At 39.9% G+C, this 72,089-nt stretch overlaps 1 protein-coding gene across 1 annotated transcript; it reads left to right on the top strand.

Moving 5' to 3' along the window:
- Positions 1–15,979: 15,979 nt before the first annotated feature.
- Positions 15,980–56,817, top strand: PCSK1 (proprotein convertase subtilisin/kexin type 1). Its single transcript, XM_029217440.1, has 14 exons — positions 15,980–16,348; positions 19,491–19,595; positions 22,906–23,016; positions 24,968–25,114; positions 26,420–26,496; positions 32,119–32,207; positions 34,846–35,018; positions 36,033–36,245; positions 38,748–38,848; positions 46,979–47,212; positions 50,213–50,370; positions 51,759–51,892; positions 53,465–53,626; positions 55,647–56,817. The coding sequence occupies exons 1-14, from the start codon at positions 16,169–16,171 to the stop codon at positions 56,022–56,024; spliced, it is 2,262 nt and encodes a 753-aa protein (XP_029073273.1). The 5' UTR covers positions 15,980–16,168; the 3' UTR covers positions 56,025–56,817.
- Positions 56,818–72,089: the final 15,272 nt, after the last annotated feature.

Genomic DNA, 72,089 nt, shown 5'->3' with positions numbered 1-72,089 from the left:
AATGAGAACTGGGTTCATCTTTTCTCAGAAACCAGCATGTTTCTTTTCATTTTACAGAAATTGAATCATATATTATAAACTTTGCTTATTAACTCTACAAAATAGGCTGTGACCAGGCCTACTTATGGAGAGCCACTGAATACACATAAGTGGAAGACTCCCACGGTGCAGGTGTAGAATAAAGTAAATCACAAAAGTGTGTCATAATAAGAATCTCTGGGCCTAGAACCTGGACATAGCCAGGTAGCACGATTGCTAAGTATTACCTTACATGGTAGAATAAATTGTTTCTGGGGATTGAAATGGCCTGGAAAGCATACAAGGAAGTAAGCCTGACCACTGTTTGCCCTGGGCCTCTCAGACTTGTCAGATTTCTCACCTGCTCAAGCTGCTGACCACTGCTTTATCCCTGGGGGAAGAAGAGGAACACCAGAGGCTATTCTTGGTCAGAGGCATCCTTGTCAATATTGTTCTCATACCCTTTTGACGCCGGATACAGCTTGTGAATAGAATTCACTGGTGCCTATGAGTTCTATTTCTGTCATTTTTGAACCCAGTTACAGTCTTCTCAAATCTGGGCCAAAGATACTGTGACCTTGGGCAAATTGCTTAGTCTATCTAAGCCTCAGTTTCCTCATCTATAAAATGGATAATAAAGATAGTTTCCTTATAGCATTTTTTGTGTGTGAAATTACATGAAAAAAATTCATTAGGGTCCTTAGCAAAGGGTGAGGACAGAGAAAGTACTTTGTTAGCTACTATTATTAATGTTATTAATCTGTCATTTTCCACATGGAAATTGATATATTTCTATGTCAATAACTATTCATTGGCATAATTTTTTAATGATTAGATAATCTTCCATTTTATGAGAGTCCTACGGTTTATTAACTAGTCAAATATTGGGGGTCATTTAGATTGTGTTTATTTGTTTGGCTATTATCCTTTCAGGTAAAGTTAGCTGATTAAATGCATGTGTCTACATGCACTCCCTCCCCAAACCCCTCAAAAACTACAGGGAAGGGATTTTTTTAAGGTATAAACTCATTGTAATGAGAACAGGAGTGGAAGCGATAGCAATAGAATTATGGAAGCAGAAAAGCAAATACTTTGGCAGACCCAAGAAAATTGAATCTTAAGCCAGCAGCAGGGAAAACTAAGAACTAACCCTTTCTACATCTCAGAATTCCCCTAAGGCTTGGGAATTCATGGCACCAAATGGCTCTGGAAGCTGAGATGTAAAGAGATGCTAAAATAAAATGGATTACTCTAAAGCCTGCTTCTGAAGCAACTATACCCCCAGATCCCCTTTTCACTACCAGGAATCCACTCTTTTGCCACCCCAGCCAAAGACTAAAGGTTTCTTCCCTACAGAGAGTAAAACAGGGATTTACCAGGACACAAGCACAACTAAAGGTGGAGTTTTCCTATGGAGCTACGTGAGGCATAATGGATGCTGAGTTCCCCAGGGTTCTTTTCCCTCTGCAGCCACCCTCTCTCCCTCCAGACTGGGGGTTGGAGGTTGGTGTCTTCTCTGTGGCACCTGACCAACCCAAGAGGAAAGACTTAAAAGATTCCGGCATCAGTCTTCTCACCTCGACTGTCTGCTAGACCGCCCTATAGCAAAGTTCTCACTTGTCAGTCCCCTTTGAAAGGATCACAACTTCCAACCATCCTTTCCTTGCCTCACTCTTAAACAAGGTCTGGCAATCAAGGATCGCCAGATATCTGAGGAATGCGTTTGCTTTGACAGAGCAGAAACAGAAAAAAACAAAAACCAAAAAAACTTAGTGGCTGCACAGGGGGAGGAAACTTCAAAAAAGCAAAAAACTGGCAGGAATATTCTCAAAGATACGAGGACATTTTGCAACGATGAGAGAAAAACAAGGACAAATAAAAAGGAACATTCGTAAAACAAAAAGGATCTCTTGGAAATTAACAATATGATGGCAAAAATGAAAATGAAGAACTCAGTGGAAGAGCTGGAATATAAGAAAAATTTTCCAGAAATAGTAAAAAAAAAAAAAAAAAAAAAGACTGTAAATGAGAAAGAAAAGATTTTTCTTTATCTATTATACACAATGATTTGGTGGAAATCTTTGAAAGAAAGATTTTAAATTATATAAGCCAGCAGATTTTGCAGCATGAGATAAAATCAGAAAAGAATTCAACTTCTAAAAGGTCTTTAAACTTTAAAATATAGAAAACAGAAGCTTATTCCCAAGTGCCAGAACATCTAGGCAGACAGCAAGTACTAGAACTTTATTAGTGATCTTTCTAAATAAAACAAATTTTATGCCTAGCACCTACAAAGTGAAAAATCTGTTACGCGAGGCATATTGGCAAATCACGATCTCAATGCACCTATTTTCAATGAGAGCTGAAAAGGCCTAAGCCGAAATTGAAGACCAGTGTAAAAAAATAGTCTCTTTACATAAATCTCTCCAGCTAATCTTCACAAGCTCCAGAAAGGGTGAGGGGGGGTGAATAAACTCTCAACTCCTTCTGGCTACTTCTATGACTACTCTGATTCAGCCATGAGAAATGACTGACCAGCAGACTTAACTTGCTTTTTACCTTCATTCTTCACATTGCTAAGATTCACTTGGAATGTCCTTGAAGTTGCATATGTTATTAGGTGATAAGAGTATTTTGACAAGGTCAAGTACACCCTAGCAAAATGAAATGGAGAATTCAGGCAGTTAAGAAGTCCTAGGCCTAATATTTCACTTTCCCTAAAATATGCAGGAATTGAGACTAAAACGTTCTTAAAATTCTCTGCTTTATTTTACTTCTAATCTTAATCCGTACCTATGCCTTACAGAGGGAGGCAGAGAGCTGCGGTTGTCAAGTAAATCTGATCTGTGTGTATTAATAACCACCCTGTGATGCTCAGTAGATTTCCTTCCTAGCATGCTCTGGGACACACTAATTCAGTCATCATCTCTGGGTGTGGGTCCATGGCATCAGTATTGTTTAAAAGCTACCTAAATGACCCAAATGTGCAGCAAGAACTGACAACCACTGATAATCACATCTATAATTTGGGCTAAAAACACTTTGAAACTCATGCTTTGGATTAGCTATTTATATTTCTTTAAAAGTTGGTAAGCGCTGAATATCTTCTTTCTTTGAAGCGGTACAGATATAGTATCCAAATAGGTGAACATACCTTGTTCGATTAAGTGGTTTATAGTTGGCACTTGGCTCTCTTTTCTGGTTTCTCAGCAATAAGGTTCAATAAGGTGGGAGTTGGGATGGGGAGAGAGGACCAAGAACATATTTCTTGGAATGCCTGGCTGATTTGAAGCAAAAAATCAACGTAAGTAAGATTCCTATTGGATTGTATGGATAATAATCCTATACCTAGTTATGCATCTTAATAGGAAAGACTTTAAGGGCATTAAAGACTTTCAGGGCATTAAATTTGGTTCTAACGTTAATAAGCTCTGGAAACAAACATGGGCTATTTTACTCTGTGACAGGGCCAGAGCCCAGCAGCCATGTGAGAGCAAAATGATCACTTCAACTAAATAATTGTCTTCCTAATTGGCTCCAGGGAAGTTATATATATATATATATATATATATATATATATATATTTTCCCCCTTTGAGTAATTACTCTGTATTTTTCCCCCAGGTTCAGTGGCATTTTCTCTAAAGAGATAATAATATAGCTAGCTTAACAGTGGAGAATAACCTCAGGAAGTCTGTTTGAAAGGCTAAAAAAAGAAGAAAGAAATGAGAAGATAGAGAAGACAAGGGGATGAAGAGGATAATGGTCACAGTGACAAAAACAAAAAAGGAACAGAAGAAAGAGAAGCAGGAGAAGCAACAGCAGAGTAGGAGTCAACACTGGTTAAGGGCCTTTCAGAGTTTCTTATGACCTCCAAGGGTATTTGTTAAAGTTTGCAGATGCCTACACCCCACACTATCCAAGAATCAGAATGGGAGGAGGGGTGCTTAGCAATTTGCATTTTAAACAAGCACCCCAGGTGAGCTTTATGTAAAATAAACAGTTTGAAAATTACTGGCCTAAAATATGCCTGGTACTAATGCCAGGGATGCGGTCCAATTTAACTCATTTATTTTTCGAGCTCCCAGTCTTGCAAAAGTAACAAACGGTAATAATATTTTAAGATAATATAAACCTAGGGACATAGTGTTTCCAGGATTACTCTCAAACCATGGGCAGTTCTCTTTGATTCAAGGCCAAGAAAATGACCAGAGAGGACAGACCAGCAGTCATGACAGGTAGCCTTTACTGAGCACTTACCATGCTGCACCAAGCCCTGTTCTAAGCGATTTACATGACTGAGAACCTTCAGTTCTTATAAAGAGTAGTCAGTATTATTTCCCCTACTGCACAGATGAGGAAACTGAAGTTTCAGTTTAAGTAAGAGGACTCATATCCTCAACTGCTCAAACTATTAAACATCAAAGTATTCCATGCAAAGGAAGATAGAAGTACTGCAGGCCTGCGTTCTCATTTTAGCTCTACCAGATTAATTATGCAAACTCTGGTGGCCTCAGCTGCCTATGACTCAGGTTACTTGTCTGTAAAATGGGATTGGTGGTATTGGTGTAGTGAGAAGCTAGTAGATGTTAACTCTTTATCAAGAGTATAAGGTACCATATAAATGCCAGTTATCATTATACTCCTGTAATCATGGTACACGTGGGCCAGATCTAAATCTTCCCGAAGTTAGAAAATAGAAATGAAGTAATTTTGTTACTATTCAATCACACAGGTAGAATCATAGGTTGGTTCTAATAGCAGGAGGACAAGGTGGAGGGGTGAAGTAAAGTTTTTAAAAAGGTGCCCCTTTGACTGTTTTCTCTGTGTGCCTCAAACTCTGACCACTACTCCTGATACTGACTGTAGAATACACTGGCTCAAGCTTTCACACAATACTTTTGTTTTTTTTTTTTTTGCGGTAAGCGGGCCTCTCACTGTTGTGGCCTCTCCTGTTGCGGAGCACAGGCTCCGGACGCGCAGGCTCAGCGGCCATGGCTCACGGGCCTAGCCGCTCCGCGGCATGTGGGATCCTCCCGGACCAGGGCACGAACCCGTGTCCCCTGCATCGGCAGGGGGACTCTCAACCACTGCGCCGCCAGGGAAGCCCCACACAATACATTTTCATCATACTTAACATATCAAGTCAACATAGTACCTCATTTTTTTTAAAGTGCCATTTTTAGAGACTGTGTTTAGAGGAGTAACTTTCTAGTTCTTCCCAATACCTTTAACTCAGTGACTGTTTATTCTCCACCATGAAATCAAATGCCAAGTGCTCAAAGAGGAAGGAGCTGGTACCCAAAGTCAAATGTGTGATGTCAGCTGCATGAGCCCAAGGTAAATTACTTCACTCTTCTCCATCTCAGTGGAGTAGAGTTAATCAAATCTGTCTTGCTCCTCTCAACAGGATTATGGGAAAAAACTACCGAGAATATGCAAGATTATGATAGAAAGAGAGAAAAGAGGGAGGGAAGCACACTGAAAAACAGTGAGTAGGAACAGAAGAGAGAGTGATGTGCGAATTGGGTGCCAGAGCCAGGCAGGTTTAAGCACTGCAATCACACAACCAGTGTGCTTCCACAGCCCCACAACCTCCTCCGCATTGAAAAGACAGTTTTATAGCAAACTGTGGTATATCCAATGTGCTCTTTTCTCAATAAAAATAACTATCATTTACTTGCACTAGGTATATTATATACCTGCATCAGGTAAGTTACTATTATAGACCTTTTTACAAATGAAGAAACTAAAGCACAGAAGGGTCAGAAACATGTCCAAACATCACCAGCTAATAAGTGGCAGAACTGGGATTCAAACCCAGGCAGTCTGCTTCAGAGCCTGTTCTTACCTCTGTGCTTATTACTTTTCAAAACAGTGCCCATGTAGAGTTTGGGGCCAGTCTGTCAAATGGTGTCAGTTTTCCAGTCAACTCTCAACTAACCTTGCAAATAAAATTAAAGGCCGTGCTTCTGCTTGGTCTAGCGATAGAGTACCAGGAAGGAGAAAATGGATCACCAGCCACGACACACCACAAAACACTTTCTCATGCCCATTTTTCCCCAGCTTTCCCAGTGCCAAACCCCACATTTCCCCATGTGTAGGTGTGACCCCACCCTAGAATCCTGATTAACCTGGACTGGAGAGTCAGAAAACCATGAGCATCCTTGAATTGACCCCTTCACCTTGCTAACATACCTTCCACCTCCATCCCCACCAACACACCCACTCACAAGTCCATCTCTTTCCCAAGTTCATGGGCTGGGAATGAACTCTTGCCACCTATTAGTTTCTTCCTGGGATGTAACAACCCAGACCTGGCCAATTACACGTTTTCTTAAGCTACTGGACCTGCTGTCCTTTGCCTCTTTCTTCTTGTGAGTAAAGAGCTATGGCTGCAGTGTGGCCAGTTCTGGACAATACAGGAAAGAGTCTTCAGGAGGCTCCAGGGAAAAGGTTGCAGACACAAATTCTCAGAGGAGATAGGCAGATACCATAGCTGAACGAGTAAGTCAGGCATAAGAGAAAGTTGTCTTTAAAAACTTGATTCTTTCTGCTGTGCTTTGTTTTCCCACTTTCGATACAGTTAAGGATACCTGAACTCTATCATAAGAAAACAAAAGCGGGGGTAAACGTAATGGCAGAAATTGACACTTTGTCTCAGTGTCTGAGAATGGTGGGAATTCAGACCCATATTTTCTAGTTTTTAAAAGAAGCCAGAAAACCCTATTTGCATTAGACATCTCCTGAGCTTGAGCGTCAGAAACCAGTTCAGAATTTTAAAGTAATGTGCTATGGACCGATTCTGCTTTCACAGATTTGCTTTCTCTTTCCAGTCAGAGAGCAGTGGTCAAAGAGGCCCAGGAGAGCAGCTGAGAACTGAGTCATCTGTGCTAGGGTGGCAATTTAAGACCCTCCTCCATCCCCCAGCATCAGCTTTAGGATTGGTCATCCTCAGTGAGGGATAAACAACAATGGACTGAACCTAACTTTTCCTTTGCTTCTCATCTCCCTCCAGTGAATGCTGGAATTAATCTGCTTATTGTTTAAACAAATGTAATCCAGGAAGGATTGCACTGAAGCTGCTGTAAACAGGTGAGGAGAAGCAGGCCTCAAACAATTGTCTCTAATTGTGGTTATAAGAGTGGGCCAACCCTGATCTCAGACATGACAAGCAAGAAATACAATCAGTAAGGCTGAAAAGCAATCTCCTGGAACGTGGAAAAATAAATAATGAGGATCATAAGTACAAGAGTCCGTGGAAGTGAAATTATTTTTATTTTCTCAAAAAAATAAATTTGGATATTATTAATTTACTTTGTTTCTTTTTATCATGACTTCAACAATTATTTTTGCATGGAAATAGTCTTTCTCAAATAGTAACTTTATAGTGGAGGATAACATGGCCAATGCCACTTTACTCAAGTGATCAGAGATCGCATCACTAGTAATTAGACATATGGATATCTGTACCTCCTGATACCAGGAATGAAAATGACATAACATCACTTCCTACTAAAAAATGCATAATTCCAATCTAATCATGAGAAAATTTGAAGAAATTCTGTAGAATAGTTAATAGTATTGTATCAATGTTAATGTCTTGGTTTAGCTAATTGTACTATAGATACATAAGGTGGGAAAGCTGAGTGAAGGGTACATAAGAGTTCTATGTACTGTTTTTGTAACCTTTTGTAAATCTAAACTTTCAAGATGAAAAGTTAGAAAAGATATTATCTTGTTTTTATAACCTTACCGCTAAGTCTTCTTTAAACAATTTTTAAGGATTTAAATTTATCACATGCTATATTTATATTATTTTGTCTAAATTAACTAATTCAGCATTGATATTTGCTTTTAAATGTTAAATGATGCTTAAATGCATCAATCACAGGACAGATAATATGCAGAATGGGAAAATATGAATTGTCAATGACTATTCTTTACTTGCTTTCTGCCTACTGAAGGGCATGGTGATTGTTTATGTTTCTAAACACTTTTTCTCCTTTTATTATGGGAACTTCCTTTTGTTTCTAAACACTTTTTCTTCCTTTATTATAGGGACCTCCACCTCACCCTTCCTTTGGGGAATTGCTCTTTCCTTACTGAAAACACTGAAATAATGATGTGGCTACAAATCGTAGTAAAGCTAATACCCTCCTCCCACTTTCAAATACAACGTTGGCCACATGGCCTACATCTGGCCAATCACAACACTAAAACTTCCTGACCACAGTGATTGGCCCAGGGAGAACATATCACCCAAACCTACCTAGCACCCAGAGTTTTGTTCTGGGACTTTCATGTTGAGGATGGAAAGGAGGTCCTCTTTTTCTCCTTGGGTTATGAACTGGAAAGCTGTGATCCCAGAAGTACCAACAAGTTGTGTATTTTACCCTTTGGAAAAGCCTGAGAAACAAGAGCTAAGAAGATGTAGAGGCTGAGAAGTGAGGAGAGAGTGGGTGGGGAGGGCACTCGATAATGCTGTTTAAGTCTCTGATTCCAGTCTCCTGGGCCAGTTCTATCTTTCTTTTTTCAAGCTTTAATAACATAAGCCAATGTATTTCCTTTTTCTTGTTTAAGCTAGTTTTAGTTAGGATACAGCTCTTTGTCTTTTGAAACCAAAATAATTTTGATTCATCCAAGATTACTTTTGTTTTGATAGACAAAACTGTTACATGTATCAGATGATTCTGTTTATACCACTACTACTTAGGACTAATTCAAGGGGAGGGGACAGATAATATGGGTAAACTTCAATTAAGAATAAATTTATTCTAAACATGAGACACCTGAACCAGTGTCAAAGATCACTGAGGAATATTAGAAAGCAGAATAAAGATTCGTACTGAAAGACGAGAGAGTCAAAAATTCTCAGTTCCAAGAATGAAAAAGAAGTAAGTTCTATGAACTAGATCAGTGGACTACCATCAATTTCAGAACAAATTATTAAAGTTTTGGTTTTTATTACTCACAAAATAAATTTTGATCACTGACACCCAGCATGACATAGAGTCAGTCCTATAGCCACTATATATCTGGACTTCTGCATATCATGTGACAAGGTCTTTTTGCTTTCCTTTTGAACAGTCACCGGCAAGATAAATTTGTAACTGATTCTAAAGCATAATGATTATTAAATCAATTAACTTGTAGGGAAGTTTCTAATGGTTCTATCTTTTCTCCTGTCTTTTAATTAATTAATTTAAATCTTTTTATTAATAACTTGAATGAAGATACTAATGGAAAGTTGACTACATTTGTATATAGCATAAAGCTAGGAGCAAATCAATGGATGAAAAAATCAAGATTCCAAAAATCCTGAGAGGCTGAAACTCAACAAGGAAAACACTTAACCCCCTGCCTCTATATACACAGATAACAAAAACATAAAAACTGTGCAAATCAGGGTGGAAATGTAACTTAATAGCAGCACATGTGACTACAAATAGAGATTCTAGTAAATTATTTGTTCAATAAGAAAAAAGTAAAGCTAACTCAGTTTTAGGCTATAGTGGCAAAAGGATAGTTTCCAAAAAGAGGTAAAATTCTTGCTCTAATCAACACAGGTTTGGCCAACTATATTACATTTAATTCTGGGTGCCATATTTTTAAAAGTGTGGTAAAAAGACCCTGTTCAGACAAGAGTAACCAGGATGCAAAATCATTAAAAAGATTGGGGATGTTTAACCTAGAGTAGAAAAACTTAGACAAGACAAAATAATCTGTCTTCCAGGTCAGAAGAGCTGTCATAAAGAAAAGAGCTTGAGACCTATCAGTATGGTACTATAGGGCAAAGTTAGCATGACTAGAGGCAGATAATGAGGGAAGATTTATGTCATTATAAGGAAGGGCTTTGTAACTATTTGAGCCAACCCAAACCAAAGAATGGGCTGTTTTGGGAGACCTTGAATTACCTAACCACTTGATAGAAATATTCCTTTTTTAAAAAATTTCAATTTTATTGGAGTAGAGTTGACTTACAATGTTGTGTTAGTTTCAGGTGTACAGCAAAGTGATTCAGTTATACATATACATATATTCATTCTTTTTTAGATTCTTTTCTCATATAGGTTGTTACAGAGTACTGAGTAGAGTTCCCTGTGCTATACAGTAGGCCCTTGTTGGTTATCTATCTTATACATAGTAGTGTGTGTGTGTTCACCAAAGTTCTTGATTTATCCCTCCCCCCCTTCGACGTTTCCACTTTGGTAACTATAAGATTGTTCTCAATATCTGTAGTCTGTTTCTGTTTTGTAAATAAGTTCATTTGGATCTTTAATTTTTTATTAGACTCCACATATGAGTGATATCATATGATATTTGTCTTTCTGTGTCTGACTTACTTCACTTAGTATGATAATCTCTAGGTCCATCCATGTTGCTGCAAATGGCATTATTTCATTCCTTTTTATAGCTGAGTAATATTTCATCATATATATGTACCACATCTTCTTTATCCACTCAAATCAATAAAATTAGAAATGAAAAAGAAGTTACGACTGACACCACAGAAATACAAAGGATCATAAGAGACTACTACAAGCAACTATATGCCAAAAAAAAGGACCACCTAGAAGAAATGGACAAATTCTTAGAAAGATACCATCTTCCAAGACTGAACCAGGAAGAAAGAGAAAATATGAACAGACCAATCACAAGTACTGAAACTGAAACAGTGATTAAAAAACTTACAACAAACAAAAGTCCAGGACCAGATGGCTTCACAGGCCAAGTCTATCAAACATTTAGAGAAGAGTTAACTCCTATCCTTCTGAAACTCTTCCCAAAAATTGCAGAGGAAGGAACACTCTCAAGCTCATTCTATGAGGCCACCATCACTGTGACACCAAAACCAGACAAAGATACCACACACACACAAAAATTACAGGTCAATATCACTGATGAACATAGACGCAAAAATACTCAATGAAATACTAGCAAAACGAATCCGGAAATACATTAAAAGGATCATACACCATGATCAAGTGGGATTTATCCCAGGGATGCAAGGATTCTTCAATATAAGCAAATCAATCAGTGTGATAAACCACATTAACAAACTGAAGAATAAATACCATATGATCATCTCAATAGATGCAGAAAAAGCTTCTGACAAAATTCAACACCCACTTATGATAAAAGCTCTCCAGAAGTGGGAATAGAGGGAACTTACCTCAACATAATAAAGGCCATAAATGTCAAACCCACAGCTAACATCATTCTCAATGGTGAAAAGGACTATTCCTGAGGAGTGTTATGTATTTAGGGATGTGTTAACTAGATCAGTGCTTCTCAAACTTTAATTGCATGTGAATTGACATGGACTAATTAGAAAAACTGATTCTGATTCAGTAGTTTTGGGGTGGGGGCTGAGAGACTAAATTTCTAACAAGCTCCAAAGTGATGCCTATCATGTGGTATATGGACCACACTTTGAGAAGCAAGGAACCAGATAACTTGTTAAGGTTACTTTTTGATACTGAGAGTCTATAATTTTCATTAAAAAAATACACTTCAGGAACAAAGAAAGCAGTTATGTACTGTGTTTTCCATATGAAAATGGCAGTGTTGGAGCACATAGAGGAAGCAGGAGCATTGCCTGGAGACAGAAGCAGCCATACTACAAAACTTACTCAGTAAATGCATATTTTTAAGGAACCTGTTCTAAGGTAAGAAAAATTGTTAATAAATACTTGTATATGACTACATTTAATTATCCACTTTCATTAGAAGTGACGAGTCATGTTCAATAATCAGAATTAATAGCACTCATTTCTTCAATTTTAATAATCCAAATCTATATTAAATTCAAGACTTTTAGTGTTTGTCTAGTTCACTCAACAGAAGTCCTTTATAATTATCCATCCACTTCAGAGCCTTTCAGTGTACTGACTTTGCTTTATTATTCTCTTACCTTCATTTCTATAGATTAGGGCTTTCCAGCTGGTAGAACTATAGATGTCCTTCAAGATATTCGGTCTTCTTATCCTTTGGGAAGGCCAGCCAAGTAGCTTGATCCTGGGCTCCTGGGAAGAAGACCCAACCAGATTGGCAATTAGTCAATCACGATTAGTGAGTGACACCTAGCACTCATTAGTCTGGCCTCAAGACATTGAGCTCAACCAAGCCAAGTGTCTATCATCTTGATATCAACTTCAGCAACTTGCTGCAAGCATGTCCGTTTTTATCTTAGGAGAAGGCTCTGTGGATCTGCTGGAGAAGTTCAGGTCTTAAGTGCTTCACTAGCATAGCATGCCCACCAAAATTTGGCCATGGGAGGATAGACAATGAGAAAGAAAGAGGTTTTCGGCAGGTGTATCTTTAGGTGATGATCCCGATATCAGTCTTCCCATACATTAAATACTTTTATCCATTTGTGGCAAAGTAAGTGCATGGTAACATCTCTAAAAGGTATGTGTACTTTTCAATTTAGAAAAATGATTTTGTAATACTTGACATATAAAGTTTAGGTAAATTCTAAATCTATAGCATCCTCTTATGAAATTCCAATGGTAAATCCCACAAGGAGCTAAAAGGAAGAGTTGCTATATTTAAAATCAAATGTTGCAAATTGTTTAATGGTTGTAAAACTTGTTTCAAAATTTTTATTCTCTTGTACAAAATTTTTTTTTCATTGACAGCAACCATCAACAATTCAAAAAGCCTTACTGTTTTGATTAGAAATGGTATATAGGCTTTCAAGCATAAAACCTGAGATAAAAAGTTATATTGATGGAAGTATATTCACAGTTCTCAATTTAATGTTATCTATATTCAATTTTAATATATTGCTCCAAATATTGTATTTTATTTTCTTGTCAAAACTGTATCATATAAAAAAATGTAATGAATACCTTTACTAAGTACCATACAGATATTCCCAAATTTCCTCCAGTTTTACCCCAGTGTGTCATACAAATATTGTAATTTTCTATTTGGGGGAACACTGCTATAGGCAGATTTCCCTCTATAATATGTACTGTTACCAAATATCTTCTAGTATACGGACAAATTAATTATATACTTGTCTTAATATATAGCTACTATTACCCAAAGAAAACAGGTAAGTCTACATAACAATTGGAAAATGTTAAACCTAAGTTATTTCCTCACTCCTTCTCCTATGCCTCTTGAAAAAAAACCTGGAATATTATTCTGGAGGGCTAGCAATGCTCTTTTTCTTGACCTGAATGGTTATATAGTGTTCACGCTGTGATAAATCATTGAGCACCTGGCTTTGTGCACTTTAGTGTGCATAGTTTATTTCACTGTAACAAAAGGTTTAAACATTTTGTTTTCTAAGACTAAAGAGATACGGTCATCTCTGAACATATTCTTACTTCCTGTTCATAATAGCCTTGCTCTTATTACTTTCCAAGAAAACCTAATAAATGATTAACTGTATCACTGGGCAGTTGGGAGCAGTCATGAAAGGCATGACACTTACTTAATAATTCATAATAGAAACACAGTCCTCCTCAGTTTCTGAATTATCCTGTTTTCTACATAAATTAATCAGATGAATCAAATGCTGTTAAAACCAACTTAAGGGTGATAACTGGCTCTTCTAATTCATGATATAAAATATGACAGTGATGGGCCTGGAGGTTATTACTATGATCCACATAGCAGGATAAGACTAGCCCTTGATATGACAAAGTTAAGATGAATTCTACATCTATTTGCACCCTCCAGCCTCGGTAAACATTCATTTCTTCTGCATCCCAGAAACTGTGGCAAATAAGGTCCATCAGATAAGATTCAGAGAATTTCAAAATAAATTACTGATATATATATATATATATATAGTATATAGTTTGGATAGGGATATTATCTTTTTACTGTGAGAATTTAGTTTGCCCTATTAAATATATCAACCAAATGTTTATTCCAGGTGTGTAGGGAACTGTCAAATTGACAGTAAATATTTAATAATATTTATTAAATAATATTAAATATTTATTAAATAAAATTAAATATTTTAAAATATTTAATAATGAAAGACCATTATTAAATATTTGCCACAAGTTTCTTTTGCTTTGCTAGCACACAGTTAGCATCTGTCTGTTGTGAGAATGAAACACGCTAGAGAGCTTGAAGCCACAACTCAGGCTGAGGCACGAAGAGAAAAGAAGACAGTTCACCCAACCATCAACATTCACACATGTGAATTTACGGAGCTGACAGAAGAACTGTCAATCTGAGCCCATTCTACAGCACCTCATGTGAGAGTTACATTATAGTAATAGACTTAACTGCATCACATGGCTTATTAACGTTGGAATTTGTTTTTGTTAAGAAGCTTTATGTTTAAAGAAATTATCAATCTACTCCACATTTCTGCAAACATGGAGGCAAATGCGTTTCTCAGCCTTATCCTCCACCAAGCCTCCATCTCACTTGCTTCCGGTAAAAAGTTATCTCTTGCTTCCTTTCTCCACAAGCTCATATGCTTTCTTCCACTCTTATCTCTTTTCTTCTTTTAGAATAGGCTGCGCCCCCCGGCGGCTGTGAGCTTAAAAAAAGAAAAAGACCTTTCTCAGGCAAGACTTTGAATCCCCTGCAATTTTACTTTTGGGCTGAGGCCGTCGCTTTCCCGCGAACTCCGACGGAGGTAGTCACGATCATTACCTAACCGTCCTTTTCCCTTGAGGTCAATTTCTTATTTTTCCATTTTAAAGAGAGGAAAGTCACCAGTCAAAAGAGAAACAGTTTGGTTCTAGGCGGTTGCGGGAGGACGACAGTTTTTGGAGCTCAGAAGGGCAGCTCCAGCAACCAGCGCTTGTGGCGCTGTCCATTCCTCGGTGCTGAATGGAGATCCTGGCATTTCCCGCCGGGTTCAACCCCTCAGGATCAGAATAGGTTCAGCCACAGTGCACTGTACCCATTTCCCTGTTCTGGGATCGTGGGGGAGGGGTGGGTGGCGGGGAGAACCATTTAGACGTCTGCTTATTCTCTTTCCACGGGAAAACACCCTTCCACAAAAAGAAATTGTGCATTTTATGGGAAAGTAATGGCATAGCTTCAGTTCAACACCAAAGTGAAGAGCTCTACTGAAGGAAGAATGGAAAGTTCAGAGTTAATGAAACCTGCTCTTTCTCTCCCTGAGTCAACACAACAGCACTTGGGTCCCTACACTCCCTTGTTTATAAATAAAGGAAATAATTTTCTGTGTTTAAAAATCATGTGAATAAAAATAAATAAAATTTTAAAGTCACGAGATTAAGCATTTTTTTTCTGATAAGGACTGTAAAGTGGGTGGTAGTGGGTCCTGCAATATCTGGAATAGAAATTTAGATATTGTTTTACTGAGGTTGAGAAACGGAGGAGAGAAGGATGTAAACTTGTTAACTAAGGTGGTTTGAACGGTTAAAAATACGTTTTTAAAAGTATTGCTTTAGCATTGTCTTCCAGAAGTGCTCGTTTATCCCAGGCGATTTAGGTTAGAATCCGGGCAGTAGAAGCTTCCCTTCTCTCTGCCCTCCCAGCCTCTGTCCGATTTGAAAGACTGAAAAGCCCTGTTCTTCATAGCAGGTGCCGATATCCACAGGGCCGTTATAAGAATCCTCCTCCCTCCCTTCTCCTCTTACACAAGATAATCAAGTAAAGATAAAGAAAACGGACAGAAGGGAAGGAAAGTGTGCTGCACGCCAGATCTTTGATTCGTGGTAGTTATATTCAAATGGGGCACTTCTCTTTGAGAAGTGAAGGTGTTCCTCACGGCTACAGAATTTACAATCAGAACGGGAGCAGACTTAACCGATACGAGCAAACGTTTCCTTCCTTTTCTTCTCTGCTGCTTATTTTAGCCGCTTCTCCATCCCGCTGGGAATACCATCCAGATCTTAGTCCAGGTAGATCTGACGTCAAGAGATGGCTTTCGTAGATTTGACGTGTAAACACTGATTTCCATTCCGACTCGGAAGGGCTGGGGCTCCACTCTGCCGGGAGACCGGGAGACCGAAGCGCTGCACTGAGCGCTCGCCGCCGCCCAGCCTCTCCTGCGCGTCTCTGTCTTGTCGCAGAACAACCGGGAGCGAGAAGTGGTCCAGAGCCGGAGGGTGGAAGGGGCGATCCTTTCTGGCTTTTCTATCTTGCTTCTCATTCCCCCTCTCCTTCCCACTCGTGTGCGAGCGAGTGGGAGAGCCATGGAGCCAAGAGCCTGGACTCTGCAGTGTACTGCTTTCGCTCTCTTTTGCGCTTGGTGTGCACTGAATAATGTAAAAGCGAAGAGGCAGTTTGTGAATGAATGGGCGGCGGAGATCCCCGGGGGACCGGAGGCAGCCTCTGCGATAGCCGAGGAGCTGGGCTATGACCTTTTGGGTCAGGTAAGAGTTTGCACTTTCAAAAAACTTTCTGGGGCTCGAGGGCGGGACTGGAGCGTAATCTCCCATGTGGGAGTCCCAGGTTGCACTCTCCTGAGCACAGAGGCAAGGAGCGGGAGCTTCTCCAGCTCTCGGCCCTGGCGCGCTTGGAGAAGGCTTGCCTTATTTATTGTTTGGGCTGGGCGCAGCCAGGCAGAACCAAGCCGCTGCAGCTGGGTACAGCTTAGTCTTGCTGCTGTCCGCTCTGGAATTGAAATCCGTTCCCGCGCGGTTTGGAAGAAAAACCCCTCCACGCTTGTTCACGGAACTTGAGATGCACGCAGGCTCTTACTAACCAGTGCCCAGAGGAGAGGCAGTGCGCTCTGTCCCCTGAGACTCAGCGGGTCTGCGTCAGGAGCTGGCTGTTTCATTCTTTTCAATATGGCAGCAGCAGATCCAAGTCCTGATTCAAGGGGCCAAGCAGGCTTGGAGATGTTCGCCGGCAGCCTTCGAGGATATGCCCAGGGCAACGGGAGAGTGTCAGTGGCCGGGCCTCGCGACCCGGGGGCTCGGGGGCTATGGAGTGGCAGAATGAGGTGGGTGAAAGACATGGGACCAACTCTCCGGGCCTCTACCGCGAGCTCTGGATTCTCAATGGAAACTTGCAAAGTCCGAGCTTCACAACTTTGCTCGGTCAGTTCCCCTGAAGGGTCAAGCTGCCGAAGTGACTGGGGAAAGGATATCTTTCTTGTTCCCCAGCCAAATGCGTATTAGCTTTCCAGGGGTTTCATCCAGTGAAAAAGCTGTTGCCCGTCCAAGCAAGGCCTGGGTTAATAGACAGCTGGGGGGTGGCGGGACGTTAAGGCATTATGTAGGGGGCTCCTTAGCTGTGCACCGCAGGGGGGTGTGAGTTCTAATATGAGCCTTCCTTTCCCTTGGCTCAGAATCAAGCCCTCATTCCTTGCCTTGTAAGTTGCTGTGCATGGAAACGGGGGCGGGGGGGGGGGGGGGGGGGGGAGGAAGGAGTTGTAAAACATTTTGGCGCGTTTTTTCTAGAGGTGGTGGTAGAGATGCAGCTGAAGTCATGGATGAGTAATGGGGTGTGGGCGTTGGCAATTCCATAGATCCAGATCCACTGGGGAATGTGCCTTTCCTTCCCAGAGGCTTCATTCTCCAACTTCATGAGCCAAACTGTCTGAAATCCCCAGCAGGGAAGTCAATACGCATATTGAATTCTCTTCTCCGTGTCCCAGTAGCAGACCCATACTTCTGCTTTTGTCCAGTCCTTGTTCTGTGCTAGGCTCCGTGTTAGGGGCTGAGGAATAATAGGAGGAAAATAAACTTTCAAGGAATCAAGAGTCTAGAGACTGGTTTAGAAACAAATGACTGCAATTGCAAGCAATTGGTATAGCAAAAGAAGCTGTTCCTGGAGTCTCAATACTTGTTGATTGAAGGATTGAGGATGGAAGGGAATTGGGGAGGGGTGAAAGAAGACAGCCCAAGGAGGAAACACTTGCACAGGTTTAGGAAGAAGAATCAAAGGTTGCCCTGGAGAACATGAGGACATTGGAGAAGGCACTCCAGGCATAGAAAACAGCTTGTGGGAAACCAGGGAGATAAAAAAGAAAGTGACTTACTTATAAGTCTGGAAACCGCAAGGCATTGTTGGGATCTAAAAAGAGAGTGAGTAGTGGGCAGAACTGCATGGGTGGGTACTGTGGGCATCATGGAAATCTTGTGTGTCCTATGAGGGAAAAAAAAACTGGGAACTTTTGGGCAGCTAAATAGCATTGGTAATTGTGTGAAAGGAGATTGGAGGAGAGAGCAAAAAATAACTCCCTCTTCATCTTCTCACCTTATTAGCCCCAGACACACATCCAAACCCGGACCATTCATTATGTGGACTGTCTTTCAAAATCACAAGTCTCAATAAATAAATAAATAACAATAAATCAGTACTCTTGGTAGGATCTTCGAGGAAGGGGTGGCATAGTCACAAGAGGCTTTAGAAAATAGTGGGAAAACCTATCTATACTTGCATGTGATTTGCATATGCATATTTCCAGTTAAATGGCATTACTAGTAAATGTTTTTAAAATAATAATTCTTTGTAAAAGACTGATGGTGCTTTCCTGGCTCTGCTTGTTTCTTCCTTTGTTTACACTTAACTTAGCATCGCTATCTTGAGCTCCTTAAGGCCTCAAAAGCTAGGATTGGGGGCAGGGGTGACAAGAAGCAAAACCAGTTGATAGCAGAAACAGAGCGAAGCACTGGTGATCTTTTCTTATGGCTAATATTCTCTCTCCCCAACTCCATGTAAAGCTTATAGCAGATTCAGCCCCTGAGGTTCAGGCTTGGAGCAGGCCCTAAGCATCTCTATTAAAAAATTCTCTAGGTGATAAGAAACACCAATTTAAAGAATGTAGTTCTTCTGAAATAACCCATTGTCAGTTGTTTGTCTCAGTTTAAAAACATACAGGGCATCTAGAGAATTTGGTAGGTTCAAATTAAGTACTATTTTGAATAAAGGGAAACTAGCTTCAAAGAATAATGAACTTAGTTCTAAATGGACCAAATGTATTGACAGTCACCCAGAGAAGTTTACACACTCCAAGGTGGAACACCTGTCCTAAATGTGGCATGCTGGTTTCTTCCTCAAAGCCTTGAACTATTGGAAAGTCAGATGGTCACTACTAGTAGCTTATAATAATTATCACTATGGATTCAATGGCTATATTTCGTAACAAATTATTCTAGCTGAATGTGGCACTGCCTATATATCGTACCAAAGGGTTTGCCTGCCTTCCACAAATTATTGTTCTCTGACAGAATAAATTTGACAAAATGAATATTTTTTAAGAAATGTCTATCTACACAATAACATCACCTAGAAAAGCAAATGTAGTTCCTCTGAAATACATGGAACAGAAGCATCAACAGCTCCCAAATATGCTGTGAGCCCAAGTGATAATGTCATGAAGCTCGTCTCAACACACTGAGAGGGAAGGCTTCTATCAGTGTCTTCCTCATGAAGAAAAATTGTTAACCTCAATACAAGAAATGGATTTAACAAAAGCTGCCTGTCTCCAAGTTAGCTGTGTTTCAACCTAACCTATAGATACTTACTTTGGAAAGAGGATTTTTATTTTAATTTTTTCTTTTATAGATTGGGTCACTTGAAAATCACTACTTATTCAAACATAAAAACCATCCTCGGAGGTCTCGAAGGAGTGCCCTTCATATCACTAAGAGATTATCTGACGATGATCGTGTAAGTGTTGTGCATTTGTCTTCAAACCAGTAACATGACTTATCTGCCTTCTTTGTGATTGCTAACAAGAGCAAAAGCAAATATGATTTTTTTTATTGTGTTCACAAAATCTGTAGTGTTTCTTATTATCTTCATAGTGTTATAATTGCACATAATAATAACTGGATCAGATTGGGTTGACTAAATTTTATACATATATATATATATATATATATATATATATATATATATACACACACACGCACTATATATATAAACACTAGCTCACAAATCCAGTCTAAGAGCATGAAAATGAATATGAGAATCAAGTGGCAGCACTGATGAGCTGTTTGACAATACAGTCAATCAACAAACTTTTATTATATGCCTATTATGTACCAAGCACTTTGATATCCGATGTGATGATGCCAAAGAAATATAATACATAAACCCTGTTCTTAATATTTCAGTGTAACTGAAAAAAACATTCTGCCGTTCTGTCTGGTTTGGTTATGTAGGGAACTAGTGCTTTTGAAGGAGCTTTAAATCCGTGTCTTCATGAGGCAAATGTTTCTGTAATTATTGTATAGTCTGATCCAAAGCATTTGATCTCTTTTTATCCTGGTCTGTATACATATTCAATGATTAGGCAACAGCAGGAAATGTCTAGAATGGATATAGGTAAAGTGTGGAGCCAATTTCATGTATATCTAATGTACCTTTTGATTTTGAAGTCTGTTTTCAAGGTCAGCAAACACACCAATAGAATGCTGAAATGAAACAGAAATTTGAAGTATTGGAATCTGCATACACAATGTTGCCTTTTCACAAGAATGTGCCATACTGGTGAAAACTTATCCTGGCTGGACTGATATCTGTGTACATGATTTCTGTTGTCTAGGACATTCTAAAGAATTCTGGAAGCTTTGTGAGAGATACAACACATACTTTCAACTTCCCATAAAGAAAAGTATAAGTGACAGAAAGGTGCTAGAACTGTTTAAAGTACAGGAATTCGTGAACCCTGTAAAATAATTTGCTATTTTATTTGTTATGCAACTGATAGAATTTAAAAAAAAAAAAGAAGAAGAAGAAAAGGAAGACAGATTAAGAGAGTAGGAAATGACTGGGCCTGGGTTACCAGTGTTCAAACATGAAAGAAGCAACCAAACCCAGACCAAGAATGCTGTATCAGGACCACAGACAGCAACACCACAGCTCACAAACAACCATTGCTGGCTTTTACCCAAGTTAATGGCTAGAAGTGAGAGACCTAATCAGAGGCCCTGAACATTACTTTAAACGTTTCTTGTCCAGTGAAATCTTCTCTTCGCTGTCCCAAGGCAGATGGCTAATTGTATGTGGGCTTTGAAAGTAGGGCAACTTCTAGCACTCTGGCTAGGCTTAGTCCTTGGGCAAAACAAGAGAGAGATTTCCTTGTCTGCCTAAATACATGCCTGACATTAATGCACAAGAAAGTAAAACTGACCTTCCTTCTCATCTTAATAAGGAGGAAATTGGATAGAGTGGAGCAGACCTAACTGTTACTATTACCCAGTATCTCACTAAAATGAACAGATGGCCCAGTTCTATTCTTTAGATATTTCCTTAATAATTGATTTGGGGGAGAAATCTCAAAGCATAAGGAAGAAGAGCTAAGAATTTACTCTTCAGCATAACTTCATAAAAAAGGGGTCTATATAATCCTATGAAAAGTTATACCCAGAATAACTTTAGTTCAGGAAAAACCCTAGAACACACTGAAGCTTGCAGTAGGAGGTTAGACTAGATGACTTTTAATTCCCTTTTCAAATCAAAAGGATTATTTACAATTAAGCACATGATACTTATTATATACATAATAGAAGGACACCATTAATTTGCTCTGTTCCACTTGGTCTGCTCTTACAGAGATTAATATGGCATTTGGAGTTAATGACATTAATCATAACACTGTTTCCAACAATTGGATGTTTATCAGATCAGATGACAGAGTGTCTCCTCTTATATTCCATTTTTTAAAAATTGCTTTTGATTTTCATTTTATTGCTCCTTTTTTTTTTGAAAGGGATGATATTCTTTCAAATTAGCACTCTGAAATGCAGCAGTAAGCTATCTTTATAAGTCTGTTAATGAAATCTCCAACTGTAAAGTGACTCTCTCCCTCAAAGATTAGTACTTGTTCCCTAGCAGCCAGTTCCCAAAGACCAACTCAGAAGACAGGCAGTATATTCCAAGCATTGAGGTATTTTAAGCCAAAACACTTACGCTTGAAAATACAGGCACTTTAAAAATAAATTATAGTGACTGATTTCCAGCTCTCAAGTCCCTCCCAATGTTTATAATAGGTTTGCAGTATATTTTCTAATTGGAAATTCAGGACAGTCTTAGTGGATGGTTTTATCCTTTAGTTGCAAATTATTTTTCAGTTTTTATTTTTGGATCTGACTCATTAGTATTCTCACATTAAAAATATCCTATCACACCATGGACTATCATCATGTGTACAGAAGAGAGGATATGTTTTGGGTAGGAAAGAGTCATGTTGCTCAGCAAAATTAGAGCATGGTATTATCTCATAATGAATATAACCACAAGGCAGCCCCTCACCCTCTCAGGGCCTCAAGTATAATAGGATTATGCTATAAATGTGGGGAAGGTAATTTTTGTATTGTTAGGTGTCTTTGCATAATACATGAAACTAAATCAATGGTAAGTGTGCACGGTCAGTAGTGCTCATTCATCATCCTGGATCTGTTTCTCATATTAAATACACTTAAACAGAAGGTTGAAGAATAGAGGAGGCAGAATTTCAAATCTGCCAAGACATAGCGCCTTTCTTGTCTTTTGTCACATTTGCAATTTCTATTTTTGTATATAAAGAAAGAGAAATTAAGCTGTAAGAGCAACATGACAGCAGTCTCTCGGATCTCTTAGCTTGTTGACTCATTCCACGAAAATGCACAAATTTTCTGCCACAGAACCCTGGAACCTCAATATAAAAGTGAGTAATATGGTCCATTCGCTGATGAAAGCAGGGTGAACTTTTACTTCCACTGTAATCACAGTGTAAATAATTTGAGGGAATCATCACTTCACTGACTGCTTCTCCTCCCCCTAAAGGTACATTTTACTGTAAGAGAGGACATGTTCATCTCACCAGTGGGCAATCCCTTCTTCTCACTGAGCTGCCAGTTTGATCTATAGTCAAAGGAAAACACCGTGGGGCTGCCTGAACTCTGATGGAGAGAGTACCAGAGCTAGTTAGAGGGAAGATAATTACGCCAGAGGCGGGTATTGGTTGATGTTTTTGCTCTAAAACTCCTTGTAGGTGCTATGGGCTGAACAACAGTATGAAAAAGAGAGAAGTAAACGTTCAGTTCTAAGAGACTCAGCACTAGATCTCTTCAATGATCCGATGTGGAATCAGCAGTGGTACTTGGTAAGTACCTACAGGAGGACTGTGTGGGACCTGGGATATTTGTTATATCTGCACAACAGATTTTTTTAATGATAGATAATTCAGCCGAGGGCTGTGTTACCTAGAGATTAGGGTTGACGGGACCTTCCATGATCTGGATCTTCTGTTTTACTATGTGAGGATGTCTGAAACACAGATCTTTAGCTACTATGAGAGGAAGGGTTGTTGCCTTTTGTCTTCTTAACTTTATCTGGAATAAGGACAGGAGAATCATGTCTTGCAAGTTAGGGGTTCCAAAACAGTACTCATGGCAAAAAAAACATATTTGATCAAAGTTACTCTTGAGAACCCTTTAAATCACCCAAAGAGTACAGTGAACATGATTCAGTAAATATAGCCCTGAGAGGCAATTTGCACACGCTTACAGGTGAGAATTTCTGAACTAGGCTAAAGGAAGGAACACAAGGAAAGACAAAAGTCATCTATCTGCAGATGTCTAGACTTGCGAACCAGTTCTACCTTTAAGATAGTTATCAAATCCTTGTTGGAATGTAGGCACCTAGTGGAGAGACTGTAAGCGTTCCTGCTTGCCTACGGAGCGCTCTCCTCTGTTTTAAGGTTAAGCCTCTATCGTAGTAATACATGTGAATAGAAGTGTTTATTGTTGAGAATATTATAAAAGATGAATTTTCATGACAACCATGAGCTAACGCTTAGACATCCTTGTTGCATAATGGATGGGAAAGGAGATCAACTCCTCTTGAAACTCTCTTAACCTAGGCAATACCTACTCCTTGCAGCAGGAGAGACTCATTAGCTAACACTGGTGCATTTGCCATGTGTCAAATACTATTCTAAATGTTTGACGTGAGTTAACTCATCTAGTTCTCACACAACATTTTGTTGTAGGTATAGTAAGTATCCCCATTTAACAGATGAAGAGACAGAGACATTGGCAAGTTGAATAACTTGCCAAAATCACGTAATTATAGTGGAGGGGGCATAATTCATGGCTCCAGAGGCCATATTCTTAACAACCACACTCTATGATTGTTCTTCTGACTGACAGAGAGTCCTTCTTCTCTGGCGTTGGCCAACAATCTGTGTGTAGTTCCAGCCTCCTGTGATTCAGCTTCATGTTGGCCTAGTAAATTCTTGTTTTGCCCCCGCCTCTTTCTGAGGAGCATCAGCCAGGGGCCAATGCATTCACTGATACTTTTGATTGTTGTTATTTATAAATATCTTGTTGACCTCTTCACTAAAAAGCAGGCATTCTTCTAGTGCATCTCTCTTGAATGCTTGGGGATGTGCTCATATCTGTGTTGCCTTGCTGTCTAGCTCTTCTTCCTTACAGTCCCACATACAGTAACTAACAGAAAAATTATCTGAAAACAAATCCCAAATCTTCTCTCACAGGTACTTACTCCCTAAATCACTAATACTTGGACATAGGCAGTTAGATTGCAAGTCTTGGTAAGACCACAGCCTCCTGGGCATTCCAGGTTCTGTCTTTTCTTTTAGAAAATTTATAAAAACATCCATGAAGAGCTGTGAACCAGACAATATAAAGTACATTCAGTTTGGCAGTGGAGGCTCAGGATTTGGGGGGGAGATGGAAACATGGGACATCAAATAAAGCTTTGGTAGATGAAGAGCTTGAGCATGTAATTATAAATGAAAGCAACTTAGGGATGAACTTCTTCAAAGCCACGCAGCTCAAAGACAAGGGGCACAGGGTGATTCATCCTTTTGAGTGATTTTCCATTGGAACAACTGGAAAAAGAGCAGCACTCTGATGATTCACTTGGTCTTACCCTTAACTTTGTTTTTTTATTTCACCTAATTGCCCGCTTCTAACGAATAGAGTGGCCCCAGGAAGAAGAAAGATGGGTCTCCAGACTGGAGCTTCAGTTCTTATTTTGCAGCAAACAAATCATGGTTTTACCGATGCTTCTTGGTTTTTCTTTATCAGCAAGATACTAGGATGACTGCAGCCCTGCCCAAGCTGGACCTCCATGTGATACCTGTTTGGCAAAAAGGCATCACAGGCAAAGGAGTTGTTATCACTGTACTGGATGATGGCTTGGAGTGGAATCATACAGACATCTATGCCAACTATGTGAGTCTAAGCCCTCCCATTGCTGCAACTTAGGGAGTTGTCTACACTGACACACAGTTAGGACTTTGCTTCCCTCAAGCAGGAGGCTACTCTGATGTCAGCCCTGGTAATGACGGGCCACGGTTTTGCCACTTCCCTCACCCTTCTGCCAGTGCACATAAATTTTTTTTTTTTTTTGTATCACTGGGCATCGAAAGAATTTGCTGGAGCCAAGGATTGTACAAAAGCATGTGTGTTGGGGTAGGGGGAGGCACTTAACATCAGCTAAATTATTAAAAGCCATTCAAACTCTATGCCACTCAGTATTTGGGGACATGAAAGCAATCAAATCAAGCCTGATGCCTGAGACCATTTTCACAGTCTTCCTGCTGACATCCCTTATGGGTCAATATCTCTCACATTGTGAAGTTATGTGAACGTGATTCCTTCCATGCAAATGAAAGCGTGCACTACACAATACAAAAATGACAAGCTGAGAAAAGTTTACTAAAAATGGGAAATAAGTAAATGAAAGTTATTTACTTAATTGGTTATGAAGTTCTCCATAATATTTTAGGTCTTTAAATCAGTGTTTCATCTTGAATATTGCCCCTTGTCTTTCTCTCATCCTTTCTACTCAACCAACATTCCCCAGCTAAAGAGCAAAGGAAACAGGAAGGAAAAGAAGAGATGAAAAAGATTAGGAATTATTAAAAGATATGGAAAATATAGAGAAGTAGCAGTAGTAGTGATACAATTCTTACGTGGAAGATGTTTAAGTGTAGCAATCTGATTGCAAAGAGGGGTGGGACCTGGAAGCTTGTCTTGAATTTCAAGCACAGCCTCTTTAATTAAATTACATGTTTATTTTAACTGAGGAGGCTGAAGGAGATCACTGTAGACCTGAGCCCCAGCCCACAGCCAGCTCTTTGCACCTATATTCTTAAGAAAGATGAGCATCAAAGTGTCACTAACTAGGGCTCTAGCTTAATTAAGCCATTCAAATTCTCTGGGCCTCAATTTTCTCATTTGGAAAATGAGGTGGTTGAACTAAGTAAACTTTGACTCCTTCTGTGCTAATATCCTATGAGAGTCTATGAGCTAGAGGTTTGGAAACATTCACTGAGAATTGGATGATGGCTCACTTTTCTGTGTATATCACCTCTGCCTGGTTTATGGGGATGATAAATGATCAGACACTGGACCAGAAACTCTAAAATTCAGACTTTTGAGCTATCAGCCAGGATGGAAATAGGATAGGGATAGAAGACTCGAAAGTACTGCTTTTTTTATGATGCTACAGTGTTATTTTTGTTTTCTCTTTAGGATCCAGAGGCTAGCTATGATTTTAACGATAATGACCATGATCCATTTCCCCGATATGATCCCACAAATGAGAACAAGTGAGTAAATGTGGATTTGGGGGTGGGGGTAAGTGTTTTAAAATGCTTTTATCTTACTTGAGAAAATTACACTATAAATATAATCCACATTTGAGCTCTCAGAAAATGTTCATGTACACCATCCATACCACAATATTTTGTTGCTTTTAAAACAGAAACAAAAGTTTCTATTTATATATTCCTTTGGGCTTATAGAACCATATTTCAATTAAACTTTCTTCTTACATTATGAAATGTTCCCCTCAAATGTTACTGAATAGTTATGGCTTTAAAAAAAATTGTTTGAGACATAAAGAATAAAAATCTGAGTCCACCCCCCCGCCCCCAATTCCTCTATGAATCGTTTATTACTAGCAACATGCTTGATGTTAGTCATGAAGAGAAATATAGATGACCAAGGTAACAAATCCCCATGACTTCCTATGTTGGCCACAACCATGCTCACTATTTCCCTCAGAAGAATATGACAAGGCACCAGACGAGAAATATACCATGGGCTTGGCCCTCAAATCCAACACAGTCTCCGGGGCATTGGGCTAATTAGTAGCCTGTTCCAGAATTTCTGCTGGGTATTCTAAAGCTAAAGGGAAGAGAAAAAGGATATCTTCTGATTCCTAAATTAACTCTCCATAGCAGCCACAAGGTGACGAGTGAGGCCAAGAGCCAGACCCACCGAAGCAAGAGGCCAAATAAAGACCCAAAGGCAAGAGACATTTTAACCTTTTTTTTCTTAGCTCCAAAGGAACTTCACCCTCTAGGCACACAGCCTCAAGTGTCCATGCCCATGTGAAAACTCATCTTTGTGCATAATGATGTCTCTCACAGACTTCAAGGAGACATTCACACTTTCCTCTTCATCTGCTCCACCCAAAAGAAACTTGCACCAAAGCAGATGAAAGCCAAGGCAAAATGAGTGCTGCTACAAGTGGGGATGGAAAGAGCAAGTAGTGAAAAGCTCTTTGTGGATGCCACATAAAGTGCTTCCCTTTTCTTTCTTCCTCTCTCAGATTATTAACCAATTAGGGTCAATAGAGTTCTCTCTCTCTTGCTCTCAGTTTCCCTCTCCCCTTCTCCCTTATTTTCTCAGAATTCCCTTGTGGCTGGTGTAGTAATGTTGACCTAAAGTTGTTACTTTGGATTGTCCTCCAGGAGGCCAACAAACCCCAGGAAGGGAGGCTGGGGCTCCAGGACTTGGCCTCAACTTCCGAGTGTATATTTCTTCCTTGAGGGGAAGGGGAGGCTTGGGGAGGGTTCTTTCAGTACCATTTACTTCTTTTAGGGTTTATCTCTTAAAGGGGTTAACAGCAAACAGCCCTTGAGGTTAGAACATTCCAGTAACAATACAAAAGGAACCATGAGAGGGCACCCTTGGAGGAAAGTGGGATATCTCAGGAACTTAGAGCAGGACCCCCCGAGACAAACGTTCAGCCATATTTCTGAGTGAGGGCTGTGCAAGACCAGGAGGAACACATGTTCTTTTAGAGCATGACCTTGTAATGTTAGCCTGCCTGGTAGTGATGGCTTTGCCAATTACCAGGAGGGAGGATGACCTTGAGGAAATCACCCATCTCACTCTGCCTCTATTTTTTATTTCGTCTCCTAAAATGGTGACAAGGTATCTGTTCCCTACCCTCCTAAAAGAAGCTTCCTAAGGAAATGGGCAGTAAGTGCTTGGAAGAAAAGGACACTCTTCCTAGAATGAAGTAAAAATGACAACTCTCAATCCATCCCCTTGATCAAGACTAAGAGGGAAATCTGCTCCGACCACATGGGCACAACTGAGGAGACTGTTAGCTGAAGGTGTCAGCCTCCTTCTTAGGCAGTGTGTACTGGGTCTGGCCCAGGATCCAAAGTGGGTGATAACTTGTGTGGTAGATGCATGATAGGTGAATACCTGGTGAAATGACATTCTCTAGAGTTTTGTACTCATGAGAAGGGGAATTCAGATGTCCCTCTTCCCTTCCCCCCCAAAAAAGGGGACTCTCAACTTATGGTACTGATAATAGCCACATTTCCCCCAATTCACAGAGTTCCAAAGGCCCCAAGGAAGCAACCCATAATTGTATGTATTTTGTGCCTGAAAACTCTGAGCTTCCAGAGCATAGCAGACCGTGGACCTTGCACATAGCATAGAGTTAGTGTAGCATGGCCAAACAAGAGAGCACAGACTTTGCAGCTAGATTTAGATCAAATCTTAGATCTTCCACTTAGTAGGTGAGTGACCTTGAGCAAATTCTTTAACTTCTTTGTGACTAGTTTTATCATCTACTAAAGAGGTAATAATAGTACCTACTTCATTGGGTTCTTAGGGGGATTAAATAAGTTTATATATGTAATTGGCTTGGATAGTGCCTCGTATATAGAAAAGGTTAAATGTGTGCTATGATGATGATAATGATCAAGGTTTTTCATTTAGCAACTAAGGTAGACCTCCTTTCACTGAGAAAAAAAGCATGACAAGAATAGTATCATCTGATAAGAGCAGAAGCAGAGACAATTTTCTAAGCCAATTCAGAATCTGCTATTTGAAAATTACACAATAAGCAGCTATCTCTCACGGTCCTCTTGACTATCAACCAAAAAGCTAGCATCCCCATCATTTATCAAAATGTATAATAAAAGTAGAGTTACCCTTCTAGCATATTGTCAGAAATAAATCCCTTAGGTTTAGAAAATGAATGGCCCCATTTTGTCTTGGCCTTTATAGCAGTTAGAGACCTATTATCTCCCAATTCCAAGGGCATTATCTCTCCAAACTATCTGTGTTGCTGCTGTTCTTTATTACTATGTAAATGAGGTTAATAAAAGCTACATTTGAATTCTCCTCTGCAAATCAAATGAGGAATCACTAAATAACAAAATCTTAAAAGTGCAGGTAACTCTTACTACTAATCTGGCATGAATTTGTGATCAGTATTTCAACACCAATTACAGATTATTCTTCTATTTTATAACATGTGTGGCAAGGATATTTTAACTAGTACAATAGTAGTCTTTAAATTATCTTCTGGAAAAATTTTTTAAAAATCAATTTGTTTAAATGCCAGTTATAACCATTGTTCTAAGATAATAGAGTGTTCTTTTATCTCAGAGCCTGATTTAAGGAAAGAAAACTGCAGGTCTAGGAAGAATGATATAGAACCACTTTAATAGAGTCTTTTTTTCTCAAGGTGTGCAGGTGAGAAGTGAGGATAAGAGGAGGCAAAGATATCAACCCCTATTTGTACCACGATCCTGCACATTTTAAGAAAATAGTACTATGTAAAGAGAGATAAACACTATATAAAGAGAGATAAATAATAGGTAGTGTCATACTGAATCATTTTTAGGACAGAGGTACAATGCTGGAGATGTTTGCCAACAGGTTGATTCTGTAGGCTCTACCTGGAGACTTTGCTATCTTGGGTGCTATCTTTCATCTTGTGTAAGTGGAAATACAGGTGGTGGTGACTTCTGGTAGCATATTTCCCCGATGATGGTAAATGAACTTTCCCTTCCACAAAAGGAAAGAAGGCTAATCCACAGGCATAAGGTGCCTTCTATGTGTTCAATATGCATACATTTCTCAGAGAATGGGTGTGTTGGTCAGGAGAGCTTCAGTTGCAAGTGAGAGAATCCTAACACAAAGATTAAGTAAAATGGAGATATGAAAATATTTTCCCCAAGAGATGTTCAGCTTCAAGCATTGCAAGATCCAGAAACTCAAATAGTATGCCATCAGGACACCAATTACTCTGTATCCATCTCCTAGTGCTGCTCACCTCCACTTAGCTTCATTCTCAATAGAACACTGCCTGGTAGCAAGATCCACATGGCTCACGTGGAACTTAAAGCTGAAGATTCTTGAGAAAGAATATAATTCTTTCCCCCAGAATCTGCATCAATTCTTGAAATGCTCTCTGGGAGGACAAACCTCATGATAGAGAATCACAAGAAGTGAGCGAGGGCCACTTCCCAAAAGGGGGAAATGCTAGAAGACCAAAAAGAAGTGGGTGCCTGCTACATTAGGGAAGACTGTGAATTAAAGATAATTACATTGTTCTGACTTAGAACTCCTATCCAGTAGTAACATAAAGGAGGAACATCATTTAGTGGAAGGAGAACAGGAAATCATCTTTGGTATTTTAGGAAAAAAAGATAAGTGAAACAGGCTTATTTTATTTTATTTTTTTCCTTAGGAATTATTCTTTCTTTAATTCATAATACAAGTATTAAATAAATCAAGTATCAATATTTAGAATTTTTAAACTTTTTTTAGTGGTTTGAGAGATGGCAATTTTTAAAAATTAATTAATTAATGTATTGAATTTTGGCTGCATTGGATCTTTGTTGCTACGCGCAGGCTTTCTCAAGTTGCAGTGAGCGGGGGCTACTCTTCGTTGCGAGGTGCAGGCTCCTCATTGCAGTGGTTTCTCTTGTTGCAGAGCACAGGCTCTAGGCATGCAGACTCAGTAGTTGTGGCTCACGGGCTCTAGAGTGCAGGCTCAGTAGTCATGGTGCACGGGCTTAGTTGCTCTGTGGCATGTGGGATCTTCCCAGACCAGGGATTGAAACAGGCTTATTTTAAATGACCCAGTCAATTTAGGATTTTTATATTTCATGCTGGGCTAAATTAATTGATGTCAAGTACAGTAGTGTTCAAAGGGAGCTGGCTGACAGAGTTGCTCAGAGCTAACCCTTCCTCTTTTTTCCTCTATGTCAGCATATCTGGTCAGTGGCTCCTCCAAGGCACTAACAGCCTTCATGCTGCTCCCAGGAGCTTCCACAATGGAATAAAGTCATGAAGTAAACAAATTCACATTAAAGTTTCTCTCAACTTATTGACCCTCCTGAGGTCAGGGAAGTGATGGGAAAAGACAATCACTATCCCCAGAATTTCAGAATTGATACTTTAATGGTGGACTTTGGTCTGTTTTAGAGATGGATTTTTTTTTTTTCCCCAAACACTCTGAAATCATAAATTACCCTCATTGTCCCTAGTTGCAAAACTAGTCTTGTTCAGGTTTCTGGTCCCAGTCAGAGTTGCAGGAGCACCCTGGTTTCCCAAATAGCCTGTAGTGTCCTGTTAAAATTTCAAAATCCTCTTGGTACCAGGAAACCTTCAGATGTTTTAGTCTGGTATATGGTTAGAGGAGGAGAGGAGGGCTTGAGAGGGGGCTCTGTTTTACACATCCTACTAGGACTTGTACAGGTTAAACTAATCCAAGGAAGTCACTAGTGAGGGGAAGTGAGGAGTCACTTTAACACCAAAATTCTGGTACAGAAACCATTTCTTTGAGATGGTATCAATAGCTAACACTTCCTGGGTTCTTACTATATACCAGCCACTTTCCTAAGTGTTCTGCATACAATTTTTCATGGGATGCCACAATTCTTTGAGGACGAGTAACTTACCCAAGGTCACATCACTAGTTTGTGGCGGAAGATAGAACTTGAACTCATATACTTGGGCTCCAGTACGTGTTCCCTTCATCTGATACCTACACTTCATCTAATGCCGATGGGAAGAAAACCAGCAACAAGCCTGACAAAAAGTTAACATATCCACGTACCATGGATTCATATGCAACACCAATGTCTGTCCTCATTTACGTTTTATAAATCCTATTTTCTAATCCTCAGACATGGGACCAGATGTGCAGGAGAAATTGCCATGCAAGCAAATAATCACAAGTGTGGGGTCGGAGTTGCATACAATTCCAAAGTTGGAGGTAAAGCAAAGGGTTGTTCCTGTAGTTTTGCACCTTAATTTGAGTCTTGCATTACCTGGTGTAAATGGGGTGGTGTGGGGGGACTTTCCAACAACCAGAGGAAGAAATGAACTCCATGCAAAATTTGCTACACGACTTGAATGTGATTTGCAAGCAAATCAATTGACCTGGATTCTTAGAAAATGATAGCTGAATATAGCCCATACGTCTTTGTTGGGTGGGAAAAGGAATTGTTGAATAGCTTTTGAAGCAAATCTAATTTTCTCTGTGTTCTGATTTAGAAGAGTTTGTTATTGAGTGCTTGCTAAGAGAACAGAAGGAGGAGGTAAATTTAGGCAAAGATTTTCCCTGCCTCTCAATTCTGTAGTCCTTTAGTTCATAACAAAGAACAGTTAAAAACAATAAAAAGAATACATACTTCTTATAGAAAGAAGCCAAAGGTTATCTGTGGTAGCAAAAATTCAGAATCTCTGGTTGTTTCAGTCAGTGCCTTTATAGGTAAGCATATGGTAAGTTCCATCAGGGCAATTTAATAAAGGAACTATTTACAAGAGCTAAAAGAAACCAACAAGGGACTAACTGATGTAAGCAGATGTTACCACCTTTAGACTTAATGGAGCAAGGGGGGGGAGTAGTCATGGAAACTGGAGAGAGAAAGCTGTGACCACATGAGACAGCCACTGGACAGGAGCTGTGGCCATGAGTACAACAATGGAGCTGCTTCTAAGCAGGGGGGATCCAGGAATGAGTACCTCACTCTCCCCTCACCCCCAAACCTCCTGCTGCTGTTTCAGTTGGCTGAAACCAATGGGAAGACAAAAGAACCCACTGCTGCCGTCCACGTTCCCGTGAAGAAGGGTGCAGAGTGGATCTGCAGGGGCTCACAGAGAATAAAACACTTGTCTCTCCTCTTCACACTAGCCCTGCCTCAGGCTTTCATGGTTATACTATGAATTTTGCATTTAGTTTGTTTTCTAAAACCACAACAAAAAAGATTCATCGTAGAACATGGCAATGACAGTAAAACTCCTTTAAGCTCTACCTGAGTATACCTTGAATCTGGCTTTGTATTCCGTTTCGGAACCAAATAAATATACATCCTAGCATATAGAATGCATCTCTCACTATTACAGCACACTCCTAGATTTTAAGGGTCATTCTTGATTCCTTTATACCAGCATCGTCAAAACGCCATGTTAATTTAAAGAAAATGGAGGCAGGAGCACAAATTACATAATCACCTAGAAAAAGAATGCACTTTTAAGTAATGATGAACTAAGTAGCTATAGTCTGTGAGAGAATCATCTCATCCCTTCATTTTATAGAGGAGGAATCAGAAGCAAGATTCTCCAGGAAACCAAAACACACCTACTGTATGTCCATCATTTACCTCCCAAGACATTATCCACATCCTGGAAGTTAACAGGATGGATTTGAGTGCCAGATTTCTGGGATTCAAGTCCCAGCTTCCCAGCTGCAAGTTGTGTGGCCTTGGGCAAGTCCCTGTCCCTCTCTGGCCACAGTCTCTCTCCCTGTAAAATGGGGAGAATTACAGCACCCACCTCAAACGGTTGTCATAAGGATAAATGAGTTCACATGTTTAAGGCCTGTACAATGGTAGCCGCATATAGTATATCCTCAATGCACACGAGCTGTTGTCATCCGCGTTTTACAGCTGAAGAAACTGAGGCACATAGAAGTTAAGTGGCTTGCCCAAGATCACAGAGCTAGTAAATAGCAGAGCTGGGATTTTTTTCCCAAATGCATTTTAAACAATTTTTTAAAAATAAATGTAACTTCTACTAGTCATGTCAAGTACATGTTCTTTTACCCAAGCTCCATAGTAAACAATAGTGTGAAAATATAAAGCTGTGCACTCCATTGCATCATTAGCCTGAAGCCAGGAATAACCAGGTAGCTGCCTGTATCCGTCTAAACGGCTTTTGCCTTCCTGGCTCTTGAATACACGAGTCTGATGATGGGTGACAGCCTGTTGGAAAGCATAGAGCCACTGCATCTGCCTTCTCCTGATGAAAACTGATTCCCCCTCAGGAGTAAAATCCATGGCAATGATTTCATCCTTGAGATTATTTAGAAGAAAAGGAAGCATGTTCCCTGAAAATGTTTCTTAGCAAACACAGAAAAGAATGGCCTCTGGGTTATTTTTAATCAGTGCTTAGAAACAAGAGTTTGTTCCCTATTTGTGAGTTTCCTATTGTAAGTAGATCTTTTCAAGCTGCACGGTTTCCGTACAGAGTCCTCTGTAAGGCACTGACCGGGCCACAGCCATTCGTGGTATAGTCATGAGCAGGCATGTTGAGAGAGAGCTGTTTGATGCCTCTTGCTGAAAGCTATCCTGTCATTTTCAGTTTATCAGGGCAGCAGAGGGAGGGGAGACGTTTTGTAAGCGACAACAACCATGGCCACAGCACGGCACAGCACATAAGGAAGCTTATGCAGGCGGTGACTTGATCTCCCTGCTGTGCTTTTAGCAGCTGGGTCACAGTCATTTGGGACATACACTGGTTACCTATTTTTGACTCTTCTGGGAGTCCTTTAAAAAAATGAATATTAAGAGCATCGTGCCATTCTACACGTACACACTGACATCAGCATATGTATTTGTTTTGCTGTTCAGGGATAAGAATGCTCGATGGCATTGTGACGGATGCTATTGAAGCCAGCTCAATTGGATTTAATCCTGGACATGTGGATATTTACAGTGCGAGCTGGGGCCCTAATGATGATGGGAAAACTGTGGAGGGGCCTGGCCGACTAGCCCAGAAGGCTTTTGAATATGGTGTCAAACAGGTGAGATGCTTAACACAGACCCACTTGAAATGAAACCTGACCATTTGACTATGAGGAGAAGGGAAGGACACTTAGTTTATATGCAAAGAAATGGTTGTGAACTTCTTGTTATTGTTTATGGTTTGAAGTGCATTTAGAGGGCCAAATCGTTCTTAAAAGGGATGGAAGTTAAGGGTTAAGAAAGTTTTCCCCATTTGGGTCTGACATTCAACAGATATTCATTAGTCTTAGAATATTGACTTTCAAAAATACTCTGGATATGTCCTTTCTCATTTTCCTGCTGCTTTTGGATTTCTACATGAGGTAAACTACTACCCAGACTTCTTTCAAATACTCTGAAAATGCATCCTTAAATATAGCGATGTGCCACCTCCCTCTCTGCACGTGCCTGATGAATACTTGTGCCTTGGTTGTGTTTCTGTCACTGGGGTTGAGTGCATTCTTGCCAGGATTCTAAGGCCTCGTTCTGCACAGGATGAAACAAAAGTAGGAATTTTGGAGAGCACAAATTGAAAAATCATAGAAAGGGTAGCCTTGACGAGTTCCATTCAATTGAAGAGTCCCTTTTAATGCAGCTGCAAAGCAGATCTGAATAATGCCTGATTTTGTCATTCTATCAGTCAGCCAGAAGATTCAAGCAGAAAGAAAGGAAGTTCAAAGATTCAAGCGTAGTGACATAAGCCAAGGGAACAGTGAAGAAATTCGAGTGAGTGCTGAAGGCCAGATTATGAATCCACATAATAAAGGGAAAAGAGAAAAGTCCTCACTCAGCGCCATCCCAGAGAGGGCCCAGATGGAGGAAGGCTGGCAGCACCAGAGCTCAGTGGCTTATAACATACAGTCTCGCGAGAGTTCCAATATCGATGCTGGAGGACCTGGAGTTGAAACAGACTCCGAATTACTGTTTCTGAGAACTTCATGCATGTATTTATATATTTGTTGGGGATTTTATTGGGATGTGACAGTGACCCCAGTGATGATAATAGACGTGATATGTTTTGGCTTTTCCTTTAGGGGAGACAAGGAAAGGGCTCTATCTTCGTCTGGGCTTCTGGGAATGGGGGGCGTCAGGGAGATAACTGTGACTGTGATGGGTACACGGACAGTATCTACACCATCTCCATCAGCAGTGCCTCGCAGCAAGGCCTATCCCCCTGGTACGCTGAGAAGTGCTCCTCTACGCTGGCCACCTCGTACAGCAGCGGGGATTACACCGACCAGCGAATCGTAGGTTGCTTTTGTCTAACTCTCTCTGCTTAGGTAGGAGAACACGGCTCGCCTTCAAAAGGATCCTTTGGTCAAACTGATTTGCTTAAGCTTCATGTCTCAGTTGGGGAGACTCACACTTTGCTCACTTGAAGGGTGGGTATATATTGGGAAGTTTTCTCTCCCAGGGATAATGACGCTTCTGCCAAAATGATGTCGCCTCTCAGTCATTTTTAAACTCAGCCCTGAGAAGCCACCAATCTGTCATTACATATGGCCGAGACTCCAAATGTCTGTTCAGCTTGTGTGATGCCTCCCTGAAAACAGCCTTAAAGGAGATTTTAGGGTTGTTGGAGCTTTATCACCCTTGTACTTGTTGATCCTTTAATAGCAGGGAAAATGTCTGACTTGCCCTTTAGCAGATGATAAAAATACAGAGCATACACCAGCTATGTCTCCTAAGGATGGACGACCTACAGGAAAATAACAGTCTAAATTTCCCCTGAGGTGAACTTCTCAGCATCCAAATAAGGAGCTTAGGAAGGTTATATGCTCAGAGAACATCTCCAGCCCCCGCTTGGCTGTGCCTTCATTTCCATGAGTCAGACTGCCAAGGGCAATTATTGGATTTCCCTTCAAGGGCATGATGATGAAGGCCCATTCGGGGGCTTTGAGAACAAAGAGAGGCACTTCTTTTCAGTTAAAAATTGAAAGCCTCAAACTTAACTCCTGACACAGAAAGAACTAACCAGCTAAAGTATGTAGATCCTAATCTCAATAAAAAAACAGGTCATGATCCAATTAGATTGTGGGTAACCTGCCTAATAATTAGCCTTTGGAATGTGTATAAAATTCATATTAATGGTATCTCAACAAAATTGTCAGAACTACGATCTTCTGATCCTTCTGATGCAGGATCACTCTTCCGGAACTGCCTGTTTCTGCAACCTACTCTAGTTTAGACAGTAAAACTATGGTCTCAACTTAGAAGCCCTGGCCTACCTCTCATGCCCATATCTTCAATTACTCAAAGAGACAGTAACATTCTACCTAGGGGTTCTTTACGGCAGGTATATCTTATACCCTGCTGTAAAGGAGCCTACCAGACATGTGCCCCACTTGCATTCACAGCCCCTGGCTCTTGATGACCCTGTGGGTGTTCAGAGTGGCTTTTCAAAAAATGGCCTGTGGTCCATTTCAGAGTCACCATTTCATAGACGGTCCCTCATCTGAGCCACTCTGCTGTGAAGCAGGAGGAAGAATTTCCATCTTTGTAAAGATCCCTCCTTAGGTAAATGAGCCATAGAAGAGACAGCTGGTGGATTCTATTTGAGACAGTTGCACTAACATAGCCTTTGTCTTACGCAAACCTCTTCCTCAGCACAGTCATCTCTGGGGCTTACTTGCGTCAACAGGTAAAAAGGGTAACCTTGCTTCCGCAGCCCCCAGAGGAACAGGGCCACCAGAACTTGAGATATTCAGCGACTCCAAGTGGGAAGCCAAAGGAGGTGATAATAGAACAAATTGTTTTTTTTGCACCTCCCTCCCACACCTTGAAATCTCTAGCTAAAAATCATAGTGTGAGAGCCTGGGTGGGTGTCTTGTTAGTAATCCTTTGGCCCAAGTACTTGTTCAACCAACAACACTGTGGTCCTCAGGCAGACTAATGGGAAGTCTCTCTGGTTTCCTCCCTTCGTCTCAGCAACCTCTTCACTAAGCTAAAATTAGCCTGGGTAATTCCTTATGTGCAATCACACTGTGTGAAAATGCTTTCACAGACAGGATCTCATTTCAGCCTCAGAATAGGAGTCGAGAAATATCAACCTCATTTGACAGATGGGGAAACCAAGTGGCTTGCCCATGGGACACATCTACTGAGTGGCAGGTTTAGAATTTGAGCCCAGATCTAAGTCCAGCACACTTTCATTTGAAAAACTCGCCATGTTCATCAAAGTACAAATGTGACACTAACTCATGGCCATCAGATTACGTCAACAGTGAGTGCAAACCACACACTAGACATGTTTTGTGCAAATAGTTCAAGTGGCCCAGATCAGGATGGCTTTACCTCCTCGTGCTGAAGAGGCAGTCAAATGTCAATCTGAAGGCAAAAGGGAATTGTGCCTGGGGCAAAACTTCTAAATATGCCAGGCCAAACACAATGGACCTGATGATTAATGGGCCAGCATGATTCACAGTGATTTTGAAACACTCCCTTTCTTACAGACAGCGTTTCATTTGGGAATCTCAGAAGAGAAAAAAAATTCATAGTGGGAGGACTTCATCCCCAGAAAAAGGCATTCTGATGCCAGAATTATAGACAAGTTGCATATAGAGGAGAGTGAGCTAAAACATCAGCAGATGGCAAACATCCGCCTGTAGTTTAGAGGAGGAAGTAGGGAGTCGAATCAGCTGGGCTTCCTGATCCTAACAGATGCAGCCCTCGGTAGGGCTAACCCCCGGGGACAGGATCACACTCCTCACATGTTCTCCCATGTTTCTTTCTTTCCTGGTGCCCCTCAGACGAGTGCTGACCTGCACAACGACTGCACAGAGACCCACACAGGCACCTCTGCCTCAGCACCCCTGGCTGCTGGTATCTTCGCTCTGGCCCTGGAAGCAAAGTAAGGCCCAGAAAGCGTCTAATCACCTGTAAAAAGCTGTTTCTCCTGCTTTTTCATAGCATATATATTTTTTCTGAATATATGGTTACAGTGAAAAACTACAAAAAATAATAAAAAATAAGCTCTTTTCCTGTCAACATCTCAATGTAGATTTAATACACACACTTATCTTGCAACATTGGAATCTTAATTCACACACTGTTTTGTAATTTTTTTTTTTTTTTTTTTTTTTGCGGTACGCGGGCCTCTCACTGTTGTGGCCTCTCCCGTCGCAGAGCACAGGCTCCGGATGCGCAGGCTCAGCGGCCATGGCTCACGGGCCCAGCCGCTCCGTGGCACGTGGGATCTTCCTGGACCGGGGCATGAACCAGTGTCCCCTGCATCGGCAGGTGGACTCTCAACTACTGCACCACCAGGGAAGCCCTATTTTGTAGTTTTTTTAATCCACCTATATTAAGAGCACTTTCTCATATCTAAATCAATCTTCCTTGACTTTAAAAAAACTCATGCTCTCCTCCCACTCATTCCTCCCCAGTCCTCCTACCACTCAGCTATAAGGCCTTCTCACTTCTGTTTATTCCCACCAAGAAAGACTTTGTCCAGATAATTTCCTGTGGGTAGTGTTAGGAATAATAAGATTAAAAAACATCCTTTTTTTTTAGATTATATAAGCCCCACTCTAGAGCTGATATAACATATCAGGGGACATGAGAATTAAAAACAGGACTTTTATCTTTTTGTAGTATACCATTATATAAATGCAAATTTTATTAAGGCCATTTCATTCTCAAACACCCTTGTCCATAGATATCAGTTATCATTTCTGATAATTTCCTTAAGATAAACACTTACGATTGGAATTTTTGGGTCAAAGGGCATGCATGTTTTAATGATTTTGATACATATTGACAAGTTACTGTTGATAAAGATGGTACCAGTTTGTATTCCCACCAGCTGTATATGTGTGAGAGTGCCAGTTTCCTAAACCCTGATCAAACCTACTTTTATTATCTTTTAAAATGTTTGCTACTTTGTTAGGTGAAAATGGCATCTCATCTCTATATGCTTTTATTTCATTACTAATGAAGCTCAATATTTTATATTCTTTTGCCATTTATCATCTGTGACTGTTTATGACCTTGATTTTGTTTTATGGCCTTAGTTAGAAAAGCTACTAATGCTTGGTTAGTTTGACATTTACCTTTTAATTTTACTTACATGTAATTTTTAATGTAATGAAGTTAATATGTATACAGTTATCTTTGTTAGTCTCTTTAAGGTTTTTTTCCTTTTTATGCTCAGAAAAATCTTTACAACTCCAAATTATATACACATTTATTTATATGTCTTTTATTATGGTTCTTTTACCATATTTATGTTCTAAATCCCCCTGGAATTTATTTTAGTGTATGTTACCAAAAAGAGATTTAGCAACATTTTTCCCTTCATAATAGTTATTCAATAGTCTAACACTTAATACAGAGGAAAAAATGTTCTGATGTTGTGTGGTGAGAAATCTTTAAATGTTAAGTCAGGTGCTGTGGCCGCATGATAGAAGACGTGTTAAAACTTGTAACTTACTATTATCCTTCCTAATAAGGAATTTATCTTAGAAGAACATCCATATTCTCTACAGAAAGGACAAAGCAGTTCCTTCATGTCAGGTTCAGTAGGCGAGGTGAGGTCCACAGTAGTAGAAGAACAGAACTCTTGGGGCTGGGCCATAGCTGGAAAAGCCCTGCAGCTGCTGAGGAGAGTCCAGCATTGCTCCAGGAGCCCTGGAGCCACCTGTGGAGTTGTGGTTTAGTCCCTGGTATCTCAGTTATGTAACGGCCACAGCGGCTAAGAAAGATATGCCTAGTAAGGCTTGTATCAAGAGTCTACCTACTTGGAGGGGCTGGAAAGGTACTGATAAAGGAAGAGCAAATCCAGATGCCCGATCAGAAACAGGGAAATCTGAAGCTCTTGAATCTAACAGAAAAGCTATGTTCAGAATCTGAGTCCAGTTGTAACAGGAAGGGGAAGGACAGAGGGCAAAGTCTAAAGACACAAGCTTTGACTGGCGTCAGCAGACCCAAACCAAATTCGAGGAAAGATAATCTAAGCAGTGAAAAGTGCAAGGAACACCTGGCTTCAAGTTCTAGGCGTATCACTAGCTATGTGACCTTAGGCAAATTAAGAGGGCTCAATTTATCATCTATAGAATGGAGGGGTCAGATCAGATTATTTTTTTCGAACCTTTTCCCTTTATAAAATCCTCCAGTTTGAAATTGAAGGTATCAGCATATATAGATCATCCAACATGAATTGCTGAGGTTGGTGGTAAGAGGTCCAGAGTGAAAGAAATAAGGTCCTATAAAGGCAAGTAGTTACACACAGGTAGTGAAACAATATCGTGATATTTATGATTTTAGGATACAAGCTTTTAGCTCCAGGGAGCTTGTAAAAGAAAACCATCCTTAAAATCTTGTCTTCCCTACCCAATACCTATCAAATGCATGCAAATGTAACTAGCCAGACCTAGCCCATCCTTGTCTAGTGACCAGAATAGTAGAAACACCCATCTAGCTGAACAGATGTAATTTTATTTTGACTAAGAACTGAAATTTTAAAAGTTCAATCTCTGACTTCTAAAATTTCAAACCTTCTATTCCTGTATAAGGAGAAAGTGATCTAAGAATGATCTAGCCTCATTAATCTCAGTTAATTCCTAATGGACTATTTATAAAGCAGGGGCTCCATGGATTGTTATGAAATACATGGGGTCCATGAACTTCTTTGAAACTAGATGCAGAAATGTTTGGGAGTGCGTGTCTGGCATTTTGGGGGGAATGGTTTGTAGGTTCCATCAGATTCTCACACTGCTCATGATTTAAGAGCAATTAAGAGTCTATGATCTCCCTGGTGCATGTAATAAGAATTTAATTCTTTTCGTTTTGATTCAATCATCAGTAAGATGGCCATAATCTATCTTAACATTTATAAACTTCCTGCCAAAGTACATACAGATTATTGGGATGTCTGTTCTCAGCTGGGCAGTTTTCTTAGCTCCATTCAATTGTCTATAGCCAAATGACTATTTCAGAAAATCTCAATGCCAGAATTTCTAGAAGAGTCCCTAGACAATCAAGATTGGAAGAATCATTTAACCATGTGCTTCTCCTCAAGGAACAACTATGGAGACTGAAGAACAACTCTGGGCTAAATTTATCAAGGATGATAACATTCAGTATCTATCGGCCTCTTACCATGGCCAGACATGGTGCTAACCTCTTTATATACAAGACCAACTCTAATCCTTACAACAGTCTTGTGACACAGAAATTATTAATTGCATTTTACTAAGGAAGAAACTGAGACTTAGAGAGGTTGAGAAATGTAACCAAGTTCCCACAAAAGATTCAAACTTAAGTCTGTCTGACCCCAAAGCCTGTACTACCAGCAGCTACAGGACACTGCCTCCTATAGTCCTGTGAGGGAGGGAAAAGTTCATCCCCTCAAAGAAAGAGGAGTTAAGAAGATTGAGACTGATAAAGAAACATCTTAACTCATATTTATGAGTTCTGAATAAAGGCTCCTGTCATGCATATTACTTACTATGCTGCATTAAATATGGGACTCTGGGGAAAGGGAAGAGGAGAGGGAAGGAGAAAGAATGATTTCTGGCTCAAAGAATAGTTTCTGGGTCAAATGTATAGAGGAATACTTTCCTTCCCTAGAAGAGTGTTTCTCAAACACCAGCATACAGTCATCACCTTGGGTGTTTATTTAGTTTGCAGATTCCCGGGTCCAATGGCCAGCGACTCAGATTCAGAAGTTTCTGATATTCCAGGCAATGTTTATGCTGGTAGTTACCTTAGCCAAAATTTGAGAAACAGCTGCTATGAGGGGTTACCTTACAACTGTATTTTCCTACAACCTCACTGGGCTGTGACTGTGAAGATGCCCATTAGGATACTTAATAGGCATATCCTGGAAATATATACATATATATAATAAATAATACACACACGCGTGCACACACACACACACACACACACACACACACACTAAGAGAGACAGGAATTCCTTGGATAAATGCCTGTGGTACTATTATACTTAAGAAAGATGGCAGACAGTAACCTGTCTTTTGAGGGGAGAGCAAAGAATCAGAATAATTTTTAATAAAGAGCAAAAAGTGAAACATTGAATCCCTTCACATCTTTGGAGGTATTAAACAAACAGATGAACCAATCTTCTGTTTTCATTAAAGGTTAGAGGATGGGAAACGGACTTTCAAAGTTGCGTGAAAACTTTGGATAAATCACATCAAAGAAATCCTTGACTCAGTGGATTGTGAAATGTTGGAAAGTCTCTAGGTTAGAAAATCTTCAACATCTAGGCTTATCTAATTGTGATTAGAGGCTAAACCACGTAGCCTTTAAGATTTTTCCCCTTAGAGTTTTGTCTCCAGATTACTTTACCTACACTCTTCTAATTAGAAGCAATGCTTAATTTCAGTGTTTAATTCCAAAGCCCTTATTTTCTATAAACACAGCCTTGATTAGCAACCCAATGTAATTTTAAAAAAATTTAATTATTCTGGATGCCACTGAGGAATGAGTTGCTAATTAACAGAGGAAGACTGTCAGGAATGAGATGCACTATTGTTAGACGCTCCTTTTCATTTATGAAATGCACTCACTCAAATGAAAAATAGGCTTAATTTTCCTAATTGCATGACAATGAAGCCTCTTTGAATATTTTGCAAAGAATAGGTAAAAGAAAATTAAAAAACAAAATCTGCAACTAAATAAAAAACAATTCTCTAACTATAGAAATGTAGAAAATCTGCTTTGTGTTTGATTATCATGATTATCAAGACCATGCCTCCTTACTACATATCCTCATCCCAACCTACACACACACACACACACACACACACACACACACACACACACACACACCCCTGCCCGTCCAAGTGGGAAATTGGCGTGTTGCCCAGAGACCCCCTTGATAAGAGGCTTTTACCTAAAACTCCCTTTAAAAGACTGGAAGCAAGAATTTCAATAAAGTGCCATATAGGCCAGAACTAGTTTCCACATTCAGAAAATAAGCCATTTCTGCTCAGCTAGTTAATTATTCCTCCGTGTGGGATGGCCAATGTGGAAACAAGATCTACAATGAAGTATATATGATATTGGGCAGATTGGAGTTCTGAATAATATGGAATTTTCAAGATTGTCATACTCAACCACTCATCTTATAGATGAGTCCACTCAGGCCCAGGGAGATGAAGTGCTTTGCTTAAGGTCACACAGGTCTTTGGCAGTAGAATATAATTTAATGTGCCTTCTATTACTCCCTATTCTGACCCTTAATTGTCTTAATTAGTTATATGCTTGTATTCTTTCTTCCAACTCCTATTATTTTAGGTATAACATAAAACTGCCTAGACAGGTTTTTTCAAATATACATAGAAAATCATGCCCTACCCTCAGACATTTTGATTCAGTAGGTTTAGACCTTTATCAGTCACTCTCTGTGCTGTTTGTCAGGAGCTCAGCTGAGCAGAGAGAAAGCATACTGAGCTGCCAGGGGTCAGAGTAGCTTTAAATCAACAGACCAAAAATGAAAGGGTTAAGCCTTTCATCACTTACTGTGATGGTAAAGGCCAGAGTCTAAAACCAGAGAAAACACTGACTCTCCCTATTCCATTTTCCCCCATGGAAAGGTGCACCAGCTGATGGTCAGGTGAAAGCATGGACATGGGGGTTGTCTCACTGTTGAGGAAGCCCCAACAGAAGGCTCTGGTAGTTTTATGGACTCTGGGGTGGGGTGGGGTGAGGGGGAAGGCTCAGAGTGGAGAAGTACTGGGTACTGAGTCAGAGTGGGGAGAAGTATCTTCAAGGTTCCTTCTTCTCCCCCCCATTAGGAGGCCTTGGCTGAGGCGCCTGAAGAAGAGCTTTGCCCAAGGCCTCAGATAAGGAATGAAGGCGCAGGGCCTAGGAATGTAAATATGGGAAGAGCTTGATGGGGGAGGAAGGCCTGAGTCCTTGACTGCAGCTCCCTTCAGAGATGGTGATGCACGGGCTGTGCACTCAAACTGGGGTGGAGAGGACAGCTTCCCCATGAGGCCCACCAGATAGAGCCTTTGCAGCGCTTATGATGAGGACTTAGATCTTAGCCAGCAACAGACTCCTCCGTGTTTAGGAATGTGTATTGCCTCTTGCTTGTCACCAGGGGATTGTTAAACCAGTCCATGATGGGCTCTGGGGAGAAAATAGCAAGTTGAGACAGATTCCCCTGATGGTTGTTTCACAACCTAGTGGTAAGATAGAAACCTTGAAGACTCAACACTTAGGCATTTATTATTTAATAAATAATGCTTGATTGGCTTGATAGAAACAATGCAGGTCTCAAAGCTAAGGAAAAGGTTGAGATCATGAAAGACTCTAATGACTAATAGCAGTAAGTTTTAAAATTGTATTTAAGGCTAGTTAACACTTGCACACATTCAATCATCCAACCAACCAATATTTACCCAGCATATATACCCTGAGCCTGGCATTCTTCTGAGTGCTTGGTACACATCAGAGAACAAGATGTATAAAAATCTCAGCCCTTCTCCCAGCTGATTCTAGCAGGGGAGACAGACATTAATAATACACAAAACAAATGAGTTGCTCAGTATGTTAGAAGATGATAAGCACTATGAAAGAAAAAAAAAACTATAGCAAGGTAAGAGAGCTCAGGAGTATTTGGGGAGAATTGAAATCTTGAATAGGGTGATCAGGGAAGGTGTCATATTCATTATAACAGACCTGACAATCCCATGCATCTCTGATTTATCTTTATATTGCTGCTAAATTAATTTTGCCAAGGCTCCTCATTATACCATTCCCTTGCTCAAAAATCCTCAATGGCTCCCCTTTACCCAAACGATAAAGTATAAGCTCCTTTTCATGGCATTCAAGGTCCTCACCATCCAGCTCAGTACTCCAGCTCACCTCTTCCTTGCTTCAGTAAACCAGACTATTGACTGTACTCTGGCCACATCCTATCCTTCCCCTGTCAGAGGTTTTGACCCATTGCCTCATCCCCTGTTCTCTCTCTTTCAACTTTTTGACATTCTACCCACCCTTTAAAAATCAACTCAAATATTTCCTCCTAGAAAAGCCATCCTAGATCTTTCCATCCCAAAGGAATTCTTTCTCTTCAAAGTTCTACAATACATTGTGCTATGAATACAGCATTCAACAGATATATTATAGTTATTGAAAGACTTAGTTCATTCACTTGATTGTACACTTCTTAAAAACATGAACTACCTCCTTGAATATCCCCACACTATTCAGCATGGTGCCTTGTAAGAATGATCTCAAGTAGCTAAGAGCTTCTTGACACTTTTGCTATATAAAGAAAAGAGGTAAAAAATATTTAAGAGTTGGGCTTCCCTGGTGGTGCAGTGGTTGAGAGTCCGCCTGCCGATGCAGGGGACGCGGGTTCGTGTCCTGGTCCGGGAAGATCCCACATGCCGCGGAGCGGCTGGGCCCGTGAGCCATGGCCGCTGAGCCTGCGCGTCCGGAGCCTGTGATCCGCAACGGGAGAGGCCACGACAGTGAGAGGCCCGCGTACCGCCAAAATATATATATATATATATATATATATATATTTATTTATTTATTTATTTATTTAAGAGTAGGTAGCCAGCCTATGTCTAAATCTGAGTCTTCCTAAGAAGGAAGTCAAAAGCTCAACTGTGGGTTCATAATGCTGAAAATACTAAGGCTGTTAATGAACAGCAGACGATTGGAAGGCACAAAGGAAGTGCTGTCATTTTAAATTTTTGTTCCAGTTAAATGTAAGTACATAGGAATCAGGGGCCAAGTTCTACTTTTCTACAATGCTGAAAACCAATTTTACTCATGCTAAGATCGTAACTTATGCGGTATGAGGAGAAGTTTTCAAGACTGTATTTTAAATTATGAATGAAAGACATAACAATAGTGATACACACAAAATTTACATAAGCACAGTTGCAAAAGATACCTCATCATCTCTGAATGGAGATGATTGTTTTTAGCACTTGCTTTTGCAAGGAAACTTCTTTTTGTCCCTTAAAGATTCTTTGGGTCACTTCCTCTCCAGTCCAAATCTCACCTGGCGAGATATGCAGCACTTGGTTGTCTGGACCTCTGAGTATGACCCACTGGCCAATAACCCTGGATGGAAAAAGAATGGAGCAGGCTTGATGGTGAATAGTCGATTTGGATTCGGGTTGTTAAATGCCAAAGCTCTGGTGGATTTAGCTGATCCCAGGACCTGGAGCAGTGTGCCTGAGAAGAAGGAATGTGTTGTAAAGGACAATGACTTTGAGCCCAGGTAAGTGTCTCCAGGAATTTTAAACAAATGTGTGCCCATGGCACTATTTGAGTATGACATTTGTCACTCTGCTTAATTTTTCTCACCTACCCTTCTGAAGTAGATGGAGATGGCATTTGTCAGTGTTCCCTGTGTGTCCATGAGGAATCACAGAGATCAAAGATTTGCAAATCATGTTAACATATTTGTATTTTCCTCTCATAGCCTACCAACCAGATAGCAGTAAGTTAATGTGCACAATTGTTCTATATATCACTAAGAAAAATCATTGCCAATTAAACTATTACCAACCATCAGTTCTTTAATATTCATTCCAAATTCAAAGATGTTAAAGTTTTTTTTAATGCATCTTAGAAATGATGAAATGCAGTACTTGCCAACCAGTGTTACCCCAAACCTACTTCCAAAAGAACCTCGCTTCATGCCACAGTGCTTTGTGATTCGTGACTTTCCTTCCGTGAAGGATCTTTTATCATATGGCTTTCAATTAGACTACACCTCTCCCACTACATCTAGCTACGGAAGCAGAATCTCGTATCAAGGCAACTGCAATTATACTGAAGACCCACTCACACAAAATACCCAAGGGTGGGAGGCTTGGAGGGCCTGCATTAGGGAGAGAAAATCATTTCTTAAGAGGGTATATTTCAGTATTGGACCACTTTTTGATGGCTATAAGGCAAATCTGCTTGAATTCAATGCCATGGCAAATAGCATTGTATTTAAGTATCTGTGTCTTCCTTAACATTTTTTTTCCTTTTTTCCCTTTTTATTTTATTGTGTTAAGAAGTCTTAACATGAGATCTACCCTCTTAAATTTTAAGTGTACAATACATAATTGTTAACTATAGGTACAATGTACAACTGATCTCTAGAACTTATTTATCTTGCTTAAACTTTATGCCCAGTGGTTAGGAACTCTCCATTCCCCCCACAAGCCTCAGGCAACCAACATTCCACTCTTTGATTCTATGAGTATTTTAGATACCTCATATAAGTAGAATCATGCAATATTTATCTACCTGTGACTGGTTTATTCACTCAGCACCATTCATCTGTTGATGAATATCTAGGTTGTTTCCACATCTTGGCTACTGTGACTAATACTGCAATGAACATGGGAGTGCTAATATCTCTTTGAGATCCTGGTTTCAATTCTTGTGATAAATATCCAGAAGTGAGACTGCTGGATCATACGGCAGTTTTATTTTTTTTTTAGGAAACTTCATACTGTTTTCCATAGTGGCTGTACCATTTTGCACTCCCACCAATTGTGCAAGGGCTCCAATTTCTCCACATGCTCATCAACACTTGTCTTTTTTCTTTTTTTTAGTAATAGTCATCTGACTCTTGACAGGTGTTTTTTTTTTTTGCGGTACGCGGGGGCCTCTCACTGTTGTGGCCTCTCCCGTTGCGGAGCACAGGCTCCGGACGCGCAGGCTTAGCGGCCATGGCTCACGGGCCCAGCCGCTCCGCGGCATGTGGGATCTTCCCAGACCGGGGCATGGAACCCATGTCCCCTGCATCGGCAGGCGGAATCTCAACCACTGCGCCACCAGGGAAGCCCCTTGACAGGTGTTTTGATGTGGGTTTTGATTTGCATTTCCCTGATGATTAATGATGGTAAACATTTTTTTTTCACATACCTGTTGGTCATTTGTATGTCCTCTTTGGAGAAATGTTGATTTAGGTCCTTAGTTCATTTTTGAATCAGGTTGTTGGTTTTTTTGCTATTGAGTTGTAGGAGTTCTTATATATTTTAGAGATTAACCCTTTATCAGATATTGTCTACCATTCTGCAGGTTGCCATTTCAGTTTGATTGTTTCCTTTGCTGTGCAGAGGCTTTTTAGTTTGATGTAGTCCTACTCGTTTATTTTTTGTGTGTGTGCTGCCTGTGCTTTTAATGTCATATCCATTAAATCACTGCAAAGACCAATGTCATGAAGCTTTTTCCCTATGTTTTCTTCTAGGAGTTTTACAGTTTCAGGTCTAATGGGTGGGTTTATTTCTGGGATCTCTATTCTGTTCTATTGGCTTGTATTTCTGTCTTTATGCCAGTACTATACTTTTTTTCTCTTGAAGTATAGTTGATGTACAATATTATATAAGTTGCAGATGTAAAATATAGTGATTTACAATTTTTAAAGTTTATACTCCATTTATAATTATTATAAAATATTGGTTATATTCCCTGTGTTGTACAATATACCTTATAGCTTATTTTATACCTAAGAGTTTATACCTCTCAATCCCCTACCCCTGTATTGCCCCTCCACTTCCCTCTCCACACTGGTAACCACTAGTTTGTTCTCTATATCTGTGAGTCTGTTTCTTTTTTGTTATATTTACTAGTTTGCTGTGTATTTTAGATTCCACATATAAGTGATATCATACAGTATTTGTCTTTCTCTGGCTTATTTCACTTAGCATAGTGCTCACCAAGTCCAGCCATGTTGTTGCAAATGGCAAAATTTCATTTTTTTTTTTATGGCTGGTTAGTATTCCTTTGTATGTGTGTGTGTGTATCACATCGTCTTTATCCATTTATCTGTTGATAGACACTTAAGCTGCTTCCATATCTTGGCAATTATAAATAATGGTGCTATGAATACTGGGGTGCATGTATCTTTTCAAATTAGTGCTTTTTTTCTTCAGTACCATACTGTTTTGATTGCTGTAGCTTTGTGTTATATTTTGAAATTAGGAAGTGTGATTCCTCCAGCTTTGATCTTCTTTCTTGGGGTTGATTTGGCTATTTATAGTGTTTTGTGGTTCCATATAAATTGTAGAATTGTCTTTTTCTATTTCCAGAAAAACCTTATCATTTTCTTGTGCATTAAAATTAGTTTATACCTAATCCTGAATTGGTTTCTACTCGTAATAGAGAGAGACAACAAGCCTAGCTGAGTATCTCCTTAAGAGTGTTGTGTACGTATTTCCATAAAATGCAAGGAAGAAGAGATACACTTTGTTCAGTGATGATTCTTTAATGTATTTAGAGCCCTGAAAGCTAATGGAGAAGTTATCATAGAAATTCCAACAAGAGCTTGTGAAGGACAAGAAAATGCTATCAAGTCACTGGAACATGTGCAATTTGAAGCAACAATTGAATATTCCCGCAGAGGAGACCTTCATGTCACCCTCACTTCTGCTGCTGGTAAATTTCAAAAAAACAAAACAAAACAAAATTCAATTTCTTCTAAATTATGTGTTTAAATTTTTCAGTACAAATTAAATGATTTCAAATCAATGATTGATTTTTGTTTATATATAGACCTAAGTCTTCCCATAGACACTTTCAGGTCTTAAAAAATATGTTTGTTTGGTTTTTTTTTGCATCAGAACTCTGCTCTGCTCATTCAAACTGATCCTTAGATAAGCAAAGAATGAGGCCTATTCAAATAATACCAATTAATAAACCCTTCTGAGTTATGCATTTTCAAACTGTGCTCATTATCCCAGGTCACTGATCTATCATTCATTTCTCTCAGGTAACACATTAGTGAAAATTACTCTAATAATTAAGCTGACAGATATATCAGTCTCATCCAAGGAATTAAGTGGAAAAACTGAGAATTCTGATCCATGAAAGAGAGTTGAGGAGACTAACAAATTTTCCACAATTATATGATTAAGGCATATGATATGATATATGGGCAATTTGTCCTTTCCTGAAAGGTTACTAAGTCAGACAAGATCATAGATGGTAAAGAGCTTGTGAAACATAAACCACGATCCAACCAGGAGAAGCTGTCCTAATCCTTTTTCATGTTTTAGTAGGATTCAACTGACTAAATTTAATTCCCATAAGTGATGTATGAGAAAGATGAACTATCTCTATAATGCCCTTCCAGGATATGAACTTCCTAGAGGTTTGGAGTAAGTTCTGTTAATTCTGGAATTATGCTTCCTTAATACCTTGGAATTGGCCTGAAATATTGGCAGAATGCTTTTTCATTAATGGCCCTATAGTTCATTTGACACTTTCTCTTAAAAAATATTATTTATTGATCTATAGAGAACTTGGATTTGAAAATTTAGAGTAACTACTCTTTCTAGTAAACTATTCTTACTAGTAGTTTTATATGACAAGAGATTAAATTATATATGGCTTTATTTTACTATGTCTATGCTACATAATAGACTCAGGCACCTATTAAATTTTCAAAACTTCCTCTTAATTTCAAAATGATAGTTCCATTAATATGTATGTTAGGTCTTTGATGCTCTTCTTTAATGTAGTTCATAAACATAGTTCTCTGAGTTCTCCTTATTCAGATAAACCTTACTCAATATATTCATCCATTATTTATTTTTCTACAATATTTATTGACAACTTATTATATGTCAGGCAATGCACTAAGTACTGTGAATAAAAACTTCTTTATTTCCTGAGAATGTCTCCATCCTAGTATTATACTCAAAGGGAAAATTAAGAAAGCTAGTTTTTCCCAGCTTCCATTTTCAGTTGTCAAATGCTAAAGTGTGTCCTACTATCAGATTTGTTAGGATACTTGTTAATTTGTGATGCTTGCATGAAAACAGGAACCAGCACCGTACTGTTGGCTGAAAGAGAGCGGGATACATCTCCTAATGGCTTTAAGAATTGGGACTTCATGTCTGTTCACACATGGGGAGAGAATCCCATAGGCACTTGGACTTTGGGAATTACAGACATTGTAAGTATGAATGAAAGGATACAGAACCACAAGCTCACTTTTAGACACTCTGAAGCTCTTTTAAAGTCAGTGCATAAGAAAGGGCCCAAAGGAAATTTGATCACTCCTTATAGAGGTAAGGAGAAAGTTTAGTGTTTCAAGTTCTCCCCACTTGGCTATATAGAAAATAAATTTTAAAAAATTAGGCACCAGCCATATAAGAAGGAAGAAAAGATATTTTGACACACAACGTGACAGACTGTGGGGCAAATCCAAGTATACCCATGTCAGAACACAGCCAGCCACATGACCTACTCAGCCACCAGAATCAGCTGTATTTACAACCATAGTTAAATGCTACACCAACTTTGCTATGACACTCTGCTGGGGTCATATGACAGAACTCTTACCAATATTTACTGCAGTGGCTATTTAAAAGTAGCTTCCTTGTTAGATAACATATCTTATTTAATATGACTTTTTTGGTTTTGTTTCAGTTATGAAACAAAAGCATTTCTCAGTTTTCTTTCTGTTTGCTAACACTGATTTTCTTCTATAATTGTAACACACAGTCCCGAAAATAAAGTGTATGAGCAAAAAGCCAAATACATTTGAATTATTTATTTTTATATCATTTCTCCAGCATTTTCTATAGGTGAGCATATAAATGAATGGTTTTTCAGGTCCAAGTTATTCTGAGATAGCAGTGTTATAAGTACCAGTAGCACCAGAATCAATGTCTAGATAACTTTTTAAAAATAAATGATTTTAAATTCCTGGAGATGTTAATTAAGTTAATAAAAATTCTACAGTCATTGTTACTTTTTTTTCTCTGAGAATAGCTTTCACCTAAAGACTGCTAAAATTGTGATTTAGCAATGGAAGTTGTAAAAATTTCTGCTCTCATAGGGAGAACAAGAAAACATTCTTAGTTTATGGTCCTGTTCCTGACCTTGGCCTCCATTCTTTAATTCAGTTTCACCATAAGGAAACTAAGAAAATCTGTTTACCAAGATGGGACTATTTTATACCAAGTCTGCAAAATCTGACTCTACAATTTTAGATTTTTTTTAAAGATATTTTAGATTTTTTAAAAAAATATTTTAGATTTTTTTAAAAGATATTTTAGATTTCAGCATTATTTTTAACATAATTGTTGAGCCTGTGAAAATTATTACTCTTCCCATAAATATACAGCTCTTAAGGACTGCTTAATGCTGAGGGCTATTTATATTACTCTGCAGACTTTTTTTTTTCCCACTGGAATGTTTCTACAAGTTGATAATTGATAAATATAATTCTCATTATATAAGATACAGTCAACTTTTCAAGGACACACCCAGTATAGAAAAGAAGGTTCACGTAGAGAGTTCTCCTTTTTTAATTGAAGGCAACTGATCAGTTTTTAAATCTTTGAACCTGTCAACTATCTATTTTCATAGGAAGAGTGAGGCCAGTGATTTTTGTCTTTGTACCCAGAGCTCTACACATGAAATGCACAGAATTTTAAAATTAAACTATAAAATTTAGCTATTTTGAAGGAGTTTATATTGCTCAGAACATACACTAAAATTATGTATGCTTACTCATTAGTCTGGAAGAATGCAAAATGAAGGAAGAATCGTGAACTGGAAGCTAATTCTGCATGGGACCTCTTCTCAACCAGAACACATGAAACAGCCCCGAGTGTACACGTCCTACAACACCGTTCAGAATGACCGAAGAGGGGTGGAGAAGATGGTGGATTCGGGGGAGGTCTGTGTGGCTCTGTTCTTACTGGCACGTTCTTTTGTGAACTGTAGTAGACAATGTAGTGGGTGAAGCTACCCCTAACTTTTAGGCAGGAAGTGAATCAAACATGGGTTGGCAGGGCTTCCCTGGTGGCGCAGTGGTTGAGAGTCCGCCTGCCAATGCAGGGGATACGGGTTCGTGCCCCGGTCCGTGGAAGATCCCACATGCCGCGGAGCGGCTGGGCCCGTGAGCCGTGGCCGCTGAGCCTGCGCGTCCGGAGCCTGTGCTCCGCAACGGGAGAGGCCACAGCAGGGAGAGGCCCGCGTACCAAAAAAAAAAAAAAAAAAAAAAAAAAAAGAGAGTAGGGTTTCATCCTATGGAAAAGAAGCAGTTTACCACTCCCACTCCCTTTCCTCCCACCCATGTTTTGGGAAGGAGCTGATAATAAAGTAGGTAATAACTCGTACAGAGGCGCCAACCGTGCTGTCATGTGGGAATAGCTTTCTAGAGGCCTCTTGCTGTCAGGAGCTGCACTTTCAGCCTCTGAGTTGTCAGAAGGGGCCTGGGAAGAGATTGGGGTGGTGGGCGGGGAAGGGGGGAACTGGAGAAATCAGAGAAGCGGCTCTTTGTCAACGTTGTGGAAGCATTTCAGTATTTTAACAGCCAAATGGTCCCGTTAATACCCCTTAAGGAATCTTGGAGGAAGAAATACCCACAAGGTCCACCTGCCTCCAGAATTGGGAAGAGGAGGCCTCCAAGGTGGAGTCCCAGAGGAAAGCTATTCTGCAGAATGTAAATGGGGCCATAATATGAGCTGAGGCCTTCTCACAGCTAGTTTATAAATTTCTTGAATAAATAATGTCTTTGTACCTTCCAAAACACCTGTCACAGAGCCAGACCTATTCAGGAAAGGACATTCTGGGAATTCTGATAACCTACCTACTACATCTGAGGCACTGTGCTAGAGGCCTGGGGGGTACAGAGATAAAGAAAATGTGTTTTCTGCCCACCATCTGATAAGGGAGAAGCCAGCAGCCTCAGTAGGCTGAGACCTAGGAATGTAACTGACTGACTTTAGCTTTCCTTGGCAATTTTCTGAGAGAAACTGTGATTCTATAGCTCCTCTTGGAGTTGCCAAGAAGTGTCAGTTAAGGAATTAGTAAAGAGAAGCCTGCATGATTTGATCAGTTGAGCCTTGGTCTTCTTTCTGTAAAATGGATATATTGAGGTCTATCCTTTCTAGGTTACAAGGATTATAAGTTAAATGAGACAACGTGAAAAATGCTTACAAACTAGGTACAATACAAATGTTAGCTATACGTGATCATACAAAAAGACAGCTCTCTTTAAAATTTGATATTGTTATAAATGGAGAAAATTCATGTTAGAGAACTGAATAATTTTGAATTCATTAATTTTAATTTCTAACTTTCAGATAAAAGAATAAATGAATGAAACAATTTCCTGTGGAAAATAAACAGTTTACTCCTACTCTCTTTCCTCCCAACCCATTTTTTTTTTTTTTTTTTTTGCGGTACGCAGGCCTCTCACTGCTGTGGCCTCTCCCGTTGCAGAGCACAGGTTCTGTACGTGCAGGCCCAGTGGCCACTGTGCCACCAGGGAAGCCCCCTACTATCTTTTAAAATTTATTTTTTCATCCAGAATTCAGACATTAAAATTAATGAATTCAATATTGTTAAATTCCCTAACATGAATTCTACTACAGCAGGCTGACAAGTGAAGGAGACCGATAGGTATGAGCGCTTATATACATCATCTGGTTCAGTCTTCAAAACCACCAGAAATGGAGTGATTCTTATTGCCATCTTACAGAAGTTCACGGAGTTTAAAAAGGTGCCAAAGGTGCCTCAGTAAATGAGAAAATGAGGATTGAACTCCGAGATAGTGTGATTCCAAGCCTTGTGCTCTCTCTGCTCCCCAGACTGCCTCTCGAGGGGCAGGCAGTGGGCGTGTGCTGCAGCTGGCTTGCCTGCTCCTAAATAATGAGCCTTCTCCCCTTTGCCGGTGGCTTTCTGTGTTTCAGGAGCAGCCCACACAAGAGAACCTGAATGAGAACCCTCTGGCAACCAAAAGCCCCAGCAGCAGCGGTGTGGGGGGCAGAAGGGATGAGCTGGCAGAGGGAGCCCCTTCTGAGGCCATGCTACAACTCCTACAAAGTGCTTTCAGCAAAAACTCACCCCCAAAGCAATCACCAAAGAAGTCTCCAAGTGCAAAGCTCAACATCCCTTATGAAAATTTCTATGAAGCCCTGGAAAGGCTGAACAAACCTTCCCAGCTTAAAGACTCTGAGGATAGTCTGTATAATGACTACGTTGATGTTTTCTATAACACGAAACCTTATAAGCACAGGGATGATCGGCTGCTGCAAGCTCTGGTGGACATTCTGAGGAAGGAAAATTAAAATGAGTGGTGGTCCTAAGTTGGAAATAGTCATGCTTTTTCCTTCCCGTTAGATATTGCCTGTGTCTGAAGTGGTTGTTTTGTCATTGATTCTTCTGCTTGTAATATCCTTTGAGGTACTTTTTCTTTTTCTCCCCAACCTGGATAGTTGAAAGCTATGAGCTCAAGCAGCAAATCCAACTTCCTGAATTGATTACAGCTCTTTCAAAACACATCTTCCCTGCCTGCACAAGTCAAATGTTTTGTTCTTTCTGGAGCCACGGTTCACACGTGGTCCTCATACCACATGAGAATGCCTCCTCAAGCCTCCCATTTCCTGTCTGAAAAGAAAAGGCATCACCTGGGCAACAGTTAATTTGAAAAAGTAATCTGCAAAAAATGAGAGGAAGGAAAACTATTCTTAACAGCTTGTCCTCTGTCTTTGCCATGTGGTGATTCAAATTTTGATGCCAAAGAAGGGTTTGGAAAGTCTCTAATGAAGGAGTTCACAATCAGACTCACACCCTGGGTTTTTCTACTCCAAAGTACTGCTCATTCAGGAAGTGGCCATTAGATCATTCTGGGGAAAGGCTGGGTTATTTAGATCCAGAAACAGGCCTCAAACCCTGCATTTTCTGGTTTGAGCAGTTTTAGAGCATTTTTCTTTGCTTGGCTTGGTGTGCCATGGAGAGGCCTCCATGGATCTAAAGGTGACTGTGACTCATGCTGTGAGCTCTGGCCTTCCTCTCTTCCTCATTACCTTCTCCTTTCTCAGCCACAAACTAAATACTGAGAGAGCTACTGATACCACTTTCTTAGAACAAACTTATACTCGGGACTTGGCAAATTCCTAATCATAATATTTTTAATAGTCATAATAGGAAACCACTCATAACATGGAAAACCAATAACAGGAAAATATTCATAATAAGGAGAGCCAGTGGGAGGTTTCATTTGTTTTTTAAATTATGTTCATTAGAGCAGATTTTTCTGGATCTTTGAAACTGAGTGTTTATTCCTTGACACTAAAGGCCCTTCTCCAGTCTTATAGATGATAGTATCCAAATTCTCACCAAACTGTTTCCAAGCTTCAACTCAGAGGACACAAGCTGGCAGCCCAAAGGCTAGATTTTGTTTGGCCTGTTAAATGTTTTAAATATGTGAGTGATTATTGAAAATATGAGATTTCACATAAAACCTAATTCTCAGACCCATCTTCCCTCATCGCAACAGTTGGCTGGAGCTGAGTAGCAGCTTCCCAGCTAGACTTGAAACACATGCCCCCATGATACCCTGTTCCGTGCTGCTTATCACGGGCACCTTACAGGTCAGCATTCAATAGGCATTTGATTTTACCCTTTCCTGCACTAATGAACATGTACAAAGTGTAAATGCATTAGGAAAGAAATATCCCCAACTTCTTTCTGTATGATAATCAATAATTATAAGAATCTGTCATGATCTAATTTATAGGCCAAAAAAAAAAAAAATGGTATTTGAGACCCCTGAAAGTAGCTCTGAAATCCTATTTGACTTATGTGTTTAATCTCACCTTACCCAGATGCTCATTTATACTAATTCATTAACTGCCAATCCCCTCACTTCCCACTTCCTATATGCTCACAAAGGTTCCAGTTGCCTACAATACTGGCATTCTCCCACTGAGTTTGCTGTTTGCAATTCTTCCATGAAGTCTGAACTTCATAAGGCCACACATGCACTGGACCAGGAAGAGAACTACATTGAACTAGATCAGGAAAAGAACCCTAGAGTCTGTCACTTGCTTTAAAGTGTGTTTGGTAAGACAAACTTTCACCCCCAATTCTACCATTTGAATTTGTGCAGAATGAGGGTATTTCCAGAGCAATACCCATGATGCATCTAGGATGTTCTCCTGAAAGAATTGCAGTATCACTCTGTCCTTGGAAGTATCACATGTTTGATACATAGTGTTAGATAGAATTTTGAAAATTTCTGCACAACAAAAAGTATTAAATAAAGCTGAAAAGTACCAGAGAGTTGTTAGATCAATTTTCAACTAAAAAAATAAAGCTAAGGCCCAGAGAGGCCAATAAACAGTAAAAAATGAAAAGTCATCCTATCCCCATTCCTAACCTAGTGCTAATTGTATGAAGCTTTCTTTTTCATTATTCTGACAGTATCTTTTCCTGGTTAAAACCCCAACCAACCATTGGATTGTAGCCAAAGGTTCAATCAAGAGAAGCTTTAATGTTTAAATAAAGTCATGTTTGAATGTTTCCAACCTGGAACATACTGTTCAGACATAAAATATTTTTGTCAGTCTTTCTTAGTGCCTGTGTGGATTTTTGTGAAAATGTAGAAAAGGAAACTTATATAATATTTCCCTCAGAATTTTAAACTATATTTTCTTTACAGGTATTTATAATGCTTTACCAAATGCTTTTATCAAACAGAATTTTAAAAGGCATAATAAATTATATCAAAAACCAAAATTTTCCTGAGAATAAGAGTTTCATCCAATAAAATATTTTTGAAAGGCATGTTCCTCTGTCAGTGAAAAAAAAAAGTGTAATATATATGTGTTGTGGTATTAAAAATGACATTTGTCTAGTAGCCTAATACAATGTGTAGCTGAGTTTAACATGTATGGTCTTAGCATTTTTAAAGGAAATCCCACATTATATACTTGATGTATTAACTAGAATATGTACAATATGCTTATAAATCAAAAGAATAAATGGTTTCTCACAAAGTCAAAAAAGAAAAGGCTTATGTTTCCAACAAAAACAGGACCTCCTTCTCTTACTTATTATATTTCCCAAATGAACTGTAAAAAGGAAAAGGTGAAGGTTTACATTAAGAAGTTAAATGGGCTTTGTTTCCTTTTTTATTAATTATTCTTCTTTATTTTTTGGCTTCACCACAGGGCATGTGGGACCTTAGTTCCCCGACCAGGGATTGAACCCAAGCCCCCTGCAGTGGAAGCATAGAGTCTCAACCACTAGACCACCAGGGAAGTCCCTAAATGGGCTTTCTTGAAGGTAATTTAAGAATCTGCTTAAATAGGTATATTTCATTTTCCTTTATAGCCCCGTCTTTCACTGTGTGAGTTGTATGATTGAGCGTTAACTAAAGTGTTGAGGGAAAAACAGAAAACAAAAAACCCGAACTACAGGGACTGCATGTGAGAGAAGTCATTTGCAACAGTTCACTAATCATGACATTGTTTATAGGCCAGATTACAGCAAATAAGCATTAACTCCCTCCCAGAGGGCCCCTCATTAGAAGCCCCCAATTCCTAACTCTGCTCTCCTATTCTCAGGCCCATTTTTCTCTCCTGCTTCAAACCTTCATTCCAGGAATTTCCACCCACCATTTCAGAATCTGACCTCTTCCTACCAGGGGGTGGGAGGGGGAGTGTTGGTTTTCCCCCAGACCCCATTCCTTCCGCTTAAGTTATAAATACTCAGTAAAACTAAAATAATTTTTCAAGAATTCCAGAGGATTGTTCAACTGGCTTTTGTCCTCCATATCCAGCCACCTGCAAAGTCTTCCCACCAGGAGGGTTGAAGATATATCTCTGTTTTCTTTTGAATGCCCATTTGGTAACTATTGGACTAACCATGTGCAGGTTGTGAGTACAAACACAAATACACACACACGACTCAAGGATAGACATTAATTCTTAAATATAAATTTAAACCCATAAGCAGGAAGAGTAATGTTTTCCTAACTGCCTCATAATTTTACAAGGCTACATAGCACTAATACACACAATGATGATGATCATTCACTCTACTCTTTCTGCCCCAGTGGACAGAGTGTACTTTCCTGGCCTATGGATGCTAAGCTTGATCTGCTTTGGTCAACGAAATATTAGTGAACGTGGTGCAAATAAGGGCCCTAAATCTGCTCGCAGTTTGGCTTGGTGCTTACTTTTCAGTGGTTCCGTGCTATGAGAAGAGTATGTTCCTGGGAGCTATTGCCCCTTCAGCCTGTTTCCAGAACAGATATATATGGAGCAGATCCACATTCTGGAACAAACCCCAGCCATCTCACAGCATGAACCAGAACTGTCCAGATGAGTGCAGCCTAAATAAACTGAACTCGTCACCTTGGCAAGTTGAATTGAGAATAAATGCTTGTTGTAAGCAACTGAGTCTTCAGGTAGTTGATTACACAGCCTCACTATATCAACAAAACTAATAAAAGTTCCATCTGTTCATTCCACTGCCAATACCATCCCTTTCAAATTGTGCCTTCTTGAGCCTAGAGTACAAAAACAGAGCCAGTATTAAACCATGCACCTCTTAATGCTGATCCAATAGATAAACAAAAACCCTGCCCAAGCTTAGTTCCACCTGGAAGCAGAGCCTCAGATAATAAACACCTGCATACAGGTAGTCATTTAGGAGGTAATAGCCAAGAGCAAAAATGACTCTCACATAACTCTCAAGGAGCATGGAGTAACATTGATCAGCACAAGACTTCCCAAAGACTAGAATGGACGTTTCAGCTGACAATGGCATTGGTAGAGGGTAGCTCAGAGCAGACACCTATGTTCCCCTCTCTCCCCCATCCAATGCCTTCATGGTCCACCAGCCGCTCTCAGAAGCAACCCCAGCATAAGGGAAGAAAACTTGATTGGCTGAGATCAAGTTGACACCACTTATTAGAAACGCAACTTTCAACATAAACAAAGTTCTGTTACCAAAAAAAAAAAATGAAGTAACTTTTGCTCACTTGGGTTTTGGCTTGCAATTTGTACATCTGTACAATTTGTGTTGCCTGTATATTGCTACATATAGATATTAGGTAAGCACTAATCTATCATCAGTGTATGGGCAAAGAGGTGACTATGGTCATTATGTGCCCACCATTCTCAGGACATGTGCAAGGGAGGCAAAAATCACTTTCTATACGGTACCTCTATCATATGTGCTCCTTCCAGACAACTTGCCTGGAACTCCATAAAGGACATTCACTCTCATCCACACCCACATACCCTCCACCTCCATAGAAGCCCATATTGTAGGTATTTTCACTGAATATTTACCTGGGGAAGGGGCCACAGTCTCAAAAAGGGTCTTCTTCATAGGAGAAGGTAGGGGGAAACACTCTCAAGTCTGCTCCTGCAGGGCTGTCGTGACTATTCCCTTCCATCATCAGTTCCTTTATCCCTGGCCCTAGTAGCCCTAACAGCAGATGGTTTATAAATCTAGATGCTGCTTTGATGTGAGGAGAGTAGCCTCTATATCTGGTTCTGCCTTAAATCCTTTAGAGTTACTTCTGGCATCATCATTATTAAAGGGCAAGAAAAGTCTGAAAATGCAACAGCAACACAAAGTGGCTAAAGTATAGGTTCTTGAGTCAGCCACAAGTGAATCTGAATTCTGGCTCTACAATGTCCCAGCTGTGTGCCCTTGAGAAGGTTACTTGACCTCTCTGGGTCTTGTTTCTTCATGTATGACAATGAAGTCTACTGCTCATAGGTTCCCTGTTAGAATTGAATAAGATAATGGAGATAAATAATTCAGTATGGTTCTTGACCTAATAAATATTCAATAAATTTTAGTTTTTATAATTAGTGAGACTGTTATTTATTATTACTGTGGTGCTGTGAAAACAAAATGGACATTAAAGCCAAATAGATTTCAATTTGCAGCTCTTACCTACAAATTCAAGAAAGGAGAAAAAATTAGAATCAATGAAGAAGATGGGCTAGAGGGGGAAGATGGTGGAAGAGTAAGACGCAGAGATCACCTTCCTCCCCACAGATACATCAGAAATACATCTACATGTGGAACAATTCCTACAGAGCACCCACTGAACGCTGGCAGAAGACATCAGACCTCCCAAAAGGCAAGAAACCCCCCCACGTACCTGGGCAGGGCAAAAGAAAAAACAATAAAGAGAGACGAAAGGATAGGGACGGGACCTGCACCAGTGGGAGGGAGCTGTGAAGGAGGAAAGGTTTCCACACACTAAGAAGCCCCTTCGTGGGCAGAGACTGCGGGTGGCGGAGGGAGAAAGCTTCGGAGTCACGGAGGAGAGAGCAGCAACAGGGATGCAGAGGGCAAAGCAGAGAGATTCCCGCACAGAGGATCGATGCCGACTAGCACTCACCAGCCCAAGAGGCTTGCCTGCTCACCCGCCGGGCGGGCGGGGCTGGGAGCTGAGTCTCGGGCTTCGGTTGGAGCAGTGGGAGAGGACTGGGGTTGGCGGCGTGAACACAGCCTGAAGGGGGCTAGTGCGCCACAGCTAGCCAGCAGGGAGTCTGGGAAAAGGTCTGGAACTGCCGAAGAGGCAATAGACCATTGTTTCGAGGTGTGCAAGGAGAGGAGATTCAGAGCACCTCCTAAATGAGCTCCAGAGACAGGCGTGAGCCATGGCTATCAGTGCGGATACCAGACACCGGCATGAGACGCTAAGGCTGCTGCTGCTGCCGCCACCAAGAAGCCTGTGTGCAAGCACAGGTCACTATCCACAACTCCCCTCCCGGGAGCCTGTGCAGCCCGCCACTGCCAGGGTCCCGGGATCCAAGGACAACTTCCCCGGGAGAACGCACAGCATGCCTCAGGCTGGTGCAACCTTACGCCGGCCTCTGCCGCTGCAGGCTAGCCCCGCATCCGTACCCCTCCCTCCCCGCGGGCTGAGTGAGCCAGAGTCCCCTAATCAGCTGCTCCTTTAACCCCGTCCTGTCTGAGTGAACAACAGACGCCCTCAGGCGACCTACACGCAGAGGGGGGTCCAAATCCAAAGTTGAACTCAGGGAGCTGTGAGAACAAAGAATAGAAAGGGAAATCTCTCCCAGCAGCCTCAGGAGCAGCGGATTAAATCTTCACAATCAACTTGATGTACCCTGCATCTGTGGAATACCTGAATAGACAACGAGTCATCCCAAATTGAGGAGGTGGACTTTGAGAGCAACATTTATGATTTTCTCCCCTTTTCGCCTTTTTGAGTGTGTATGTGTATGCTTCTGTGTGAGATTTTGTCTGTATAGCTTTGCTTTCACCATTTGTCCTAGGGTTCTGTCCGTCCGATTTTTTTTTTTTACTTAAAAAATTTTTTTTCTTAAAAATTATTTTAATAACTTTATTTTATTTTATCCTCTTTCTTTTTTCTTTCTACTTTTTCTCCCTTTTATTCTGAGCCGTGTGGATGAAAGGCTCTTGGTACTGCAGCCAGGAGTCAGTGCTGTGCCTCTGACGTGGGAGAGCCAACTTCAGGACACTGGTCCTCCCAGCTCTATGAAATATCAAACAGCAAAAATATCCCAGAGACCTACATCTCAACACGAACACCCAGCTCCACTCAACGACCAGTAAGCTACAGTGCTGGACACCCTATGCCAAATAACTAGCAAGACAGGAACACAGCACCACCCATTAGCAGAGAGGTTGCCTAAAACCATAATAAGTCCACAGACATGCCAAAACACACCACCAGACATGGACCTGCCCACCAGAAAGACAAGATCCAGCCTCATCCACCAGAACACAGGCACTGGTCCCCTCCACCAGGAAGCCTACACAACCTACTGAACCAACTTTAGCCACTGGGGACAGACACAAAAAACAATGGGAACTACGAACCTGCAGCCTGAAAAAAATGAGACCCTAAACACAGTAAGATAAGCAAAATGAGAAGACAGAAAATCACACAGCAGATGAAGGAGCAAGATAAAAACCCACCAGACCTAACAAATGAAGAGGAAATAGGCAGTCTACCTGAAAAAGAATTCAGAATAATGATAGTAAAGATGATCCAAAATCTTGGAAATAGAATAGACAAAATGCAAGAAACATTTAACAAGGACCTAGAAGAACTAAAGAGGAAACAAGCAACGATGAACAACACAATAAATGAAATTAAAAATACTCTAGATGGAATCAATAGCAGAATAACTGAGGCAGAAGAACGGGTAAGTGACCTGGAAGATAAAACAGTGGAAATAACTACTGTAGAGCAGAATAAAGACAAAAGAATGAAAAGAACTGAGGACAGTCGCAGAGACCTCTGGGACAACATTAAACGCACCGACATTCGAATTATAGGGGTCCCAGAAGGGAAAGAGAAAAAGAAAGGGACTGAGAAACTATTTGAAGAGATTATAGTTAAAAACTTCCCTAATATGGGAAAGGAAATAGTTAATCAAGTCCAGGAAGCACAGAGAGTCCCATACAGGATAAATCCAAGGAGAAACACGCCAAGACACATATTAATCAAACTGTCAAAAATTAAAAACAAAGAAAACATATTAAAAGCAGCAAGGGAAAGACAACAAATAACACACAAGGGAATCCCCATAAGCTTAACAGCTGACCTTTCAGCAGAAACTCTGCAAGCCAGAAGGGACTGGCAGTACATATTTAAAGTGATGAAGGAGAAAAACCTGCAACCAAGATTACTCTACCCAGCAAGGATCTCATTCAGATTTGATGGAGAAATTAAAAACTTTACAAACAAGCAAATGCTGAGAGAGTTCAGCACCACCAAACCAGCTTTACAACAAATGCTAAAGGAACGTCTCTAGGCAAGAAACATAAGAGAAGGAAAAGACCTACAATAACAAACCCCAAACAATTAAGAAAATGGGAATAGTAACATACAAATCGATAATTACCTTAAATGTAAATGGATTAAATGCTCCCACAAAAAGACATAGACTGGCTGAATGGATACAGAAACAAGGCCCATATATATGCTGTCTACAAGAGACCCACTTCAGACCTAGGGACACATACAGACTGAAAGTGAGGGGATGGAAAAGGTATTCCATGCAAATGGAAACCAAAAGAAAGCTGGAGTAGCAATTCTCATATCAGACAACATAGACTAAAATAAAGAGTATTACAAGAGACAAAGAAGGACACTACATAATGATCAAGGGATCGATCCAAGAAGAAGATATAACAATTGTAAATTTCTATGCACCCAACATAGGAGCACCTCAATACATAAGGCAAATACTAACAGCCATAAAAGGGGAAATCAACAGTAACACATTCATAGTAGGAGACTTTAACACCCCAATTTTACCAATGGACAGATCATCTAAAATGAAAATAAATAAGGAAACACAAGCTTTAAATGATATATTAAACAAGATGGACTTTATTGATATTTATAGGACATTCCATCCAACAACAACAGAATACACATTTTTCTCAAGTGCTCATGGAACATTCTCCAGGATAGATCGTATCTTGGCTCACAAATCAAGCCTTGGTAAAATTAGAGAAAATTGAAATTGTATCAAGTATCTTTTCCAACCACAACGCTATGAGACTAGATATCAATTACAGGAAAAGATCTGTAAAAAATACAAACACATGGAGACTGAACAATACACTACTTAATAACGAAGTGATCACTGGAGAAATCAAAGAGGAAATCAAAAAGTACCTAGAAACAAATGACAGTGGAGACACAATGACCCAAAACCTATGGTATGCAGCAAAAGCAGTTCCAAGAGGGAAGTTTATAGCAATAAAATCCTACCTTAAGAAACAGGAAACATCTCAAACAAACAACCTAAGCTTGCACCTAAAGCAATTAGAGAAAGAAGAACAAAAAGCCCCGAAAGTTAGCAGAAGAAATCATAAAGGTCAGATCAGAAATAAATGAAAAAGAAGAAAGGCAACGATAGCAAAGATCAATAAAACTAAAAGCTGGTTCTTTGGAAGATAAACAAAATTGATAAACCATTAACCAAACTGATCAAGAAAAAAAGGGAGAAGACTCAAATCAAGAGAAGTAGAAATGAAAAAGGAGAAGTAACAACTGACACTGCAGAAATACAAAAGGTCATGAGACATTACTACAAGCAACTCTATGCCAATAAAATGGACAACCTAGAAGAAATGGACAAATTCTTAGAAATGCACAACCTGCCAAGACTGAATCAGGAAGAAATAGAAAATATGCACAGACCAATCACAAGCACCGAAATTGAAACTGTGATTAAAAATCTTCAAACTAGCAAAAGCCCAGGACCAGATGGCTTCACAGGCAAATTCTATCAAACATTTAGAGAAAAGCTTACACCTATCCTTCTCAAACTCTTCCAAAATATAGCAGAGGGTGGAACACTTGCAAACTCATTCTATGAGGCCACCATCACCCTGATACCAAAACCAGACAAGGATATCACAAAGAAAGAAAACTATAATCCAATATCACTGATGAACATAGATGCAAAAACCTCAACAAAATACTAGCAAACAGAATCCAACAGCACATTGAAAGGATCATACACCATGATCAAGTGGGGTTTATTCCAGGAATGCAAGGATTCTTCAATATACGTAAATCAATCAACGTGATATACCATATGAACAAATTGAAGGAGAAAAACCATATGATCATCTCAATAGATGCAGAGAAAGCTTTTGACAAAATTCAACAACCATTTATGATAAAAATCCTCCAGAAAGTAGGCATAGAGGGAACTTTCCTCAACATAATAAAAGCCATATATGACAAACCCACAGCCAACATCATCCTCAATGGTGAAAAACTGAAAGCATTTCCCTAAGATCAGGAAAAAGACAAGGTTGCCCACTCTCACCACTCTTATTCAACATAGTTTTGGAAGTTTTAGCCACAGCAATCGGAGAAGAAAAGGAAATAAAAGGAATCCAAATCGGAAAAAGAAGAAGTAAAGCTGTCACTGTTTGCAGATGACATGATACTATACATAGAGAATCCTAAAGATGCTACCAGAAAACTACTAGAGCTAATCAATGAATTTGGAAAAGTAGCAGGATACAAAATTAATGCACAGAAATCTCTGCCATTCCTATACATTAATGATGAAAAATCTGAAAGTGAAATTAAGAAAACACTCCCATTTACAATTGCAACAAAAAGAATAAAATATCTAGGAATAAACCTACCTAAGGAGAAAAAAGACCTGTATGTAGAAAATTATAAGACACCGATGAAAGAAATTAAAGATGATACAAATAGATGGAGAGATATACCATGTTCTTGGAGTGGAAGAATCAACATTGTGAAAATGGCTCTACTACCTAAAGCAATCTACAGATTCAATGCAATCCCTATCAAACTACCACTGGCATTTGTCACAGAACTAGAACAAAGAATTTCACAATTTGTATGGAAACACAAAAGACCCCGAGTAGCCAAAGCAATCTTGAGAACGAAAAACGAAGCTGGAGGAATCAGGCTCCCTGACTTCAGACTATACTACAAAGCTACAGTAATCAAGACAGTATGGTACTGGCACAAAAACAGAAAGATAGATCAATGGAACAGGATAGAAAGCCCAGAGATAAACCCACACACATATGGTCACCTTATCTTTGATAAAGGAGGCAGGAATGTACAGTGGAGAGAGGACAGTCTCTTCAATAAGTGGTGCTGGGAAAACTGGACAGCTACATGTAAAAGTATGAGATTAGATCACTCCCTAACACCATACATAAAAATAAGCTCCAAATGGATTAAAGACCTAAACGTAAGGCCAGAGACTATCAAACTGTGAGAGGAAAACATAGGCAGAACACTCTTTGACGTAAATCACCGCAGGATCCTTTTTGACCCACCTCCTAGAGAAATGGAAATAAAAACAAAAATAAACAAATGGGACCTAATGAAACTTCAAAGCTTTTGCACAGCAAAGGAAACCATAAACAAGACCAAAAGACAACCCTCAGAATGGGAGAAAATATTTGCAAATGAAGCAATGGACAAAGGATTAATATCTAAAATTTACAAGCAGCTCATGCAGCTCAATAACAAAAAAACAAACAACCCAATCCAAAAATGGGCAGAAGATCTAAATAGACATTTCTCTGAAGAAGATATACAGATTGCCAACAAGCACATGAAAGAATGCTCAACATCATTAATCATTAGAGAAATGCAAATCAAAACTACAATGAGATAATCATCTCACACCAGTCAGAATGGCCATCATCAAAAAATCTAGAAACAATAAATGCTGGAGAGGATGTGGAGAAAAGGGAACACTCTTGCACTGCTGGTGGGAATGTGAATTGGTACAGCCACTGTGGAGAACAGTATGGAGGTTCCTTAAAAAACTAAAAATAGAACTACCATATGACCCAACAATCCCACTACTGGGCATATACCCTGAGAAAACCATAATTCAAAAAGAGTCATGTACCAAAATGTTCACTGCAGCTCTATTTACAATAGCCAGGAGCCGGAAGCAACCTAAGTGTCCATCATAGGATGAATGGATAAAGAAGATGTGGCACATATATACAATGGAATATTACTCAGCCATAAAAAGAAACGAGGGCTTCCCTTGTGGCGCAGTGGTTGAGAGTCCGCCTGCTGATGCAGGGGACACGGGTTCATGCCCTGGTCCGGGAAGATCCCACATGCCGTGGAGCGGCTGGGCCCGTGAGCCATGGCCACTGAGGTTGCCCGTCCAGAGCCTGTGCTCTGCAACAGGAGAGGCCACAACAGTGAGATGCTCGCTACCGCAAAAAAAAAAAGAAAAAAAAGGAAAAAAAAAAAGAAACGAAACTGAGTTATTTGCAGTGAGGTGAATAGACCTAGAGTCTGTCATACAGTGTGAAGTAAGTCAGAAAGAGAAAGACAAATGCCGTATGCTAACACATATATATTGAATCTAAGAAATAAAAAATGTCATGAAGAACCTAGGGATAAGATGGGAATAAAGACACAGACCTACTAGATAATGGACTTGAGGATATGGGGAGGGGGAAGGGTAAGCTGTGACAAAGTGAGAGAGTGGCATGGACATATATACACTACCAAACGTAAAATAGATAGCTAGTGGGAAGCAGCCGCATAGCACGGGGAGATCAGCTCGGTGCTTTGTGACCACCCAGATGGGTGGGATAAGGAGGGTGGGAGGGAGGGAGACGCAAGAGGGAAGAGATATGGGAACATATGTATAACTGATTCACTTTGTTATAAAGCAGAAACTAACACACCATTGTAAAGCAATTATAGTCAAATAAAGATGTAAAAAAAAGAAAAAGATGGAAATACTGTAAATTATTACTGGCCAAGGTGATGTTGCCTTGGAAATTGTCATTGCGATGGGAACCTTCTTCTCCTAAGGCAATATTGGAAAGCATTTAATTGTAGCCAATGAAGATTGGACTGCAATGAGAAGTCAGTGTCAAAGTGACAGTTAAGACTCAGAGAGCAGTTACCCAAGGCCAAGGAAAGCCACAGGTGACATGTGAAGAGAAAGGAGATGAAGAAATAAAGAAATCATTTGCTACATTTTGTCTTATGTCCAATCACTTTTTCTGTGTGCAATGAGTCAGAGTTTTCAAATGCAAACATTTTTTAAAGCATTGAGAATTGTTGATACTAACAACAATTGAAAACAATGAGGCCTTAACTGTATCTGCAGCACGGTGCATTGTTTAGTTGAATTCTCACAAAAATTGTAAACGAAATAGGAGATAGATAATATGAGTGTCCTTATTTTGTAGATTAGAGAATTGAAGCAGAGAGAGGTACTGTGGTTTGTTCAAGGTCACATAGATAACAAGTAGTAGAATTGAGATTTTAACCTGGCAGTAATTCCACATCCCAGGCTATGCCTTATATTAGCAAGACAAAAAGGTGACATAGATTTGAGAAAATATTTATATTATGGGAATAAAATGAATAGTATGTGTCTTAGTTCTTTTCTATTAGAATTAATAGAAATAGCTTTAAGTGAACATTTACTACATGATAAGCACATAGGTTCTATATTTTCACAATGATGAGATAATAATTCACGAGAATGGATGTACTATTTCTAATGCTTGCATTATGCTACAAGGGAAATGTTTTCACAGTTATTGAAACTGAGATTCAGAGAGGTTAAGTCACTGACCCAAGGTTACACAGCTAAGCCAAAATTTTAAAACTGGTCTATCTGACCCCACCTTTTCACTATGCCATCCTGTTTGACCTTTCGGTTGTACTTCCAACTTTCAAACTGATGCCTCAATAGACAATCTTATGCTTCTAGAAACAACTAGATAGATTTTATACTGCTTCTTTACTTCAAATTTTCAAATCTCAATAAATTTAAAACTGGGAGAGGCAGTTGTCTTTATCAGTAATCACTCTATGACCTATCTTGAAATGAACCAAAGCTCTTCTCTTAAGAGAGCAACAGTCCAATCCAATAACTCAAGCATTCTTTGGATCAAGAATCAACTCCACATGAATTTATGTGTAGTCCAGCCCAAGGGCTGCCAAAACATATTGAAAATGGATGTTATTAGTCTGGGCATGATCTCTAGGAGTTTTCTACTATGTTGGGCCATTTTATTTGCCCTTCCTGCCTTGATGCTGATGTATCTTTTTTCCCTGAAAGTGTATTCTTCAGCATAGTAATCAGTGGCGTGTGTGTGTGTGTGTGTGTGTGTGTGTGTGTGTTAAAAAGGGATTCCCTGGTCATGTACAGTTGTGAAACAGTGAATGAAAAACTGAGTGTTTTGTATTCCCTTATTGCAGGAGTTCTCAGAAGTCCTCTCAATACAATGCTGTGCATTCTAACTCTTCAAGAGGCAGATGTACTTCTCCAGACAGAATCCTTTTTTCCTGGACTGTCTTCCAGGACCAGTGTTCTCTCAGCTCACTTGGGGAGATATGATCTGCCAGAAAACTACCTCCAGTTAATACTTTCCTAGCGTGATTCTGGGTTCTATCAGAGGTAAGGCTTACAATCACCACATGCCTGATTCTTTCTGAGACTGTACAGCTCATGCCTTCTCCTTGCCTCAGTACAAAGTGCTACAGCACCCGTCAGCTGACAGAAAACGTGTGCCAACTGTTATCAATGAGGAGATGAGTCAGAGCCCACCCACAGTGATCCCTGGGGAGAGCTGGAACTCATCTTCATGAGGGGAGACAAGTGAGATGTGAGAAAAAAGAGGGAGCCTACCCAGTCACTCATGTCCATAATAGATAGAGTGGCCATTTTCCCAATTTGTTGAGTACAGCTCAGTTTACCTCTGTTGTCCAAGCATAAATTATTATTTCAACAGTACCTCGTTGGACAATAACTGTATTTTGTTACTAGAGCATGGGTGTGCATTGCCTTCTTGGCTCACAGATGATAATGCACTTGCCTAAATTGTTTTCTGCCCACCACAATCAGAGAGTCTCAGAATTGGAAGGGATCGTCTATTTTTCTATCCAACCTCCTACACTTGAGAGAAATGCTGTGAAGGATTCTGGGGAAAGTGTTGCCCCTCAATAAAGAGAGATGCAGGAAAGGAAGCCCCTCCTCTTCCTCGTCCAGACCTCATTGTGTTCTGCATGCAATGTCTCTGGGCCTCTGCCAGCCATCTTTGGACCTTCCTTTATACAGGAAATCAATTTCTGGAGGAACTCTGCAGTTTCATAAGCTTCAGGTCCCATAAAATCTGGACTGGCCTCCTGCTCATCTCCCTGATCTAAGTTAACAAGTCTATGAAGTCTATACCACAGGTATCTTTCAAATCTACCCACTTTTCTCCATCTCCTACCCACTATCCTGGTCCACACTGCCATCTTCTTTCAACAGAGTTCTCCCTCTTGTCCTTTCATACTGTGATTTTTCTGAATTGTATATCTTACCACATCACTCTCTTCTTTAAATCCTACTGGATTTAGGATAAGACCAAAATGCTTAACCTGGTTCTGAAGCTCTGAAAAATCTGGCCCTAACCTGTTTCTACAGCTTCATGCAACTTACTGCCTTACTTGCTCTCTGGGTGTAGCACACTGGCCTTCTTTCTTTTACTGCAATGCCCCAAGTTAGTCATGACTATGCACTATTCGCCAGAAATGCTCTTTCTCAATTTATTTTCTAGTTAATACTTTTTTATTTGCCCTTCAGAGATTAATTTAAAAATTCCTTCCTTAAGATATGGGGATATAGGTATATACATAGCTGATTCAATTTGTTATAAAGCAGAAACTAACACACCATTGTAAAGCAATTATACTGAGAAATGTGCCCTGTTTCTGAAATTGGTGGCTTCAAATGTCAAGGAAAACACAGGACACCTTGGAGACTCCAGCTAGGCTTTTAAGAACAGGGGCTTTGTAAAGTCCTCACTTGGGCACCTTATGATCA

Source organism: Monodon monoceros, unplaced genomic scaffold, assembly GCF_005190385.1.
Source record: "Monodon monoceros isolate NGI ecotype Baffin Bay Population unplaced genomic scaffold, NGI_Narwhal_1 Super_Scaffold_12, whole genome shotgun sequence".
In the NCBI taxonomy this organism is placed as follows: Eukaryota; Metazoa; Chordata; class Mammalia; order Artiodactyla; family Monodontidae; genus Monodon; species Monodon monoceros.
Note: the sequence above shows the minus strand (reverse complement) of the source record. Positions and strands in the feature narration are given on the sequence as shown.

What these genes read in the sequence shown, in the direction of transcription:
- PCSK1 (XM_029217440.1), top strand. Translation starts at nt 16,169, where the DNA reads ATGGAGCCAAGAGCCTGGACTCTGCAGTGTACTGCTTTCGCTCTCTTT. An exon ending in GCTATGACCTTTTGGGTCAG is followed by an intron (nt 16,349 to 19,490) that starts GTAAGAGTTTGC and finishes TTTCTTTTATAG; the next exon opens with ATTGGGTCACTTGAAAATCA. An exon ending in GATCCCACAAATGAGAACAA is followed by an intron (nt 26,497 to 32,118) that starts GTGAGTAAATGT and finishes TCTAATCCTCAG; the next exon opens with ACATGGGACCAGATGTGCAG.